Genomic DNA, 65,572 nt, shown 5'->3' with positions numbered 1-65,572 from the left:
CCTGAACATCAGCAGGAGAGGACTCTTTAAAGTAGAGACCCTACATACTGATATAAAGCTGAACATCAGCAGGAGTGGACTCTTTAAAGTAGAGGAATCCAATGGAGAGGGCCTCTTCATGAAATCCCACTAGAAACTGAAAACTACAGGCGGGTTTTAGGGTCATTGTAAAAAGAACATATGAAAACCTATTTTGTGTTTCATTAGAAACCGTGGACTTCACCTGGTTTTAAGGGGAAGTCCAGATGTACAACGGTGGTTTCTAAAAATGATCCTGAAAGCATTGAAATTAGAAGGGGATCTAAAATGGAGCCCTGAGGAACACCACAGAGAGACAGGTGTTCTTTCTTTCTTCAAGATAAGATGGACTTTATAGATCCCAATTTTGCGTTGCAGCAGTTATTGCACATAAGAGAAATTAAGAGTACAAATAAACAATTCTAAAATGTAAACATCACAAAATAGAAATACAACAGCATTAAAATATAGAAAATATGTTCAAATACCAATTTACAGTAACAAATATATTAAGCAGGATATAATGTAAATTAGGTGTGTGAGGAATGGAAACATGACGCACACATGGACGTCACTTTGTTTTAAAAGTAGTTGTTTGTACACACTCATGCTAGCAACACCTTTACAGACAGGATTCACAGTCAGGCTACACACTGTCTTCATGGGAACCATTATATATATATATGTGTGTGTGTGTGTGTGTGGCCAATGAACTCCGTCTTTGTTTGAGAGTCTTGAACGCCTGTTGCCCACAGCGACTCACATGCAGACACAACCCCTGCAGGGGGGTCTGGGGGGGGATCCTCTCTTAACATGTAAACTACACATTATGGTTCTCTGACTAGAAAATAAAGCAAAGAGACAACATTTACTTAAGGCGAACAGGCCAAACCACACTGCCGCAAGCACGTGTTGGGTCATTTTATAGTCAGTAGAGTCAGGAGGAATATTTTTAATTGGCATGCCAAAGCAGTAGCAATGTGTTTTTTTAGTTGTATTTTCTATTATAAGTTTACTGACATGTCCACATTGCACATCTTGAAACTAAACCACTGTGCACGCAATTTCACTTTATATATTTTGAGTGTGAAATGTCTGTATCCTTTTCATATCTGTTATTTAACACCTTTACATGACAAGTGTTTCTGCAAAGACTGTACCTCTGTTTCCTCTAACCGCCTTCAGGGAGTTTTTTTTTTCCATTTGAACATTTTGCTGAATATATTTGTTTTGTTTCGTGCAGATTATTCGATGTGTGCAGACCAAGTCTTCCAAACGACAGCAGCAGAAGTGGTGAAGCAGATGAATCCTGGAAATCTGCATTTATTATTTATTTTAAAGGTTTTAAGATGTATACTTTTATATTTGTATTCCCGTTATGCATCCTCAGTCTGCAGAAATGTATGGGCTCAGAACAGTCTCATAATACACACATGCACACAGAAGGATTCACACTTGTGTTTTTCAATGCACACACAAATGTGTTCTGTTTCATATGCATGTGAATAAAATCCAAATACTGAAAAAAGTTTTAAATGTGTATTTTTGATCCTCATATTTGTTTTCCGTTTAAATCCTGAACCTGCAAACACAAACCGCTTTCTGTAACGCAATAAATCTACCCTCGTGAGGGCGCGCTCGTGTGATTGGCTTAGAATTGAGGAGACATCTTATTGGTTATAGATAGAAAAAATTACAATTACGAATCGGCTGACCGTCAGTGGAGTCTCAAAAAACCCACACAGGAATGCACAGCGACCCGTGCACAGAGAGCGGTTTGTGTTTGCAGGTTCAGAGGTTTTAAACGGAAAGCTAATATGAGGATCAAAAATAGAAATGTAAAACTTTTTTCTGTGTTTGGATTTTATTTACATGATTATGAAACGGAAAACATTTGTGTGTGCATTGAAAAACACAAGTGTGAATCCTTCTGTGTGCATGTGTGTATTATGAGACTGTTCTGAGCCCATAGAAATGTGTCACCGTGCGGAACAAAAACCACATGAGATATTTCTGTTTTGGTAGAAAGAGGTCGACTTCACCAGAAAAAGTTTGTCATAGCGAATCAGAAACAGACATGAGAGGATGTGAGGCGTATTGAGAGGAAAACACACACACACACACACACACACACACACACACACACACACACACACACACACACACACACACACACACACACACACACACACACACACACACACACACACACACACACACACACACACACACACACACACACACACACACACACACACACACACACACACACACACACACACTTGTACCACCCGGTGTTAACTTTTTTATTTTGTACTCACCGCGTTTCATACTCTCACTTCCTCTCACGATTTAAAGGAAACGATACCAGTCTGTTATTTCACCAAAGACACAATAAAGACAGTTTATCAGATTAATATTGTGTTTACATTTAGTTTTGTCTTCACTCTTTCACTTTTAGTTTGATGCAGCAGAAGGTGCTTGTTTGAGAAACGAGTTAAAATAAAAACAATTACAAGAAACCAGATGCTAAGAATATGAAGGACTGCTCTGAATGTAATGTTGAAGAGCCGTGTAGTTGTAAGAGAGGTAGTATTTGGATATTTTTTTTCAGATTTATTTTTCTATTAAAAAGAAATAATCCTTTATACATATATATTTTGTATTTCTCTTAATGTATTATAAAAGCACCAATCCACCAAAGCTCATGTCTTGTGAGTGAAACCCTGACTGAGGCTCTGAATGAAGGGGAAGTGAGCGTGCAGCAGCTTGATCCTGCAGACCTGGGCCCTTTCTCACTTCTCATATTTTTCATTTCCTCGCTCATCGCTCATCGCTCCTCGGTCTCACCGGAAGTTGATTTGTCTGCTCCATCTTGAGTAGCGTCCAAATGGCCTTATTTTTGCCGGAGGAGCGAGGAGCGATAATGGAGGAACCACCAGACCATCCTTCGATGAAATCCTCAGACACTCGCCCCGCCCCCTTACTGTGTATCGCTCACTGATTGGACGATGCAGCGCATGCACTGATCTCATGCTTCTTGACATGAGAGCAGTTTCCCAGCGGAGTGAAGAAAATACATGGACCTCACGGGAGTCACTCCTCAGTTTATACCGTGTTTTGTTTCAATTAATGTATAATTTAGTTACAAATATGTGATATATCTGAACAACAAAGTGGTCAAAAATCATTTTATTCGTTTTATGGAAACATTTTCATGATCGCTTTTTTCGTTTTACATTTTCATTTATTATCATTTCCATTCAGTCAGTCATTAAGTGCTATTAAAATGTTAATTTGCTAAATATCCACACAAACAAACAAAGTGTGGAAGCCATTGAATGTTAATCTAACTGGGTTTTGATAGATAACATATCTCTTTTTCTTCTCTCAATTATTTTATTTATATTGTGCACTCTAATCAATATTAATCAAACTATTGTTCGTTTATACATTTTAAGAATGGCGTTTATCTTTTTTGAGAATGAGTTCTTATTTGATTTTATTTATTGGGGTCTACAACAGATGATACAAATGTTTGTGTCAGTAAATGTGTGCAGGGGGTGTGTGTGGAAATAACGGGGACAGAGCTGCTGTCAGATGAACAGCTGTGCGGCGTCATCACAAACGGACGTCGCTTCACGTGACGCTCCGTAGGAAAGGACGTCCCATTGCTCTGAAAACTAATTTCCCTGCTTCTCGTGGTTTCCTTGCATCTCTCCGTGCTTCCCTGGTGGGAGGGGCTAGTCACAGGGAAACAACGCAAGTGAGGGACGCAAGGAATCCATTTAACCGAAGTGAGAAAGGCCCCTGAAGTCACTGAGACCCCCTGCTGCTTCACAGAGTCACACAGGAACAGCTTCACATGAGAGGTTTCTCAATACTCAAATTTCCCCTACTCGACTCCTCGACTCCTCGGCGCTCCGGTAGTGACCCGGAAATGAATTTCAGCGCGCCATTTTGAAGGACATCTCATTTCTCTAAATACACTTCGAGGACCGAGCATCGAGGAGGCTCTCTGGAGGAGCTCTAACCGAGGAGACACTGATGCATCCTCCACGGCTCCTTCGTGGATGCATTTCCGGGAACGGTGGAGGCGTGACGCACGGCCGGACTTATCTCAGCCAATGACAGCTCTGCATGCATCCCCTGGATATTATTTTAGTAACCGCTTTCATCGTGACGCGATGTTTACAGTGAGAACAGCTGTGAGGTCTGTGCAGAAAGCAGAGCAGTGTGTAAAATATATATCACTCAGTGTAACAGGCCCACATTACTTTCTGTATTTGTATGCTGTAGTTTAGTAGATATCTGCAAACAAAGAGTCGATATTTTTCTAAGACCATTTAGTGCTTCACATAATAAAATACACAACTGCTGATTATGCTTTAGGAGCTGTAGGTGTGTGTGGTACAGTGTGTAGGTGTGTGTGTGGTACAGTGTGTAGGTGTCTGTGGTACAGTGTGTAGGTGTGTGTGTGGTACAGTGTGTAGGTGTGTGTGTGGTACAGTGTGTAGGTGTGTGTGTGGTACAGTGTGTAGGTGTCTGTGGTACAGTGTGTAGGTGTGTGTGTGGTACAGTGTGTAGATGTGTGTGGTACAGTGTGTAGGTGTCTGTGGTACAGTGTGTAGGTGTGTGTGTGGTACAGTGTGTAGGTGTCTGTGGTACAGTGTGTAGGTGTGTGTGTGGTACAGTGTGTAGGTGTCTGTGGTACAGTGTGTAGGTGTGTCTGTGGTACAGTGTGTAGGTGTGTGTGGTACAGTGTGTAGGTGTGTCTGTGGTACAGTGTGTAGGTGTGTCTGTGGTACAGTGTGTAGGTGTGTGTGGTACAGTGTGTAGGTGTCTGTGGTACAGTGTGTAGGTGTGTGTGGTACAATGTGTAGGTGTGTGTGGTACAGTGTGTAGGTGTGTGTGGTACAGTGTGTAGGTGTGTGTGGTACAGTGTGTAGGTGTGTGTGGTACAATGTGTAGGTGTGTGTGGTACAGTGTGTAGGTGTGTGTGGTACAGTGTGTAGGTGTCTGTGGTACAGTGTGTAGGTGTGTGTGTGGTAGTGTGTGCGTAGATGCGGCGGACAGACGGGTCTCAGTTGGTTTGGTGTCCTATGCTTACTTTTAATACTTGTACAACTTTTGGCACGTAATTTCAATTCCCCATTTCATCGACCAGAGAGAGGGGGGGGGGGGGGGGATATATCCAGTATCTGATTGTGTTACGTTATTATGGGAGTGCTCTCATACTTGTTTGATTCTGAAATTGTAGCCTATATATTTATATGAATATATGTGTGTGTGTGTGTGTGTGTGTGTGTGTGTGTGTGTGTGTGTGTGTGTGTGTGTGTGTGTGTGTGTGTCCACATCTGTAGCCTGTTATTGTCTCATTACACCACACTGTGAATGAATTAAAGTAAATATATAAGTGGTCATGAACACATCTGTCCATCAGAGGGCTGCTGTGCCTCCTGTCATCATTAATGGACGTCTCTTTAAAATGACCGCTCAGAGGAGAGGAGTTCTCATTTCTCTAACCGCCTGCTGCTTCCACTCCTCTCTCCTTGGTTCCCCTCCTCAGTCCTCCGCTCGCATCTCCTGTGGGCGGCACCAAGTCTCGAGGAGAGGAGTCGAGGATAGGAGTTTAGGAGACGACATTTGAGTATTGAGAAACCTCTATGGATCACTGCCTGCTGATGATAAAACATGAAGGTCTCTCTGAGAGGAGAGAGCACACACCGCCACCTGCTGGAGGTTCTGCACACAACAAGTAGAAACAAGCATGATGTATTCTTAAGAGACAGGGTAAGATGGGGTGAGCAGGTGCCAACAAGCCACATGCGGGACAATGCAGGACATGTTACTGCGTTGCTAAGAGCTAGGTTAGATGTATATATAATGTCTATCCAACCCTTAAGAATAAACATTTCTATTAAACTATTATCTTATAAATATTAATAACAACGCTTTATTTTTGTTTTAATGTTTGCACAAACTATGCAAGTGAAGGAATTAGTTATATTTGTTTTGAATGGAATTAACATAACAAATGATTATGACCAGAAAGAAATGACCGGAGCTCGTTTACAGTCTGCTGACCTGTTTGTTCATTGAATCAGCTGCTGGTCCCTCATCTCTTCTGCTTTCAGGAGGAATGTATCCATAGATCCATGTTTTCTTTATGAGCCAGGCGTTTCTTAGGAGTTTCGGGGAAGCGTCACTTCAAAACATATTAACCTCTGTGCGCAATTAAAAAAATAATCTGGCAAATCTGACAATATCTCTCTGGGAATCTCCCTCCACCGCCTGCACCCATGAACACATTTCTCTGTTGAGTGATTGACATCTGACTCAGGCCCCGGCCCCAGGAGGACGACAACGGTCGTTTGCGTTACTGTTTAGTGTCATATAGACCGTTCGGCGACACGAGGACGACCGAATATGACAGTAAACAACTGCGGAAACGATAACGGGTCCCAAGGTGGATAGAACGGCATACGCAACGCTCTGGGGGGGGGGGGGGGGGGGGGGGTCCAACGGCTCCGTGTGTGCGCCCTATACGATCATTTTCTGATAATGATGAGGCAATAGCCCGTCAAAGTAAACTGCACACTGAATTCAGATTATTTATCTTCCTCTCGATATGGACATAAACGCGAGTGAAGTCTAATCTGACAGGACGGAGACACGCAGCTCTGCTCACCTGCAGCTCCTCCCGCTGTGATGCAGCGGTGAACGGAGCAAAACACACACTTCAAGTCAGATCATCGCCCTTAGCTATTTTAATTACCTCTCGAACTACCTAAACTAGTTATTAATATGTTTATTTTTACTGTCGGCCGGGTCACTCATTACTTAGACCCTCCAGAAAAACGCGGGCTAAAATCCTTGATTATGCGATTAAACATGCGGGGTTTTTATGTGATTTTATGCGGTGAAATTGCGGGAAGTTGCGAAATATGCGGAAAGTTGCGAAATATGCTAAATATGCGGGGGAAAAGAATAACAATTTTTTAAAATATTGGGCTGTCTTATTTATTATCTCTCACACACAACCTGCCACTAACGTTAAACCCCTTTACTATTCAATTAAACACATTCAATGTTTATTTATTGTAAAAGCAATTGGGCTATTTTAATCTCACACACACACACACCCCCCCACACACACACCCCCACACACACACACACACACACACACACACACACACACACTTCTCCGCCTCATTCTGTTTTCATTTACTCGTTCGTTATCTGACCAGCTTCAATCTTGTAGGCTACTCACTTCGTTTCTTGTAGCCCTCGAAAGGGTTTTGGAGGTTGATGCCTCGCTGAACGTGAGTTGAATGGCTTTCTTGTCCGCAGCAGCAGAAAGCATTTTCGAATGTTTGAATGAATCAAAGTGGGTCGTCCCCGTCGATTTCCTCTTATGCTCCAACACACAGTTGCACGGGGAGCAGAATAGTTTCCCCCCACTTTTTGCCTGGTCTTTAGTAGAAATGTTCGTTGGTAAATGAGCTCTATACAGTGTTGTTTACATTCTGTGATGCGCGAGCTGATGACGTCACGTCAAGACGAGTTAACTTTTTTTTCTTCTCAACTATGTGTGGAAAAATGCGGGGATTATGCGGCCTTTTGATTAATATGCGGCCTTTTAAAAATCTGCGCCATTTTGCTGATTATGCGGTAAATTCTGCGATCGCAGAATCGCGTTTTTCTGGAGGGTCTAATTACTGGATCAGCTGCTGCTGGAGACAGACACTGACACTGTCCGAAGAGAGGGAGGAAAAAGAGAGGCTCCATGTATTATATTATTATATTATATAGATTCGTTATTCTTTTGCTTTAAAGCTCAATAAATAACAAAGAAGACCTTTGACCGGCACTTTTATAATTTTGTCCGGAAGATTAAAACTTTAATACACGTTGACTGGCGAAAAACTCTGCCCGGTTCCCTCGGCCCCCATTGCGTTTGCGTTAATCCTATGCGTTTAGCCGTATGCGTCCTCGTGGGGCCGGGGCCTCAGCTAATGGTGATCGCTCTCTCTTGTTTTCTCAACACCTTTGGATAAAAGCCTTGTTTAAGACGGGCGACTGTCAATCAAATGCGGGATATCGGCTAAATGTGTGGGACGAATGATAAGAATGCCGTGCAGCGCGGGACACCTGCTCACCCTAACAGGTGAGACAAGGTAAGATAAGGTAAGCAAGGAAACTTCATCTTGAAATTCCCTCACAATTCTGCGGGTGTCCTCCAGCATGTTGTGTTGATCGTTAGCCTCACCTGTGTTACTGTTAAACTCTCAGTCGTCTTGTTCACCTTTGGAGGCATGCTGGCTGCACATATATCCCAACAGCAGATACCAAATGGCTTTAATCTGACACCAGTCAAGTTTTGGTCGAGTTAGAAAATAAAATTGCGGAATATTAATGGTTTTATTATCAAGTCTCAGGCCCTCCTGTTAGATCCGTCTGCTCCATTAGACGCCCCTAGCGGTCTCCCAAAATCACAACATTTGGAATTGTTCTACGCTTGTACGCTTATCCATGTGTTTTGTAGACTTGGAGAAGGCGTATGACCGGGTTCCCAGGGAGTCACTGTGGGAGGTGCTGCGGGAGTATGGGGGGAGGGGGTCTCTACTCAGGGCCATCCAATCTCTGTACTCCCAAAGCGAGAGCTGTGTCCGGGTCCTCGGCAGTAAGTCGGACCCATTTCAGGTGAGGGTTGGCCTCCGCCAGGGCCGCGCTTTGTCACCAATCCTGTTTGTAATATACATGGAAGGATTTCGAGGCGTAGTCGTGGGGGAGGGGGTCTGCAGTTTGGTGGACTAAGGATTGCACCACTGCTTTTTGCAGATGATGTGGTTCTGATGGCTTCATCGGTCTGCGACCTTCAGCACTCACTGGATCGGTTCACCACCGAGTGTGAAGCGGCTGGGATGAGGATCAGCACCTCCAAATCTGAGGCCATGGTTCTCAGCAGGAAACCGATGGACTGTCCACTCCAAGTAGGGAATGAGTCCTTACCCCAAGTGAAGGAGTTCAAGTATCTCAGGGTCTTGTTCTCGAGTGAGGGAACAATGGAGCGTGAGATGGGTCGGAGCAGGGGGAGCGGTACTGCAGTCGCTTTACCGCACCGTAGTGACGAAAAGGGAGCTGAGCCAGAAGGCAAAGCTCTCTGTCTACCGGGCCATTTCCCTTCCTACCCTCACCTATGGTCATGAAGGATGGGTCCTGACCGAAAGAACGAGATCGCTGGTACAAGCGGCCGAGATGGGTTTTCTCCGCAGGGTGGCTGGTGTCTCCCTTAGGGATAAGGTGAGAAGTTCGGTCATCCGGGAGGGACTCGGAGTTGAACCGCTCCTCCTTGGCGTCGAAAGGAGCCAGTTGAGGTGGTTCGGGCACCTAGTTAGGATGCCACCTGGGCGCCTCCCTAGGGAGGTGTTCCAGGCACGTCCAGCTGGGAAGAGACCAAGGGGTAGACCTAGGACCAGGTGGAGGGATTATATCTCTTCTCTGGCCTGGGAGCGCCTTGGGATCCCCCAGTCAGAGCTGGTTGATGAGGGGAAAGGAACGTTTGGGGCTCTCTGCTGGAACTGAGACCTCCACGACCCGACCACGGATAAGCGGGAGAAGATGGATGGATGGATGGAATTGTTCTAACTATATTTAAAAATCACAGAATTCTGACTTTTTTTGAGAATATCTAAATACAGACTTTTTTCTGAAAATCCCAAATGTCTCACTTCTTTTTGAAAATCTCAGAATTAGATAAATTGTAAAGTGTTGAGGTCGACGGGCCTGAAATAATCCCTGACTATTGAACAGACCTAATAATTGACCTATCAGGAGCTATTGAGTCTATGTAAGTTTACCACCAGGCTCGGATCCACCTGGATCAGCAAGGTCTCACCTCTACTGACTCCTGAAGAACCAGGTTCAATGAACTGCTGGTTCAATGCAGACGACGCACTAAATCCGTCTGAGCGACCGCGCAGGATTCTGGTATCAGTAATGAGGTCCTGCCTCAGTGTGAGTGTGTCAGTCCTGCAATCTTACTTTAAATCAGGAGAGGACAGCGCAGCATTATTTTGGGTTGTCCCAGTCCAAAAGGGTGGGATGATTTATTCAAATAAATGGTTAACACTTTCACAGGGTCTTTACCTTCTCTCGGTACATCGTGACAATCATACAATTATTTAGCTCCGGTGTAAACCTCTAAGATATAATCATTAATTCACCGGTTTACGTTATTTCTTTTTTTGTTTTTGTTAAAGCTTACAGAGGTTTCCCCTTCAGTCAGCGGCCTCCTGCTTACAGCTGCTGTTAGAGTAAGGCTTTACTCCCTCTACTGAACACTGGGACCTACAGTGATGAACTCTGACTGACCTCACACTCTGTCATCTCAGTTTAACAGACGGTTTACATTTAGTTCATAAGTACAGACCTAAGTGAAATATATGCATTCTACATCATGGATTATACTTAACTATATTTGCTTCTATTAACTTTAGTTAGGTCACTCCTGCAGAGAACACAGAGACACTGAGGAACCAAACTCAAACCCAAACCCAATCCAAAACCCAGCATATAGAGGTTCAGTGAATGTGGTTCTGAAGGTGTGGAGGTGGATCAGTCTGTGAGAGGAGACTCTGTAGAAGGAGAGAGAGCCAGCAGGATGATCCAGATACACTGCTACTCTACCAGAGGAGGAGGAGGAGGAGGAGGAGGAGGGGGAGGAGGAGGAGGAGGTGTGTGTTGTTCTCTTATTGTGCCTGACAGAGTAACTCCCACCAGAGCACTCCAGACTCCAGGACTGATCATTCTCTCCAAACCTACAGTCCTTTCTGTTTCCTCTCCTCTTGATTCCTCTGTAAGTCACTGATATAGAAACCCCTCCTCTCCTCTCGACCTCCCAGTAACAGCGACCAGTCAGAGCTTCTCTGCACATCAGCTGAGACCAGGAGTCAAACCTCTCTGGATGATCAGGATATTTCTGATTCTCCTTCACACATGTCACCTTCCTGTTGTCCTCAGACAGTTGGAGGAATCTGTTCACTGTGTTTGAGTCCAGTGTGAGTCCACAGGAATCTGATGAGAGACACAGCAGGTATTAAAGGTTATTAAAGTACCTGTGATGTCCCAGTGTGAAGATGTTCATGATTAAAAACACACTTACACTTCCTGATACCTCCTGGCCTCAAGAACCGGACTGCAGCAGGCTCCAGGCTGAGAGCAGAGGGGGGGTCAGTTAGTCTTTAAAGGATCTGATATGTCCACCTCAGTCTGCCTCCAGAAACATCTACAAACACTGAGGTGTCTCTTTCATGATGTCTATGATCTCCTCTCCAGGTGTTGATCAGGTGGGGGCATGCTTCCTGTGTGCAGCGTTTGTGTGCATCAGGAAATATGGGTTTCTCTTTGGTTCACCGTGCGCTTCATATTTATCTTTTCTCTTGATTTCTGATTCCTGAGTCTCTTTTATACTTTTCAGTTTGTTTTGTTGTTCTGTCTCAGTTTCTGCTCTTTGTTTGAACATCATGTTTTCTTTAGCTCAGGTTCCATCATAACTCAGCTCCAGGTAGCTTGCTAAAGTTTCCTGTGTGATGGCCATGGGGTCGGATCAGTCTCACAAATAAATAAATGCACACAATTCTGGATTTATATATAAATGTCTCCACACACATTTTTAAATATAAGCACAAAAATATATAATTTTATAAATGTAAAAAAGTTTCATAAATATATTTCTGATCCACACAGATAGTTACATCAAAAACATGTTTGAGTTTTGTTACATTTACATAAAAAACGCTTTCTGTGTGAATCTCTCTGGATTTGAGGGGCCCAGACTCTGATCTTACGCTACGTTGCAAACGCATGAAACACACCCTCGAGGGGACACACGCATGTGATTGGCTCAGAAATGAATCAGACATCTGATTGGCCGAAGACACTCGCCTCTTAAAAACATCTATGTGTGAATCTAGCGGCATCTGGGGGAGTCTCAAAGATCCAGAGATTCACACAGAAAGCGTTTTCTATATAAATGTAACAACACTCAAATATATTTCTAATGTAACTATTTGTGTGGATCAGAAATATATTTATGAAACTTTTTTACATTTATAAAATGATATATTTTTGTGCGTATATTTAAAAGTGTGTGTGGAGACATTTATATATAAATCAGGAATTACATTTGTGTATCCTTCTGTGGGCATTTATTTATTTGTGAGTCTGATCTCGACGCCTGTTACGTATTTCTGGCTCAATATGTTTTTAGAAAGATGGTGATTCCACCGTGGAAACCATGGATGTAATGAAACGGGCAACATGTCCTCCACGATGTTTGCTGCGCCTGTTCATCTCTGCTTTTTCTGTCCTCCCGTTATTCAGAAAGTTGAAGAGCTTAACGTAACGCAGGCAACGAGATCATTTAGTGCTTAGCATCAATAAAGTAATATCTTCTCTTAGCTAATGTAATTAATGCTGAACCAACAGTAACGCGTTACAGACAAATGTAATCTGATTACTGTAACACGTTACTCCCAACACTGAAACTAATACATCATTATTTTCATTCCAGGGGAGGTTCTTCTGATTGGCCGTTTGCTAGGACTCAGAATAAAACATCTGGAAATGAATCAGTTATTTATTCATGATGTCACTTCCTGTGCTAAATCTGTGTGAACATTAAAACCCCCCCACTCTGTTTCTGTTGGTGGTTCCACGATGAACATTGACCCACTGAGGGGGGGTCTCCTCTCAGTTGTGGAACATGTGTGTTTGATGCTAACAGCTGACGGCAGACAGTGTGAAGAGTCAGGGTCTATCAGCTCTGGGTGTTTCAGGTCATAGGAGCCAGTTTCTACCTCCTCTATCAGACTGAGAGCCTCTCCATACCTGAGCGTGTCCAGTCCAGCAGACAGCAGCCTCCCCCCTGAGGCTCCTGGGTGATTGTAGCTCAGGTCCAGCTCTCTCAGATGGGAGGGGTTTAAAGCTGAGGCCAGAGCATCACAGCCTTCCTCTGTGATCAGACAGCCTGACAGCCTGCAGACACACAAACAAGCCGTCAGATCATCTGAGGGTCCAGGACTGAAAGGGGCGGGGCTTATTACTGCATCACCTCTGGGTCATCTCTACACCTACAACTCCAGTCCCTGCCTCACAGTTCAACTGGACAGACATGGTAAGGGTCTTACTGATATGAACAGATCATAAAACAAAGGAATAGAGAATGTGAAGAAAGACTAGAGAGAAACATGTGCTTTTCTTATATTGTACTTCTTAAATGTATATATAAACATATATATATATATATATATATATATATATATATATACTGTATATATGTATATATAAACATATATATATAAACAGAAGTATTTATGTGTTCATAAGCCCAATTTACAAATAAATTCAGTCAATTCAAGTTGAAAGCATTTAGTGAGTTGGTAAAAAAAGCCCAATAACTGATTTGCTTTACAAACCCTTCCTGTTTCTCCTTATTATAATCAATCTGAGGGTTCTGTGTTAACGGATGAGCCGCCAACAAAGTGAAGTAAACCCTCTGGAGAGCTGGATATACAGATGGAGCACTTCATTTCAGACTCCAGCTTACAGCTTCCTGCCTACGGCCTGCCAAAGACCAGTATAGAGGAATGTTAAGCCCTCCCACTATTTTCCAAGAGGGCGTTGCCAGATTTTCAATTTCAGGATTTAACCAGGAGGTGGCGCTTCATTCACAAATACAGAAAGACAAGCTTCATGGACTTTCAGTTGTGTTTTGAAGAGCATTTGAACACATCAATATTTTAGATCAACTAAAGTATATCTAATCTTGTAATTCAATAATATATAGTCTTTATATATTAAATAATCATAATTATAATGTAAATGTTTACATTACACTTCTTTATTTGTTATGCTCATACTTTAACCTTTACAATCGTTTGCTTTAATATGCAGTATATTTTTGTGTTTGCTTCCTCCTGCTCCCTTTCGGACACATACTGTATGATTTATTATTATTATTAATATGAAGATATTATTAAGATAAGATAAGATGTTACTTTATTGATTGAACATTTTAGTTTAGAATGTGCTGTCCCACGGTAATTCAGAAGGCTCACAGGTCACATTCAGACCATTATTTAAAACAATAGGTGCTTTCACACCTTCTACAGTTTGATTTGTATAGAGGGAGCTCTGTCAGTGTTCGAATTACCCATTTGCTTTCGGGGAGCCCTATTTTTCAGAGCACATCCTGCTACTAAATATGTCACACGCACGCTCTGTTGACTGGCGCAGCAGCGCGGATGCGATCAATTGCTATAAAAACACTCTTCTACTAATACAGACGGTGTCACTATGCCGGCGGATGTGGCCGTTGTTGAAGCCTCTTCAGGCTCCGCATCGGCAGGCCTCTCCCTCGGTGTGGAGCTGTCAAGCTCGACCCTAACGCCGCTTACATCCGGCCAACTAAAAGTTGTTTTCCGTTCACGTTGTCATTTTTAGACTCCTTTGCTTCTTTGCTTGTGAATCCAAAAGCTGTGACGCTTGGCTGTTTTCGTTTTGCCATATTTTTTTATTACACAGTCAGAGCTAAAAAAATATCAATATGAACATTTCAAATACCGCGCCGGCATCACCGCCATAACCATAGCAACGTAAGTAAGAATGCAGCGCCGCCACGTACAGATGGCAACACCCAGACATATTCACAAATATAAAACAAATATTCAGAAACTGTAATGAACAATAACTATTATTTATTTCAAGAACTGTTATTTACAGAAACTCAACATTTCTAATCTGTGTGACACAAATATGCACGATTGTTTTGGGCTCCCCCTATTTATCTCAAAGTCAGCCTTCAGGGAAGCTCCCTCCCTCTTCGGGGGAGCCAAGCTCCTCCTAGCCCCCCCCCCATTTCGAACAGTGTCTGTGGCTGAATGGCCAGCGATTAGGTGCGGCGCATTTGTCATAGGTGATCAGAGCTAACTGCCTGCCGTCAGATTTCATTTAAAAAAACAGATCTGATTTTAAGACTTTTTCTGCGCTCATAAAGAATGATAAGAATAAGAATAATGCGTATTGAACTGGTTTCATTAATTAGTGAGTTTATTTAACACTAGAACCGCCAATCGGGTCAATTTGTGTGATGTGTGTTGTGTGTGTGCAATGTAACTTTTTTTCAATAAAATATTAAAGTCTCCCAGTCCGTGACTTTTCCTGAAAGTGTGTTATGTAGCACCCTATGTTGTTAAAAATTGCATTCTAATAGCGGGATTTGACGGGTTTAGGTAGGCCTATACAAAAACCTCTGGCGGTTCTAGTGTTAAGGTAATTAGGTACAGTAGAAGCCCTTTTTTATCAGTAACGAATTTAGCAGTTGAACATAAAAGTCAACTAACTGAGGGTCACTTGCAATGACAGTGTTGTGTCTAACTGTAAGCTTGTCACTCAGAGTAACCTACCGTTCATTTAGCTGCTGGAGAAGAAAGATCAGGGGGGGAGGGGGGGAGAGAGCTGTGGTTGATGGGCCATTAGTTGTGTAAATACACAGCTGAGAGCTGCCGTTTCATTCAGACTGTTTAAAAAACGGTAACAACGGACTATTTTTCTTAGCGGATGCATGTCAATTTAAATCAATACATACAACTATTTTTTAAATCAATACATACAACTATTTTTTAAATCAATAAAAGACATTTTCTAAATCCATAAAAGCATTTAAATTAATATTGGGAGTCATGTCGTTACTTTGTTGAGAATTTGGCCGTGTAATAAGCGGGATAATTTGCAGCGACTTGTTCCTTATGGGGAAAATAACACCCGTCATGTGTGTGTAGTAGAGGTGTGTGTGGTTAAAACACTTTCATGAAGTGAAGGAATTTCCTTCTATGAAACAGCTGTGGGCAGCAGTGAGTGTCACGGACATGAATTCATAGATCAAGGCAGACTGGGGCACACACTCTCCTGTCCTGCCAGGCGACACGCCCGTTCTAAGCCGTGTCCCTCACTCCTCACATCCCAAGCATCCCCACAAGTGTATTATGTTGTTACATCGTTTCAGATGTTATGTTTCAGTTGTGCTCTGTCTATGTTCAGTGATGCAAACTTTTCACCTTTCGGCGAAATTCGCCGTTTTGAATCCAAAATAAGTCGTTTGTGTGATTCATGTAGATCTGCAATACAAATATTTTTGGGGTATGGGGGGGTCTGGGACCCGGAGTAATCTGCGGCCGTGAGCTGTTCTGTGCCATCATGACACGCATGGTGTTCTGTTTTTATATATTATAATGAAGTACGAGCTGTGTGCTCGAGTCTTCCTGCCTGTCGGCTCTGCTCATGATGTATAATAAGGCTCTGCTGCTCCGAGATGATGGTCTAGCTTCAGCAGCTACATTACCTACGGGTGCGTTCGTTAATATTAACTGCGCGTCCGGAGTCACTGTGGCACAGACTGGACCGCTGGTGAACAGCTGTTAGAACGGGCTGTTCAGGTGTTCAGAGCAGAGCTCCCTGTCGGAGCGGCAGAGCGTGATGTGAACTGAAAAGTTTTTCTGTGGCAATATTATTTAAGGAATCGTTGAGCTAGCTAGCTAGCATACATTGTCACTATCTGCTAACGTTAGCTTTAGCCTTCTATTTCTAATAGTTTTTTTCATAGGCTATAAACAGAGGTGGTATAAGTATATATATTGTACTTGAGTAAAAGTAGAAGTACTCAGATCTTGTACTAGAGTAAAAGTAGAAGTACTCAAATCTTGTACTTGAGTAAAAGTAAAAATACTCAGATCTTGTTATTGAGTAAAAGTAGAAGTACTCAGATCTTGTACTTGAGTAAAAGTAGAAGTACTCAGTTCTTGTACTTGAGTAAAAGTAGAAGTACCAGAGTGTAGGAATACTCTGTTTCAGTAAAAGTCCTGCATTCAAAATGTTCCTCAAGTAAAAGTAGAAAAGTATTATCATCTAAATATAGTGAAAGTAGCGACAGTAAAAGTAGTCATTGTGCAGATTGGTCCATTTCAGAATAATAGATATGATATGTTTTATAATGATTGATCATGAAAGTGTTCTCAAAGCTGGTAAAGGTGCAGCTAGTCTGAATGACTTTGTATACTGCAGGGTAGCTGGTGGATTTACTCCAGGTGGAACTAAAGTCTGATTTAACACTTGATTAGATTTCACACCATTCATCCACATCTGAGAAGTAACTAAAGGTATTAAATACATGTAGTGGAGTCAAAGTACACCATGTACCTCTGAACTGAAGTGGAGTAGAAGAACAAAGTAGCAAAACATTGAAATACTTAAATAAAGTACAAGTATCTCAAAATTGTGCCCAAGTATAGTACTTGTTGAGTTTATGAACTTAGTTACTTTACACCTTGTGGCTCTAAAGATAGAAAGACTAAGCCTTGCACAGAGGCATGAAAATACATTTTCAAAATGCTCAACAGTGCTGCCAAAATTATAAACTGACTGCTACACAATTAAATAAATGCTTTTATATATTTCTATTATGTGACTCTTTGGCGTTTCTGTTATTGTTAACACTGCTGCTTTAGTTGTTCTGCTAAAATCCTGTTATTCTGTGGGGTGGGGGGGTCGGGGGCTCGGATCCTTGTCACCTTTTTCATACCAGATGAGTTTGCATCCCTGTATGTTAAAAAGCCTCAGTCACCTTAATTCATGTAATAAAAACATCTCAGGTCAGTAACACTCAAAGCTAAATGTGCAATACCATGTTCAGCTATGTTACTATTTATAATGTTCTTGTTGTTACATCAGAAGATGTACATATTGAAATGATTTCTTAACTTACAGTAGGCTATTTTTTACAATGTGTGTTGGAAGGATTTATTAAATTACAATGAATATTGTCATTGTTGAAGGCTTTTAGAGAAGGGTGAACTATAAGCCTGAATTACATTTTATACCTAAAAACATAAAAGCCACAATAAATAAGTCACAATTATTGTAGTTATTTTTACCTCCCGTATTGCTTTCAACCCACCAGCTTTGATGGTGTTGTTACGTCACTAACTGTAAGCTTGTCACATACAGTCTATGGTCACTCAGAGTAACCTACTGTTCATTTAGCTGCTGGAGAAGAAAGATCAGGGGGGGAGGGGGGGAGAGAGCTGTGGTTGATGGGCCATTAGTTGTGTAAATACACAGCTGAGAGCTGCCGTTTCATTCAGACTGTTTAAAAAACGGTAACAACGGACTATTTTTCTTAGCGGATGCATGTGAATTTAAATCAATACATACAACTATTTTTTAAATCAATAAAAACATTTTCTAAATCCATAAAAGCATTTCAATTAATATTGGGAGTCATGTCGTTACTTTGTTGAGAATGTGGCCGTGTAATAAACGGGATAATTTGCAGCGACTTGTTCTTTATGGGGAAAATAACACCCTTCATCCAGATGAGGATCCCTCCGCTACACTTTGGGATCCTGATCGACCGACGAGGCTCCATTAAAATATACATATTTTTGGTGAATTACTGAGTTTAGGCACGTTAATAACGTTTTAATGAAGTTGAATAAAGTATATTCATATATGTCAGTGATTTCATGTCAATTCGGCGAACATAAACATAAATGATCGTGGTGAAGATGATGATTAAATTAGGATTAAAAATCGAGAGCCGGGCTGCATTTCCTCCCGTTCGTTTTTTTCGAATAACAAAATTATTTTGTTAAATAACAACATGTTGATGTTTTGTAAATGAGTACATGTGTCTTATTTAGCACAGAGTATGATATCCGTGACATATGGATCTTAACAAAGTTCCGCTGTACATCCAGCGTACTGTATCTGACTTTATTTCACATGAGCTCCAGTGTGGAACCCCACTGCACCCCCTGGTGGATCAATGATCCATTGCAGCTGGCTTCATTATAATTACATTTATCTATCACGGGGGCGGTCTCAAGTCAAGCTGGAGGTTTTCCCTTGAGCGAGGGCAGATCACGTACCAATCACGGCCCTCGCGTTTCAAACTGTCTGAAATGAATCGCTACATCTGTAGGCTGTGTTTTTCATAAAGCATATTCAAGTATCAAGATTCATTTACCTACATTTGATTGATCTATGAGGCAATATACCTCACCTCTAGTGAGGGGCCCAGCCCTTTGTTTTGTTTCTGTGTGTCACAAGGGGGGATGTTTTTGAACTTGAAAGAAGTTTGTGCCAAGAACCATTTAGTGAATTGTGACTGATATATTGTGTTGTGTTTCTCTTGAATGATGTTTTTGATGATGGTATTCCCACACCACACAGCAGGGCTGATTGTTGGCTGAGTCAAACTGTTCTGGTCTCTGACCTGAGAGTCTTCAGTTCACAGTGGGGACTCTCCAGTCCAGCAGACAGCAGCTTCACTCCTGAATCCTGCAGGTCGTTGTTACTCAGGTCCAGATCTCTCAGACTAGAGGACTGGGAGCTGAGGACTGAGGACAGAGCTGCACAGCTTCTCTCTGACAGGTTACAGCCACTCAGCCTGAAGAGACGATGAGGACAACAGTTATTCAGAAGACAGCAGTGTATTAATAACTGATTCACTAAATCAAATGATCTCTGTACTCACAGAGCTTTGTTGGAGGCTTTGACCACTGGCAGCAGCCTCAGAAGAGCCTCCTCTGAAGCAGAGTATCTCTTCAGGTCAAACACGTCCAGATCTTCTTCTGATGACAGTAAGATGAAGACCAGAGCTGACCACTGAGCAGGAGACAGATTATCTGTGGAGAGACGTCCTGATCTCAGGGACTGTTGGATCTGCTCCACTAGAGAACGATCATTCAGTTCATTCAGACAGTGGAACAGGTTGATGCTTCTCTCTGCAGACAGATCCTCTTCTATCTTCTTCTTGATGTACTGGACTGTTTCCTGATTGGTCTCTGAGCTACTTCCTGTTTGTGTCAGCAGGCCTCGTAGGAGTGTCTGATTGGTCTGCAGTGAAAGACCCAGGAAGAAGCGCAGGAACAAGTCCAGGTGTCCGTTTGGACTCTGTAAGGCCTGGTCCACCGCACTCTGGTAGAGATCTGTTAGTTTAGGTTTGGGTCTGAATACTTTAAGCAGCCAGGAGGTTGTTGGTTCTTCTGCCAGCCGGTTGACTCCAGAGGTGATGAAGGTCAGATGGACATGAAGAGCAGCCAGAAACTCCTGAACGCTCAGATGGACGAAGCAGAACACCTTGTCCCTCTGGTACAGTCCTCTCTCCTCTCTAAAGACCTGTGTGAACACTCCTGAGTACACTGAGGCTGCTCTGATATCGATGCCACACTCTGTCAGGTCGGACTCATAGAAGATCAGGTTGCCTTTCTGCAGCTGCTCAAAAGCCAGTTTCCCCAGAGCCTCCATCATCTTCCTGCTCTCTGGACTCCAGTGTGGATCTGTCTCAGCTCCTCCATCATACTTGATGTTCTTCACTTTGGACTGAACCACCAGGAAGTGGATGTACATCTCAGTCAGGGTCTTGGGCAGCTCTCCCCCCTCTCTGGTTTTCAACACCTCCTCCAGAACTGAAGCAGAGATCCAGCAGAAGACTGGGATGTGGCACATGATGTGGAGGCTTCGTGAGGTCTTGATGTGGGAGATGATGGTGCCGGCCTGCTCCTGATCTCTGAACCTCTTCCTGAAGTACTCCTCCTTCTGTGGGTCAGTGAACCCTCGGACCTCTGTCACCATGTCCACACACTCAGGAGGGATCTGATTGGCTGCTGCAGGTCGTGTGGTTATCCAGAGGCGAGCAGAGGGAAGCAGCTTCCCCCTGATGAGGTTTGTCAGCAGCACATCCACTGAGGTGGACTCTGTGACATCAGTCAGGATCTCAGTGTTGAGGAAGTCCAGAGGAAGTCGACTCTCATCCAGACCGTCAAAGATGAACACAACCGGGAACTGATCAAACCTGCAGATTCCTGCGTCTCTGGTTTCAGAGAAGAAGTGATGAACAAGTTCCACCAAGCTGTACTTGTTCTCTCTCACCACATTCAGCTCTCTGAAGGTGAATGGAAATATGAACTGGATGTCCTGGTTGGCTTTGCCTTCAGCCCAGTCCAGAGTGAACTTCTGTGTTAAGACTGTTTTCCCAATGCCAGCCACGCCCTTTGTCAGCACTGCTCTGATTGGTGCATCTCTTCCAGGTGAGGCTTTAAAGAGGTCTTCTTGTCTGATGGTTGTTTCTGGTCTGTCTGGTTTCCTGGATGCTGTTTCAATCTGTCTGACCTCATGTTCAGCATTGACCTCTGCAGACCCCCCCTCTGTGATGTAGAGCTCTGTGTAGATCTGGTTCAGAAGGGTTGGGTTTCCTGCTTTAGCAATGCCCTCAAACACACACTGGAACCTCTCCTTCAGGGTGGACTTAAGTTTACGCTGACAGACTCCAGTAATTAGTCCTAAAGTAAAGAACACACAACAAAAGATCATGAGGTCACACTGTAACTCTGGTTCTCTGAATGAAGTATGGATATATGTTGGTCTCTTGAGACATCAGCAGAGGAGACATTTATCCAGAGTGTTAACTCTCTATAGAAACCCTCTTACTGCTCTGCAGACGGTCAGCCAGCTCCTCCTGCTTCATGCTCCTCAGGAAGTGCAGTGAGATGTTCAGGAATGCCTCTCTGCTCCTCCTCTGCTCTTCATCCTCAGCCTCCAACACCTCCTCATCCTCACTCTGACCCTCTAAGCCTTCTGGGTAATCTGAACTCAGAGCCTTCTGGATCTTCTTCAGCTCGCTCTTCACAAAGGTGACGATGTGGTCCTCCAGCAGCTGGAACATCACATGAAGGACACAAACTATAAACCATGGATCCAAACATCAGATCCGGACAGACTGACTCTCTGAAAGTGCAGCATGGAGATGACTGTGAACAGAAGAGAGGTCAAGTATCTGTAGTACATGTACTCACCGTGAATATGGAGTCCAGCTGTGTCTGATGCTGCTGGGCAGACTGACCACCGGGAACCTCCCAGCTCTCCTGGTCCCCTCTGTGGAGGAACCATGAAGCATTAGCTCACATGATGTCTGTCCACACAGAGACACACTCAGGGTAAAGGAGGACAGGGAAACAGGCTGGTGGTCCTGTGCGTCAGCGGGAACTTTGCACTACAGGAATATTTATTTCCAGCTACTGTTGAAGAGGATTCTGTCCATCCTTCATTCTGGTCTTCCTGGAACGTGGCTGTGTGGATAGAGACTGGACTCTGCAGCTGGCTAACAGCTGTTCATCAGGAAGAGGACAGACCTAGGGACAGTTCTTACACCAGCCCCCGTTACCCCCCCCAGCTCCACCTCCAGCCCCACAGCAGGGGTCAGGGTTCACCTGGCAGTAGAGCTGGTTGTGACTTTGATGAAGGCTCAGTCTCCTCCATCAGAAGTGTTTGAGAGATGGTGGAACAGCTTCTGAACAGCCTGAGTTTTCAGATGGAGTTTCACTGCCCCTCCCAGTGTGGACGTTCACAACTAAACACTTTTGTAGGAGCCTTTTCCTTAGATTATAGTATCTTATCTTTTTAGAGTATAACCTGAGATTCTGTGGTGTATATTATTTATTATTTAATTTGAGTGTGTTACTCTGCAGGTGGAGGGGCTGCAGCATAAAAGGAGAGGTGCTGCAGCCTACTGGTGTGGCTGACTGGAGCAAACAGTTCTTAGACCTTGCTGGTTGGGAGCGTCACAGCTTGGTTCTTCTGCCTTTAACATTGAAGTATCAGTTTATATGACAAATAGTTTGTTTAAAAACGTTTATTTATTTTTGCTTCTTTTGGAATAAACTATCTTACTTTTCAATCGCATCTGGACATTTATATTGTTTCTCTCAAACTACAAGCGTCTATTCGTCGGTCAGCCCCACGAGTGAATCACAAACAAAGGACACAAAACTAATGGATATCGTGGTCACTACAACTTTGGACAAGAGAAGGGGTCGGATGAGACTTTATACAAACTGGTTTTATTCTATCATAACCGGACTCTTACGGCGCGTCCACACAGCGGCGTGCGTTGACGCTTCCCGGCGGGGGGGGGGGGGGGGGGCTGAAACTCGACCAACAACCAATCACATGAATCTCCCGCCCCGGACACAAAAGCACACGGTTTTGTTTTCACAGTCACGCGTGCACCCCCCCTTCCTTCTCTCTTTTGTTCTCAGCCTTTCTCTGTGCTCCTTTACTTTCTTCTTCTTCCTCCTACACACACACACACACACACACACACACACACACACACACACACACACACACACACACACACACACACACACACACACACACACACACACACACACACACACACACACACACACACACACACACACACACACACACACACACACACACACACACACACACACACACACACACACACACACACACACAGACAGACAGACAGACAGACAGACAGACAGACAGACAGACAGACAGACAGACAGACAGACAGACAGACAGACAGACAGTACCAGTATTCAGAGGCCAGTTAACATAACAACATAACAATGATCATTGTGTGCACTCACACACAAACTCTCAGTAAACAAAATCGAAAAGGTTTTTTATCTCGCTTTAAAAGTGCTCCGTTATTTTTTTTAAAAACTGTGTCTGCTTTTCTGCCTGACTTTTCAAGGTGTTTATCTTCTGCTTGCGAAGTTCCGTACCTTTTGGGAAGGTGAAATGGCGCTGAAGATGTGAAGCCTTGAAATGGGTCTGGCAAAATGGCTTGCATTTGCGTTCGATAAAAAAACATGAACTCTCCCACTCGACTAAAAACGTCCTATGTTCGTCTTCATATTTTCGCTTAGCATTTCTTCCCTGCCATTTTAGGATCAAACTCAGTTCATGGTCAGATAGTGTTTAATCAACGATAGGTTTTCCCCCCCTCAAAGGTGATTGGTTCACTGCATCGCAGGTATTATTGTGACTGGCTCTTGGGCCACATCAAAATTAGACGCGCTGTCATCCTCTCATACTGACACCTGACACCACACACACACGTAGGGAGAGCCGGGACGAAAGTACGTCAGAATGATCAGCATTCAATCCTTAACAGACCTACTAAGTATCAGGTTTAACTGTCAGGAGTCCGTGTCTCTCCCCCACACTCACACATACAATTCCATATGAACTGAAGAGCTGCATGAAACTGGGCAAAGAGCCGCGGGTTGGCCACCCCTGGGCTAGAGCTTGTACTGGCAGATGATTCGATTGGCTGACGCTTCCGCCGAAGCTTCAAAAGTTGAACATTGCTCAACTTTTCTAGCGAGCATCGCAATGCAGTTCGGCGAAGCGTGCCATCACCCCATTCAAAATGAATGGGCAGAAGCGTTCAGCTACTCGTTACTATGAGTTACAGCTTACTTCTGATCAGCAGATGGAGGTCCTCCTTTAAAGTCTATGTTGGCTTCCTTCGACCGGTCGCTCTTGAGGGACAGACAGCTGGGAGAGTCTGGTCTCTGCTGCTGGACCCTGAAACAGAAACAGATGCATCAAGAGAAGAAGAAGGAGCTCTTCATCGTCCCACAGAGGGGAAATGTACATTCTGCATTTGATCCATCCTAGTGTTAGGAGCAGTGGGCTGCCATATGTACGGGCCCGGGGAGCAGTGTAGGGAACGTTGCCTTGCTCAGGGACACCTGGGTAGCACTTGGTCTTCTGGGGTCTTGAACCGGTGACTCTCTGGTTCCCAAGCCAAGTCCCTACGGACTTTGCTACCACCGCCCATACATTGAACCGCTGGAGAAAAACTGATGAAAATATGTTAAATCTAAAGTCACTCTTTTCAATGTAATGTTATAAATCGCTCTGTGTTTCCCAACAGATGAACCTTCCAGACTCTCTGAGTCTCCTCTATCAGCCGGTGGACTGCTCTCTATGTGAAGGACTCTGGAAGATGTTCAGAGTAAATCCTAAAGACGTGAAGTTTATCTCCAAAGTGCCTCGCGTCTCTTCAGCTGCCCTACAGCCAGCAGTGTGAAGCTAACGTAAACACATCTCTTTAGTGGAGAACGTCACTGAGTTCATGTCCAGGATGCTAACTGCAGTTCACTTAACCTGTTAACCCCTGAGCCTGCTTTCAGGTCTCAGGCTCGAAAATGACATTCCCAGAACAAATGACCATATCTTCCCTAAAAGGAGTAAATGAATCATCTTTTTTCTCAAAGTAATGATAAACCTGTGAGTTGGATGTAGAAGAGTCAGAATCAATATAGATGATTTTATTTTAAAGTAATTTCAGATTGAACATAGTAAAAACATGTAAAGTATTGTGTCCGTCCAAAAATAAACCATTACTTATAGTGAAAACCACCCTTGAATGATGGGATAGTAGACTAAAAGCTTTAGGAATCCAAACTATAACATATAATAAGTACCCTGTATCAAGATTGATGCAAAACAAGTGACATTTGACCTTTTTAGAGAGGTTTAGAAAAAAAAACACTTCTGGGGTCATTTGGGTGCATTTTCCATATCTCTGGCCCCCCTCGGTTGATTTTGATGATTGACACCTCTTTTTAACCGTTAGAGCCAATAGAATCGAGAGGGAAGTTCCTAAAATCCATCCAAACATTACCATTGGTGAATAGAGTGATGCGTAGCCTGAATGCCCAAAACCGGAAGCTGTCATACTATGGCTATCGTAGCAGCTATATATGAAATCTCCGTTATTGACATACATATGAAGATGGATTATCCGTAATCATTTCAAAGTGACACAGACACATTGGATTAACCTTCAGCAGCGTTTTTATCGTTTTAATGCCATTGAACACAACTATTGATCAGAAACAGCAAAAGGTAAGACATATTTCCCGATTTTGCTCCGTAAAGCTACGTTGTGTGTTGTCTGGGTTCGCTTCCCATACTGCGAGTTTTGATCGCTCAGTGATGATACTTATACCCCTAGAATCTGTGGAATCTCAGCTTGCTAGCTAATGTCTTGTTTGTGCAGATCCGATAAGTATACGTTTTTCTACCGTGAGTTCTGTGCTAAGTGCGTTAGCATTCTTTCGCTCAGGGCTCATTTAGACGCTTCTTGTGAGACTTGTGTTTTGTTACGGTAAAAATGGTTCGTATCGTTAGTTAGCTGAGTTTCTTCCCGTTAAGTGGGTATGACACATTAATAGGTTGTTAAATGTTAAGAAGCCCTGAGACACAGTTTTGTGAAAAAAAGGTTAACAGGTTAACGCCCATCGAAGTCGCTAATAACCAGGATTTCATGAAGGTTACACGGAAAAGCTTAACACAGACACCAACTAACTCAAATGGCTTTTAGGCTGCATCTCACTATTCTTAACCTCAATCCTTGCGTCCTTCACTTGCGTATTTTCCTTGCGTCTTACCCCTTGATTCCACTGAGTCCAATCAGTGAGCGATACACAGGGCCTGTTAGTTAGTGGCCATCTACACTGGGCGCATGCGCACGCTGCGACCGGCAGGGAAAAGTTTGGTGTCCTCCATTTTGTTTGTTTTGTGTTTGTTTTAAAGGTTTTTAATGCGCCACCGACCTATTCGATAAAGCGTCTGTATGATTGAATGCTCCCTGCGCCGCTAGTCAAAATGGACATTCTTTATTCTGTGATTCTGTGGATCGTATTCCTTCAATGTTTAGCATGTGATGTCAATGGGGCTGTCATCCGGGAGAGGACACAGTACACCAGAGATGTGCTGCTGCAACTGAACATGGCAAGTCTGGCTCGAGTGATAGATACCACGTTACAGTTACCGGACATTATTCGGAGGAATCCAAATGAAACCTGTGGTGCAACGGGGCACCAGAGGAGGAAGCGGGGTAAACGAGGCGGCGTAAGATTACGCATGAGAAGGCAGTGGCTCCCTCGGATTCCTCTGCCCTCGATGATCCTGGGGAACGTTCAATCGCTGAGGAACAAGGTTGAAGAGCTTCAGGGTAATGTTCGGTTTCAGAAGAATTTCAGGGACTGCTGTGTTTTGGCCTTCACTGAGACATGGCTCACAGACTGTAACCAGGACAACGATCTGTTTATTGACGGTTTTGGATCGAAAGGCGGAAGTGACAGGAAAAACTCAAGGGGGCGGAGTATGTTTGTACGTAAACAAACAGTACTGTAGCTCTGTGACTGTCAGAGAACTCATTTGCACCCCAGATGTTGAACTTTGATCTGTTTCATTGCGTCCCTTCTACCTGCCCCGTGAGTTTCCCCAAGTTTCTATAACAATAGTGTAGATCCATCCCAGGGCAAATGCCACCTCTGCCTCCAGCACTATCTTTGATTTGGTGAAATAACTGCAGTCAATTTCACCTGACGCACCAAACTTTATACTTGGGGATTTTAACCATGTGACCCTTAAAAAGACACTCACTAACTTTTATCAATATGTCTCCTGTCCAACCAGGCGGGATAAAACATTAGACCTGTGTTATGGGTCAGTAAGGAAGCCTATAAGTCAGTCCCATTACCCCCACTGGGCTCTGCTGATCATAACTGTGTGCATTTACTGCCCATATACAAAACAGTTTTGAAGCGAGAGAAAACATTGACAAAGGACATAAATGTCTGGGCAGAAGAATCTGTAGCCTGTTTGCAGGAATGTTATGACTGCACTGATTGGGATATGTTCAAAGAGTCTTGTGGTGCCGACTTGGATGAACTTGTTGATGTAACATGCTCATATACAGCCTTTTGTAAAGACATGGTTATTCCGTGTAAGCAAGTTAAAATATACCCTAATAACAAACCATGGGTGACCAAGGCGGTTAAGTCCAGCATTCAGAAAAAGAAACAAGCTTTTAAACAGGGAAGTGCCTCTGATCTGCATGATGCTGATAGGGAACTTCAAATAGAAATTCTGAAAGCTAAACAGAATTTTAAATCTGAACTACAAAACAAAATGGCTGCAAACAACCTTGGCTCAGTCTGGAGTAGCATGAAAACCATAACAGGCCTCCGGGAAACAAAGAATAGCTGCCATGTGACTCTGGATGGCTTTAATTCAGATGTTGAGTTTGAAAATGCCCTAAATCACTTTTTTTTCTAGATTTGACAAATTTGATTTCAGTAATAATATATCTGAACTGAAGCTTAAACTTGAAGACAATAAGCATTTTAACATAGATCAGAGGGAAGTGGAAAAGGCCTTCCGTTTAGTAAAATAAGAGTCATGGACCTGACAACATCTGCGGTCGTTGACTTAAACTTTGTGCAAAAGAACTTAGCCCTTTGTTCCACTACATTTTGAATATGTCTTTACAGACACAGCATGTGCCAAAGGTTTGGAAGGATGTTGTGGTAGTCCCTGTTCCCAAATCCAGAGGCCCCAAAACTCTTAATGATTTTAGACCAGTTGCACTTACATCAATTCTAATGAAGACATTGGAGAAACTAGTCAGAGCAGAAATCTTAAGGAAGACTGAGCATGCACTCGATCCCATGCAGTCTGCTTACAGGCCTCACAGAGGAGTGGAGGACGCCACGGTCACCTTATCTGACTTACTTTTTAAACACTTGGAGGGAAATGGATCTCATGCTAGACTTTTATTTGTTGATTTTTCCTCTGCTTTTAACACAATTCAAGCTCATATTCTAATTGGCAGACTTTTAGAACAATTTGAAATAAGCAAGAATCTTATGGGCTGGATTCTTGATTCTTTGAACCAATAGGACACAAAGAGTGAGGGTGAATGGGACCTTATCTGATCAAGTCAGCTCCTCCACTGGCTCCCCACAAGGATGTGTGCTTTCACCACTATTATTTATACTTTACACTAATATGTGTCAAAGCAGGTGGGAAAATAGGACTATTTTAAAGTATGCAGATGACTCTGTAATTGTTAGTAGGCTCCAGGACAATGAGACCAGCCACGGCCCTGTCATTGACGACTTTGTCAGGTGGTGTGAGGAGTCCTATCTCCAACTGAACATAAGCAAAACCAAGGACATGATCATTGATTTGAGAAGACATCCCCACATACATGAAGTCTTAACAATCCAGAATCAGAAAGTAGAATTTGTGCAATCATACAAATATCTGGGGACAATTATTGACTCAAAATGGAGCTCTGATCCAAACTGTGAAGCTGTGTGCAAAAGGGGGCACCAGCGTTTGTACTGTCTTTGGAAATTGTCCTATTTTAACATTGACAAAACCATGAAGATTATGTTTTATCGTGCTTTGATCCAGTCAATTCTGTCTTTCTCACTAATGTCATGGTAACCTGACTTTAAAGAGCAGAAACTCTCTGAGTCAGATCGTAAAGTGGTCCAGCAGACTGATTGGTGAGCCACAGCTAAACCTGGAGACCCTGTACCTCAGGCAGTGACAGCGGTTATCCAGCTCCATATTAGACGGTGACTCCCACCCTCTGCACTCAGAATTCAAGCTTCTTCCTTCGAGCCGGAGGTTACTTAAGAATAATCTAGACGCTTCAGTAATGAACAATTACAGGCCCATATCAAACCTGCCATTTCTAGGTAAAATCATTGAAAAAGTTGTTTTTCAACAGTTGAGTAACTTCTTGCATTTAAATAACTGTTTGGATGTGTTCCAGTCAGGCTTTCGTCCAAACCACAGCACTGAGACATCTCTTGTAAAGGTCTTCAATGACATCCACTTAAACACAGACAGTGGCAGAACTTCAGTGTTAGTATTATTAGATCTCAGTGCTGCGTTTGACACTGTTGACCACAACATATTACTAGACCGACTAGAAAACTGGGTGGGACTTTCAGAAACAGTTCTAAATTGGTTTGAATCCTACTTAAATTACAGAAACAACTTTGTTACTTAGGTAACTACACATCTGAGTTGACAAATATGACATGTGGGGTACCTCAAGGCTCCATCTTGGGGCCTCTTCTCTTTAACATCTACATGCTACCACTGGCTCAGATAATGAAAAACAACAAAATAAGTTACCATAGCTATGCGGATGACACACACATTTACGTAACAATTTCACCAGGAGACTATGCTCCAATTCAAACACTGATTAAGTGCATTGAACAAATCAATGACTGGATGTGTCAGAACTTTCTCCAATTAAACAAAGATTAAACTGAGGTAATGGTTTTTGGAGCCAAGGCAGAACGTTTAAAAGTTAGCACTGAGCTTCAGTCTGCAATGTTCAAAACAACAGAGAGAGCTCACTTAGGTAGGGCCACACCTCATCACCTCATATCAAAATCCTTCGGGATCGCTTAAACAGATTTAGCGGGTTGTCTGAATTGAAACAGCAGTTAATTGAACCTGGTTCTTCAGGAGTTAATAGAGGTGAGATCTTGCTGACGTTGGTGGATCTGAGCCAAGCAGTAAACTTACTCAATAGCTTCTGTTAGGTCAATTAGTAGGTCTGAGTAATTTCTCGGAATAAATTATCAGCCCTCCCGACTCTTACACTATTTAATAATGTGTTTATGCTGTATTTATTCTTAAATGTCTTTTGTTTTTATTTTGTAAAGCACTTTGAATTGTCGCGTACTGATAGGTGCTATATAAATAAAATTGCCTTGCCTTGCCGAGAGAAAAGTAAGAAGTCTTAGATAAATGCTGTGAAAGGAAAAAGTGTTTGGACTCTACTGAAGAAGCTTTGCATGTTTTCTACTTGCTGTACTTTTGGAAATGCAATTGAATAGAGTAAAGTTCTCGCTGAGGAAACACCGCTCTCACTCTCCTGATTATTTGTTCCATTTATCAGGCCGTAAAACATGCTGGAGAAAAACTGCTGAAAAATATGTTGGAAAAGACTTCATATCAACCAGTTTTATCATAACCGGACTCTTACTGTGAGTCACAGCTTACTTCTGATCAGCAGATGGAGGTCGTCCTTTAAAGTTCATGACGTCGTCCTTCGAGGAGTCGCTCTTTAGGGACAGACAGCTGGGAGAGTCTGGTCTCTGCTGCTGGACCCTGAAACAGAAACAGATGCATCAAGAGAAGAAGAAGGAGCTCTTCATCGTCCCACAGAGGGGAAATGTACATTCTGCATTTGATCCATCCTAGTGTTAGGAGCAGTGGGCTGCCATATGTACGGGCCCGGGGAGCAGTGTAGGGAACGCTGCCTTGCTCAGGGACACCTGGGTAGCACTTGGTCTTCTGGGGTCTTGAACCGGTGACTCTCTGGTTCCCAAGCCACACATTGGCACGCTGGAGAAAACTAATGAAAATATGTTAACTCTAAAGTCACTCTTTACAATGTAATGGTATAAATCACTCTGTTACGTTCCCACAGAACTAAACTGCATTCTCAAATACGTTTAGATAGAAACGTATTTTCTCCCACGTTACGTTCGTTTTATAACAGCTGGAGAAATTACAGCCTCGCCTACTGATTTTAATTTAACCACATATCGAGCCCGATTGTCGATTTCAAATGTGTGCTCTAAAACGATATTTATAAATGAATATTATCATTATCATAAGCAAGACAATAAATGGCAAAGATATGTAGAAAATAAACGTATTTAAGATACATTTATAAGAAACTCTAGCGAAACGTAATTGAGAATGCAGTTCTGTTCTGTGGGAACGTAATTTTTAGGAGACAGGGTTGCTCTGTGTTTCCCAACAGATGAACCTTCCAGACTCTCTGAGTCTCCTCTATCAGCCGGTGGACTGCTCTCTATGTGAAGGACTCTGGAAGATGTTCAGAGTAAATCCTAAAGACGTGAAGTTTATCTCCAAAGTGCCTCGCGTCTCTTCAGCTGCCCTACAGCCAGCAGTGTGAAGCTAACGTAAACACATCTCTCTTTAGTGGAGAACGTCACTGAGTTCATGTCCAGGATGCTAACTGCAGTTCACTTAACAACCACCGACGTCGCTAATAACCAGGATTTCCTGAAGGTTACACAGAAGCTTCAACACAGACAACAACTGACTCAAATGGCTTTCAGTCTGTTTTAAATTCTTACCCCCCATCAGCAGATTGAGGCTCCATTGAGCGGTCACTCTTTGAGGAAACACAGCGGGACTCAGGTCCAGGTCAAGGTCCAGGTCCAGGTCCAGGTCAAGGTCCAGGTCCAGGTCCAGGTCCAGGTCCAGGTCCAGGTTCAGGTTCAGGTCCAGGTCCAGCTTCAGGTCTGCTGCTCTGGGCTTCAACACACAGATGTTTGAGCGTTACCAGTGCGTGCTGAGCTTTAGTGGTGTAAACTAAGTACATTTATTCAAGTCCTGTACTTAAGTACAATTTTGAGGTACTTTACTTTACTTGAGTATTTCCATTTTATGCAACTGTGTACTTCTACCCCACTACAGTTCAGAGGTACTTTTCCTCCACTTCTTGTATTTAAAACCTTTAGTTACTTCACAGATCTGGATGAATGATGTGAAATAGGATCAAGTGTTAAATCCAACCCACTCTCTTCAGTCTGCGTACAAATGACACGACTTGACACATTGGAAATGCGTGCAATAGATACGCAGAAGTCCTATTTTGCATGCATATGATACGCTAACCATTCCCATTGAGTTCTGAGGCCGAGTTTTGCGTGCATATGATACGCCACGTTTTGTCTGTCGGGTCTTGGTAGACCGGAAGCTGTGCGGTTCATAAAAACATGTTCTTACTCGATACCAAGCCACGATTATTGTTTTTATTTTAAATCGTATAATGTCGGACTTTTTTTTGTCGTCTGTGAGGAAAAGAAATGGCTCAGAGCCTCAGAAAACTGAAATCTGTATTTCTTTAAATCTTTTTTTCCTTCTAATTTGTTATTCTTTCCTAAATAACACACTGTTATTTACTCAACAATAACACACAATTATCCTTGTTTTTATTTATTTGTTTAATTCTATAATCTCAGGCTTTTTAGCCGTTCCTCAGGAACTGAATTTCAAAATAAAGTCACCGGAAACAGACGTAGGCCTATAAGGGACATTTCGAGCATCATCGCGATACACAACACAAACCCACTGAACTGATTACCCAAGATCCTCAGCTAGAAGCTCGTGATTGGATTGTTTAGCCGCAATGCACGTTGGGATATGGTGTTTATGCGATATGAAATCCTAAAAACATTTAAAAAAATAAAATAGTACTTTATTCCGAGTGTTCTTGCTTTTCTCTTTGGAAGTCATCACATAACGGCATTGTAATACACGGTTCGGCTGCATTACATATTACAGATCTGCCGTAGTTATTTATTTATAGAGCCCTGATGAGAAGACTTCTGGACAAACAGGAGGAACTGCCACCGAAACTGAATATGTGACGTGGATCATAAATATATCAACAATTAAACAACATCTTGCATTTCTTTTCACACAATACGTCTCCTCGCAGGATCATTAGTAATTCGGCTGACTTTTATATTTGATCCAAACGGTAGATAGGTTATATTTACACCATAACGGTGCACAGCTGATAGAAAAGGACTTGTTTTTAAAGATATTACTGATTTTCTTTGAATATAAGAATGTAAATACTGAGTTGAGAGAATAGGGGATTGGGGTGATGGGAGACACATCTATGGAATCACAATTTCAATAGCTTACCATTAAATGACAGATATGCCTTTCTGTCTGTGATGTTTTACAAATCAGATATTAATGTGTAGAAGTAAAAGATGAGAAATAGTTTAGCAATATCCTGGAGAATTATGTAAAAACATGAATAAAACTACACATCTTCAGATGTTATACATACATAAGTGTCCTACACTAATAATATAAAGTTATTATTAGGATGCTGTGTGCACCTTGTGTGCACCGCCTAGTGGTTAAAGCACGTTATTGAATTATAATTTTTTGAATAATGTTGTTTTTGTTGAATAATGTTATTTGATGAAAAACATATTAGAGTACATACTTTCATAGGGGGAAAGTAGAAGGTCAATGATAGAAATATAGAATATAAAAAATCAAGAAGATACTGTAAGTGAGCTCTATAAAACAGTTTAGTGCTGGATGTACAAAGATATTAATATGAGGATGAGCAAAACAGACAAACTAATTAACCTTTATTCAAACATTAAAGAATACTTTAGGTTAAGGTCTTCTTTCAAATAAGAAGAAAGCTTTGGGGGTATCTACAGATAAATATTAAGCCTGACAAAGTACTTAACGTCTAATATATTGCTTTCCAGCAATGTTAGCTATGTTGAAGCACTTATTTTAACTGATATTATACACATTAATTATACTCTTATGTAGATAGTATAATAAATGTGCAGAATATGACAGTTTAATGGTGGAGGTATTCACACATATTGATAGATGTCTTGTAATGCGCTGTTGAGGAACCTGTGACCCAAGTGTTTCATTCATTGCATAACTACACTATGAGCCTTTAAGATGATCTGTGGAGATCCATCAATCTGTTACACTTTAATAGGAAAACAGGCTAATTTCACGAAAACCAAGCAATTGAAAATGAAAAATGATATTAAAAAGGTAAACAATAAGACTCCTCTACGTCAATAAATGCAAGAGATGCAGTATTTTCTCAACAATGTTTAATTTACATTTTTCATCTTCCTCAGACGTCGTAGATACAGGGGTGCACATAACTTTCTCAGTGAGGTACTCAGATGAGTACCTGGAGTCAGTGTTTGGTACTCCAACTTCTGGCTCCACTCAAAGTTATTTGATGAAGCCCTCTGTATCGCGAACGGAGTATTTCAGGAAAGTCGACGGGTGGGGGGGGGCTAGTAGCGCAGTTCTCCAGTGAAGGGGGGGAGTCTCCCTCCGCAGCCGGTTGCCGTAGTTTTGGCAAAATGTCGTTGTACAGACCGACGTTAACAGCAGCCCTGTCTGTGCACACGGAGACCGACTCTGTCGTCCGGTGATCTAACCGCCTTCTGGAAAAGCTTCACAAGTACGTCGGTACGCAAATGCGCTTTGTGACACAAGTGACCGTACGCATTTCAGATTGCCGCGCATGCGTACCAGTTATGTGCACCCCTGTTTTTTTTATTTCTTTGTACTCCTTCATTTCTATAAGTTTTTGACGCAATAATGCCGCTGTATTAGGATGATGCACGGGAGGGCTACTTTCCACAAGCTATGCTTCAGCCCTCCCGCTTCTACTAATTTTGTTCATCTTTGTGTGTATGAATTAAACCTTTTTTGTTTTTCGGATGAATAAAAATAAATAAATAAATAAAAATACTTTCAGCTTGGGGGCCCCCTAGTGGCCGTGGGGGCCCTATGCCCCCGCATAGTCTGCCTATAGGAAGAAACGGCCCTGCGTGCCATAGAGAACATGTTGCGAAACACAATAGCCAGCATGGGTATTTCTGGGGGGGGCGTTCGAGTCCAGTTTTGAATAGTCTGCCGTGGTTTCGTTCCATTTCAAAGAGCTTGACGCGCGGCGTAACCTTGGCGCACTGCCACTCCAACATCCAATCCCAGAGCTTGAAGATTAATCACGGGGTTTGTCAACGGGACTGTAGTCCCAAACGATAGCTGGGGATTATGGGTAGTGTAGTGTCTTTGGCCATCCTAAACTCTGAATTTTTTTTCGGAAATCATATCGCATTAACCCCATATCCCAACGTGCATTGCGGCTAAAACATCCTGAGCTTCAAGCTGAGGATCTTGGGTAATCAGTTTACCGTCTACGTCTGTTTCCGGTGCCCAAGATTATAGAATTAAAGGAATAAATAAAAACAAGGATAATTGTGTGTTATTGTTGAGTAAATAACAGTGTGTTATTTAGAAAAGAATAACAAATTAGAAGGAAAAAAAGATTTTAAAAAATACAGATTTCAGTTTTCTGAGGCTCTGAGCCCCATTTCTTTTCCTCACAGACAACAAAAAAAGTCAGACATTATACGATTTCAAATAAAATCAATAATCGTGGCTTGATATTGAGTAAGAAGATGTTTTTATGGACCCCACAGCTTCCGGTCTTCTCAGACACGACCGTATCCATTTGCGTATGATAAGCACGCAAAATCGGACTTTAGCGTATCTATTGCACGCATTTTCCAATGTGTAAAGTCGTGTCATTTGTACGCAGACTGAAGAGAGTGGGTTGGTTAAATCAGACTTTAGTTCCACCTGGAGTAAATCCACCAGCTACCCTGCAGTATACAAAGTCATTCAAACTAGCTGCACCTTTACCAGCTTTGAGAACACTTTCATGATCAATCATTATAAAACATATCATATCTATTATTCTGAAATGGACCAATCTGCACAATGACTACTTTTACTGTCTTTCACTATATTTTGATGCTAAGTGCTTTCTCTATGCCTTTCTTTGGGGATCACTCTTCACTTCTATGGGACTCTGAAAGCTTTCTGAAATATTCCTCTTGTTCCAGTCACAGTTAGAGCTAGTGCAATAATGCATCCTGTTAGCTTGTTAGCTGCAGCTGAATCCTCAGAGAGCTTTAGACCTTCATCTGCAGACACACCCAGAGCATCAGTCACTGAGAGCTGCAGGAAGTGCTCATATCTGTGCACGTGAAAACCTGAAGTTCAGGCTGAGAGTAACAATGCGTCTCATTTACTTATCATTTCATTCTGTTCTTCTCTCATTCATGGGTTTGAGTTGATCATTTCATTCTGTTCTTCTCTCATTCATGGGTTTGAGTTGATCCTTTTATTCTGTTCTTCTCTCATTCATGGGTTTGAGTTGATCCTTTTATTCTGTTCTTCTCTCATTCATGGGTTTGAGTTGATCATTTCATTCTGTTCTTCTCTCATTCATGGGTTTGAGTTGATCCTTTCATTCTGTTCTTCTCTCATTCATGGGTTTGAGTTGATCATTTCATTCTGTTCTTCTCTCATTCATGGGTTTGAGTTGATCCTTTCATTCTGTTCTTCTCTCATTCATGGGTTTGAGTTGATCATTTCATTCTGTTCTTCTCTCATTCATGGGTTTGAGTTGATCATTTCATTCTGTTCTTCTCTCATTCATGGGTTTGAGTTGATCATTTCATTCTGTTCTTCTCTCATTCATGGGTTTGAGTTGATCATTTCATTCTGTTCTTCTCTCATTCATGGGTTTGAGTTGATCCTTTCATTCTGTTCTTCTCTCATTCATGGGTTTGAGTTGATCATTTCATTCTGTTCTTCTCTCATTCATGGGTTTGAGTTGATCATTTCATTCTGTTCTTCTCTCATTCATGGGTTTGAGTTGATCATTTCATTCTGTTCTTCTCTCATTCATGGGTTTGAGTTGATCATTTCATTCTGTTCTTCTCTCATTCATGGGTTTGAGTTGATCATTTCATTCTGTTCTTCTCTCATTCATGGGTTTGAGTTGATCATTTCATTCTGTTCTTCTCTCATTCATGGGTTTGAGTTGATCCTTTCATTCTGTTCTTCTCTCATTCATGAGTTTGAGTTGATCCTTTCATTCTGTTCTTCTCTCATTCATGGGTTTGAGTTGATCATTTCATTCTGTTCTTCTCTCATTCATGGGTTTGAGTTGATCATTTCATTCTGTTCTTCTCTCATTCATGGGTTTGAGTTGATCCTTTCATTCTGTTCTTCTCTCATTCATGGGTTTGAGTTGATCATTTCATTCTGTTCTTCTCTCATTCATGGGTTTGAGTTGATCATTTCATTCTGTTCTTCTCTCATTCATGGGTTTGAGTTGATCCTTTTATTCCATGTTTACTGATCTAGTGTTTTTATTTCATGATCATGAACTTCTTGTCCTGTTTGCTTTAGCTTTTAATGTATTTCTTATTTATCTATTTAGTTTTCCGGCTCAATCTCCACGATCCCTTCTCTCTGTTTATTTCTAAGCATGAAAACAAAGCAATCTGTAAGACATGGCTTCACATGTTTTATTGATTCCTATTTATTTAGTTTGCTTATTATTCATCTATCTATCATTTTCTTTTTCTGATTATCATTCATATAGTATTTATATTCTTGAATTTATGTAATTTTTATAACCGTTTCATTTATTGTGAGCTCTTTTTGTCACTACTCCTGTTGACTACATTTATTCATTGTATTATTATTTATTACATTCCCTTTTATTTATTCCTCTTTGTATTTTCACATATTGTTTTCTTTCATTTCTAATCTTTAAATGTCCACGTTCATCATTTTATTTTGTAGCTGTTGTATTTATACATTAATTATTATTTTTGTACCATTTGACCTTTTATTGTATTTTACCTTTTATTAAGACACGAGGAGTCGAGTCGAAATTAGAATTAGAGAAATGAGACAGACAGACAGACAGACACACAGACAGAGAGACAGACAGACAGAGACACAGACAGACAGACACACAGACAGACAGACAGACAGAGACACAGACAGACAGACAGACAGACAGACAGACACACAGACAGACAGACAGACAGACACACAGACACACAGACAGACACAGACAGACAGACAGACACAGACACACAGACAGAGAGACAGACAGACAGACACACAGACAGACAGACAGACAGAGACACAGACAGACAGACAGACAGACAGACAGACACACAGACACACAGACACACAGACAGACAGACAGACAGACACACAGACACACAGACAGACAGACAGACAGACAGACAGACAGACACACAGACACACAGACAGACAGACAGACAGACAGACAGACAGTTCTTATTTTATTAAATTCTGCTTCATATATTTTCATATTGGATTTTAATTGTTTTGATTTAATCCAAAAATATTCAATGTCCTGCTCTTCAACTCTTATCTCTGTTTACTTTGGTTTTTAATGTTTTATTTTTGTATTTTTAAAATGATTTGTATTTAGATTTCTTTTATGAATCAGTTTACCTGTGAGTGAGGCTGAGGGAGGAACATTAGTGTTGTTTTCTTTAATTACTAATATTTACATTTCCACATTTATTATTTTAGGAATTAAAAAATAAATGTGTATTAATGATGTATTCCTCTTTATATTTCCACATTTTTACCTTTTCCTCTTTCAAAATGTTTATCTTTAAAGGTCCCGTGACATGGCCATTTCTACTGATCATAATTCCATTGTTGAGGTCTACAAGAAAAGATTCACATTGTTCAAAGTTCCAAACTCACATTGGTTTCTCATCCAGCATCTCTGTGTAGTGTGTGTATTCACTCTCTGTCCTACACGCCACTCTGTTCTGATGAGTCCACCACCGTTACAGTGGAACATCAGTGATTATGTGTTACAATGGCGTTTGTTAGCAACCAGGAAATGACAGCAGTATGACAAACAGATGGGAATGCTGCGTGGGGTCTGGGTGCCGTGTTGGCGGGATGTTGCGGGGCTGCTCCGCCCTTTGAGGCTTGAGGAGCTAACAATGTGAGCTGGATTACTGGCTTGAATTGGGCCGGTACTCACCGGCACTTCTGATTTGTACCCATCTGCAGTGGCGGCTGGTGGAAAATATTTTTGGTGGGGCTGTTGATATAGTGAGTACAACATTTTTTTCTGGGAGAAATGACCCCTTAAATTGGGACTTCTGGTGATGTAATGGCCCCATACAATCGTGGTTCTAGGGACAGGAACAACCAGGCTGAGTCGGGCTGAGTCGGGCTGAGTATGCTAAACTAGAGAGAATCGCTGTCAATGGGGCTACAACTACAACAAGACGAACATATTTGACCGTGATTTAATTGTAATACACGTTTCAAAATGATGCCGAAGTAACAACATACTGATACCGGATAGTAAAAACCATGAATTAAGGCTTTGACTAGTCTGCAGACAGACGGCAGGCGAGAAACCTTTTAAAATGCGTGTTTTCTAATGGAGATTTGGCTAAGCTAACGTTGTAAATGCTCCGACCGTCCACACTCACAACAACGGCCTATCCAGACATAAATAAACCAGCGACTGTATTCTCCATCACACAGACAGTATGTGGTTTGTACTTGTTTAACTTTTGTCTAGTTTCTGAACAGATATGAAGAGCTGTGAGCTCTGAGTGCTAAGAGCTAACAGCTGTGTTGTTTTTCTGGAGAGCTCATTGAAGATGACGTCGCGGCTCCGCCTACACTGCGTTACTATAGATACTACCCCAGTTCCTCACGAGTCTAAAAAACAACTCACGTCAACGCACTTAAGCAACGTGGGCGCCAACGTGAGCGTTCTCGTGACCAAAATATTTGACGGCGTTGATTGGCTGAAATTATGTTTCGGCGCCACAGTTTACTATTGAGACTTTTGCAACGTGCTGGTTGCTGCTGTTTGGCTCGGGGGCAGCGCCCCGTAATGATAAACTAATGCCAAGGGCAAGGCCAGGCAGGAAACATGTGACTTATCAGTAACTTTAGACATCGTAACACAATTTTAAACAAGATTTTATTGTAGATTACACATTTTACTGATACCAATTGTATGATATTTACCTTGTTCATTAAAAATTAAAAATATAAAATATATATATTTTTGAAATATATATTTTTTTAAATATTTTTTTTGTATGTGGGAAGAGGTGGGGCGGCGCCCCTAGCGCCCCTATGGGCCGGCCGCCACTGCCCATCTGGTACCGTTACTTCTTACTGAGTACCGGCACGGTGCCGGTACTCAGTAGATGCGTCATGATGTGCCGCCGCCACAAAATAAACACTTTACCCCTGCACCCCCTCTAATCTCAGATGCACCCTGAGTCATTTTGTTTAAGTAAAGTGAGCCTTTCTAAAATATACAGTAAAGAGACAAACCCACCAGCATTATAGGATATACTATGACTTTGAGCCAAATTCTTGTTGTTGGGCTGTATGAATAAATTGACTTGAAACAGTTACTGATTTAGAGCACTGGCACCTTTTTTATTCCAATTCAAGCACTGATTACTGGTGCCGTTTCCTGGTTGCTGCGTGGGGTCAGCGAGACAGAGCGGAGCTCAGCCTGAGCACACACACAGTGTGTGTGTGTGTGTGTGTGTGTGTGGCTCCGCGTGTGTGGCTCCGCGTGTGTGGCTCCGCGGATTGGTCCATTTGGACTTCTTACATCACTATGCCCCGGAAGGAATAAATGGAAAAATAAAAATCCCCAACGAGGCGTTCTGGGGCAGCATAGACAGGTATTTTCTGTGTTAGAGTTTTACTCGCTACATGGTGTACTTTGAGGGTGTGTGACTCTGCAGACCGTTTACATGCAGAAGCTACATAACACACAAGGGGACGGGTAATAACCAGAAAAGCATGACATGGGACCTTTAAATGCTTCGCTGGTCATGTGACAAGGAACAACAATAGACTGTATAAAGGTAACACACACACACACACACACACACACACACACACACACACAGTAGTCCTGGGGCAGAAATAGAGAGCGAGAGGGTCTCTGAGTTATTCCCCGAGTCTTTATATTTTAAACGCACACTTTATCTTTAATTTTATCAGCACCACGTCACTATTATTTATTTAGCAAGTTTTTATATTGTCCTGTTCCTGTAAGCCAGTACAACGAAATTTCGTTTTAATAGTACACTCTGTGTCTTGTTGAAATGACAATAGAGTATGTCTATCTATCTCTCTATCTATCTAGTAACGATTGAAAATAATAATAATAGTTATTGTGGAGAGGTGTATCTCAGGTAAAAACAGGAAGAGAGTTAAAGTCTGTCTCTGAGTCTCTAAAAGTTAAACTAAAGAGTTGTTCTTATTCTCTGAGCAATGATTGATAATCAGAGATGTCTCTAAAAACTCTAAAGTCACAAAGAGTTACAAACCTTTCGAGAGAAGAAGAAGAAGGTGCGACACGACCGACGAGCACGAAGTGAAACTAAATAGCAAACAGGAAGCACTTCAAAATAAGAGCTCTTACAGAACATTGTTTTTATATTGCTTCTACTTAAACTAAAACGTTTTAAAGTACAAGATCTGAGGAGGCCTACTTGTACTTTTACTCAAATACAAGATCTGAGTAAGTATAGTTAGGACCCTAGGGTGACCAGACGTCCCCGTTTGTATTGACCTGTCCCCGGTTGAAACTGTCCCCGGAAATATCCCTGTTTTTTAATATACGTTAAAAACACATAGCAAGGTGAAATACACTGGGTAAACAGACTCTGGTCAAGCCAGCCCCCCACTTCGAAAAACACAGTCAAGCCAGCCTGCACGTTGTATTGCGGTGCGCGAGTATCCTATGCATTACGGTAGAGGCATGTAAAAACTGCCTTCAAAATAAAAGCGTTTACTTGGTCAATAACAAATATAACTAAAAAACACACCAAACATATTAATATACTGGAGCTTAAATCAAGAAATATGTACTATATAATTTGATCAATAATAATTTAAAAGAAACTACGTATAACTACCACATTATAACTGAGTGAATGTAAAATGTAAGGATACAGTTATGAAGACATCTGACATTTCCACTGGGTGACTAATTTCAATTGATGTTGACGCCATCTCACAACACTCCTAAAATAACATTACTTTCTGAAGCACAATTTAAAATGTATGCTGTTTAAAATCTCAAATTAGATCTATCGTCCATCTGTATTTTTATTTTAATGTAAACTGTCCATAATCAAAGAGTCATTCGAAGTCAATCAAATACTTATTTCACTTCAGGGTGTAGCAGGACACCCCATCTAGTCACTCAAGAGAGAATCAGGACAATCTGATGTAGAGTTTCAAAATAAAAGACCTTTGAAGTCTCATATATGAGCTATCATCCTTCTGTTTTTAGATAAGAATAAAACAAGAACTATCCAGTATCAAAGACTTATTTCACTCCAGGGTGATAGCAGGACACCCCATCTAATCACTCAGAGAGAATCTGGACAATCTGATGTACAGTTTCAAAATAATATACCTTTGAAGTCTCATATGAGCTATCGTCCTTCTGTTTGTATCAAACAGTTAAAATGTTCGAATTACATTGAACCAGAATTGTCCCCCATTTTTAACAGTGAAGAAAATTGGATATGTTAATGATATATTGACCGCAAAAATCTAAATTGCCCCGGTTTTAATTTTGAAAATCTGATCACCTTATTGTAACCATAACTATAGTAAGTCATATTATTGAAATCATAAATCATATTAATGAGATAGTAAGTCATATTAATGAGCTGTCATATTAATGAGATGTCATATTAATGACTTACAGAGTAGATATGTTCTTTTCTGTGGTGGAAATGCTTTTCCCTAATCTCAGGTCTAAATCTCCGCAGTGTGTAGTTTCAGGGTGTATTGTGTGTGAAATGTTAAATGTAGTCCCACCGTTTGGCCACGATTTGCATCAGCGTCTGGCGCACTACCAGGGGTCTTTGCTCTGTCTGCTGGCCGCTCTGCCTCCTCCCTCTCCCGGATGAACAGAGATGAAATCCCCGGTCCTTCTCCCGGTGCTTTCTGTGATGCTTCACTTCCAAACACTGACATACCTCAACTCAGCAACAGCGCTAAAGGTACTTGTTAAGACCTTTCACTACGTTATATAACTTAAAGCACTTTACATGTTTTAATGAAACGTTTTAAAACGTCCAGGTAATTACGGTAATGTGTTTTGACCGGTGGGTAATGTTAGCTAGCATTGAAGCTAATGTAGCCTAACTGCCACCTGTTGCCATAGCTACAGCTGATCAGAGAAACGTTTAATCAAATCTAAGTTTATTTATAAGATTCAATTAAAAAAAACACGATTGTCTCTGAGTGGGCTTTACATTATTAACAAACATACACAAAATACATGATAAAAGGACAAGATGAAATGTAGTATACAAAAAAAATACAACGACACTAAAATACGTTAAAAACAACAACATGTAGGACTCAGGAGGACAGACATTGGGTGATCTTAAACCAGCTATAACTATATGCATTTTTAAAGAGCTTTAATAAAAGCATCATGTTACCAAAGCCATGTGAATTAATCATATTCTCAATAATGCTTAACGTTAAGAGGAGTTTAATGTTGACCTTGTGTTGATGTCTGCAGATCACCACTAGATGTCAGTGTGACCTCACATTAAACACATCATTATGGAGCCTCATTTCACACTGAGCATGTTCTCTCTGGTCATTCACACCTAACAGCTGCTTCATAGGACTCCCACATCTACGGGGCTCACTATGGGTCTTTTGTTCCAGATATTGTCGAGGTCGTCAGAACAAATACATTTGTCTCTAATATCAGGCAGCTACAACTTTTCTGCAGCGCGTCGTGCACTTTAATGTATTGTGAACTGAGCTTTTTCAGCTTTACACGACACTGTTCATCACTCCGGTTAAATCCATTCTGCTTCATTCTTTCACTAAAGATTTTTGAAGACCTCCTCGTTCTTGTTCACCTTTTCCTAAAGTTGTGAAATGTTCTCTTCTGCCCGGATATCCAGAAGACGTCTGTGTTTTTCATAGCTCCCCGTAAACAGAACAGGAAAGAGGCAATACTCCGTTACAGGTAAAGGTTTCCCTCAAGTTAAACTAAAAATATATATAATAGGCTACAGTTTGCAAAGTGTTACTATACTCCAAATAGAAGTACAAGCAGAAGTTGAGGGAGTACTCAGATCCTATACTAAAGTATTTATACTAGTTGACGAGGCCATGACGCAACTGAGCAATTCTTAACAAGAGGAACAGCCAGGAGCATGTGAACGAGAACCAGGTAAAGAATACAGGAAAGTCTCAAGGGCTACAGAAAACACATTTTATAGGTGGGTAACTTTTTTTTATGAGCAGTTTCTAATAACTAAGTTACTTCATCTAATTCGGTTCAAGCAACAATGAGGTGCAGAGTATTTGTTTTATAATTGTAACTGTTTTAACTGGACATATTTTCTGTTCCTACCAGCAGGTGGATCAAACAGAAAAACGAATTTGGTGTTTGTTTTTAACCCTATCTGCAGGTTTACTGATTATGAAGAATGAAAAACATTTGTTTTAATAACTTGCAACAGGTCACATGCTTAAAATGTTTCTATTAAATCAGCAACTCCAAAACGTCTGGTCATGATCAAGTCGCTTTATCTTAGTGTTTATGGATTTTTAAACCTATTTTGATATTAGAATGTGCTTTTTATGTTAAAAAAATCATCATCACATTTATTTAAATAAATGTAAATGCTCTGTGCTCAATGTGACAGGCGTTGGTGCCAGACAGTCTGCTAGTGTGTTTGTTTTGTTCACCTCCTGCTCTCTTTACTCTTGGATTAGGGGTAAAGTCCAGGATGGTGATAAGATACCCTTGCTCTCTTCATCTACACGGGCTGATCATTGAGGAGGCACACCCTGAAGAGATCTGTCTCTCCATGGATCATGATCTGATGATGACTGCAGAGCTGAAGTGTACCTTGTTTAACATGTCAACTGTACAATGTGTTATAAGAGGTTTAGGACTTTAGGTGGCACATCTCTTCCTCACGTAGTTCAGCTTTATTTAGGTTTATTGGTCTTTGCCCCCCCCCCCCCGATTTGATTTCTGTATAAACTGTATCGTGGATCTAGGCTGCAGTAGCTCAGTCTGTACAGACGGTGCTTCGTAACGGAGGGGCGCCGGTTTACTACACCTTCATGCATAAATATGGCTTAACATGATTGCAATTAAATACATTTTTGTCAATATGACAACATTTATTTAGCTTTTACTTAGAGATACTGCATATTAAGGAATTAAGAATGTTATACAAAAACTTGCTTGATAATGATCTGATACAAAACAAATCTGGTTTTAATTAAATAATAAATATATATTTTGATTGAGTTCAGTAAACTTTCTATTTGAACATTTTGTTTTTGTGTCCTTTGTGAATTTACTTTTTTTTACGTGTAATTCAAATGTTATCAAATCAAAATAAATCAAAACATTTTTAATAGATGGAGCAGGATATTTTCATGCATGTTTTCAGGATAAATCATTTCTGATAATACTGAAACATGACGTGAGGTGAGTCAATATTTATGAGGTGAAAGCAAAAGAAAACAAGTTTAGGATGATTCTGAAATGTTTTATATATTTGTTGGAACATTTCCAGAGTGATCCATGACGGCACACAGCACGGAGTCACTCACAATGACGGTGAACGGCTCCGACTAAAAAGAGCCTTTTTAAAAACACAGAATATGACAAAACACCAACAATCAAAACTAAATCTGAGCCAGTTCCAATCCCAGTTGTTTAATAACATACTGTACATAAAATAAAAACGTTTATTTCCTCATCTGTGCAAAGATCCCCAAATTCCCTCGAACACCACCACCGCCAAAGTGCATAACTGGAAGAACACTGTATGCTATGCATATCTTCAACACTCACATACTGGAGGTTTTACTAAAGCACAGGACAGTCATTATATGACAACATCCAATGGAATTAGCTTAACGTAACACATGACACCTTACAAACGTGGAAATGTAGTCTCCTCATGCACCTTTTTTATAGAGTCCTTTTTCGCCTAGTATCACTTTTAATAGGCTTATACAGGACTGTCTCAGAAAATTAGAATATTGTGATAAAGTTCTTTATTTTCTGTAATGCAATTTAAAAAAACAAAAATGTCATACATTCTGGATTCATTACAAATCAACTGAAATATTGCAAGCCTTTTATTATTTTAATATTGCTGATTATGGCATACAGCTTAAGAAAACTCAAAAATCCTATCTCAAAAAATTAGAATAGTTCCTCAGACCAAGTAAAAAAAAAAGATTTATAACAGCAAAACACAATCAAACATTTGAAAATGTCCATTAATGCACTCAGTACTTGGTTGGGAATCCTTTTGCACGGATTACTGCATCAATGCGGCGTGGCATGGAGGCAATCAGCCTGTGGCATTGCTGAGGTGTTATGGATGCCCAGGATGCTTCAATAGCGGCCTTTAGCTCATTAGCATTGTTGGGTCTGGTGTCTTTCAGCTTCTTCTTCACAATACCCCACATATTCTCTATGGGGTTCAGGTCAGGGGAATTTGCAGGCCAATCGAGGACAGTAATGCCATGGTCAGTACACCAGTTACTGGTGGTTTTGGCACTGTGGGCAGGTGCCAGATCATGCTGGAAAATGAATTCCTCATCTCCATAGAGCTTTTCAGCAGACGGAAGCATGTAGTGCTCTAAAATCTCTTGGTACACAGCTGCATTTACTCTGGGCTTGATGAAACACAGTGGACCAACACCAGCAGCTGACATGGCTCCCCAAACCATCGCTGACTGTGGGAACTTCACACTGGATTTCAAGCAACTTGGATTTTGCTCCTCTCCAGCCTTTCTCCAGACTCTGGCGCCTTGACTTCCAAATGAAATACAAAACTTGCTTTCGTCTGAAAAGAGGACTTTGGACCACTGTGCAACTGTCCAGTGCTTCTTTTCCTTAGCCCAAGTCAGACGCCTCTTCCGTTGTCTTGAGTTCAGAAGTGGCTTGACCATGGGAATACGGCTATTGTAGCCCATTTCCCGGACACGTCTGTGAACAGTGACTTTTGATACCTGGACTCCAGCTTCAGTCCACTGTCTTTGAAGCTCCCCCAAATTCTGGAAGCGACTCTTCTTCACAATGCTGTTAAGGCTGCGGTCATCTCTCTTGGTTGTGCAGCGTTTCCTGCCACATTTCCCCCTTCCAACAGACTTTTTGTGGATGTGCTTTGAAACTGCACTCTGTGAACAGCTTGCTCTTTGAGAAATTTCTTTTTGTGTCTTACCCTCCTGATGGAGGGTGTCAATGACGGTCCTCTGGACAGCAGTCAGATCAGCAGTCTTCCCCATACTTGTGATTTAGTTTACTGAACCAAGCTGAGTGTTTTTCAAGGCTCAGGAAACCCTTGCAGGTGTTTCGAGTTAATTAGACGATTCAAGTGATTCGTTGAACACCCTACTAGTATACTTTTTCATGATATTCTAATATTTAGAGATAGGATATTTGAGTTTTCTTAAGCTGTATGCCATAATCAGCAATATTAAAATAATAAAAGGCTTGCAATATTTCAGTTGATTTGTAATGAATCCAGAATGTATGACATTTTTGTTTTTTTAATTGCATTACAGAAAATAAAGAACTTTATCACAATATTCTAATTTTCTGAGACAGTCCTGTAATGCAGTCTGTATGAGCTGTTAAAAGTGATACAAAGATTTATGTATTGGAAAAAAATACTTGAGACACAGCAGTCGTTTTCTCACGTAAAGCGAAAAGTACTTTTGTAAATTTGAACCAAACTCGAGAACTCCTTTTCAAGTTGGATCCAGGCCTCGGTCTCTGATGTGAAAGTCTGTACATCTTTCCCTACTTAATGCACTTTGGGCATCTGCACCAACTCAATCAAAAAGGCTAAAGCTAACTTTAAATAAATGTCTCTTACACTCATACTTGTCAACCCTCCCGATTTTCGCGGGAGACTCCCGATTTCATTGCCCTCTCCCGGTTTCCTCCCAGGGTCATGTTTCGCCCGTATTTCTCCCGATTTCTGACAAAATCAGATTTACTCAGGACTATTTCCACTCGGACCTTAATACAGCTTCGCCATCGTTTGGTTTCCATGGTAACACGTCTCTTTAGAAGCGCGCAACTGAAAGTCTGAGAAGGTGAGGCAGATAGTCACAGAAAACAGAATCGACAACTACTCTACTCTCTGCTCACTCCTGCTCCTTTCCAGCCCACACATATGCTCCATCAAGGATGGTGCAACAGGCCGCAAGGCATTACACTTACAACTACAATAAGCATGTTAATGTTAATAAGCATGTTAATGTTAATCTAACAGCTCCGGCGATCCACTAGCACCCCCCCCCCCCCCCCCCCCCACCCGGTCTCAAGGTTGGCAAATTACACTCTAATGTTGGTAATTATCTTTTTGTTTCTTTTTGGACTGACTGATCTATACAGAGGCCACCAGAGGACGCTGCTCTATTCATTTCAGTCCATGACAGCCGTCTGTCTGTTCTGGATTAACAACGTGTCACGTGTTCTGAATTGACCAATCAAAATCGAGTATTCAACTAAACCATGTAATACAAGTCGTGAAATAACTGCACATAATTAACAGGGTTCTTTGTAGTACTTCCATTTACCGACGGTGGGGGCCAGGGATGTGCACAGACATTTTTTTTGGGGGGGGGAGCTCAAGTGAGAAAAAGGGCACTTCCCATAATCATTTATTAATTAATGTAAAACAAAAGGTTAAATGTAGTTGCACATCTCTGACTTACTAAACTGTAGGTATATAGACTTGGAAGCTTGTTATGGTTGGGCTGATTTTAGAAAATTGCCTTTAAGTAGTTTCATCTGAATTGTTGTATTGTTTTATAAATAGTGTTGTATGTAAAATAATCAGGTAGTTTTTGAAAAATAAATTCAGTAGAATAAAAAAAAGGAAGCAATTAGGCAGATAAATAAAAATATACTTGAATAAGTGTAATATAAATGATCCAAATGAAAACTCTACAATGAAATTGAATGTGAAATGACACCCCAGTATAAGTAGACAGGTGCTGCCCTGCTCTCACACAGGTGTTGCTCGTTCAGCTCATTTGGCAAGAAGTCTACAAATGGTGCCACTTCCTGTGTGATCTAGATCATTCAGTCATGGGGACTCAATTCTACCTAGGTGTGATAGTCGTGGTTCTTTTTGCAACGACTGTTGCCAATGCAGGTATGCTTAGCACATGTATGTAAACATCTGCTTTTGTTGGGGAATGTAGGGAAATATATAATAATGATTTGTTTGCAGAAATCAAAGTACAGTGTGAAAAAGACTCCATAAGCATCACATGGACGATCCCCTCGAGGCTGCGGCAATATGCAGCTCGTCACTTCCTCGGAACCTGCATGCCATCTGGGTTTCATGTTCTGCCCAGGGGAGAGGGGAAAGCTGAGTTTAACTACAAACTAGATGACTGCAATTTTAAAAGACTGGTAATGTGACTGCCATGTTTCACCAAAATACCTCTCAGCCTTTTCAATGTCATAATGAGCTTCTTTTTCTTCTTCAGGTGAAAGGGAAGAATCTCATCTACAAAAATGAGCTGACTTTCAGGCCCCAACCGAGGTCGAGTCCTGCAGCTTATGTGTATCCCATCGAGTGCGTTTATCCAAGGTAGGAGTTACTTTCTTATTTAAATTCAAGTTTAAAGCTGATATATTGTTATAAATGTTGTTAATATATTTCAGACCTAAGGGGTGGGTTCCTCCTTTCCTGAACCCGGGGTCAGGTGTGGCCGAAGGCCGAGGAGGGCTGGAGTTCCACATGCTGCTCCTAAATGGTGAGGGCTCATGCGCCCAAAGGCCAAACACTCAAAAAATGCACACTAAGCCGTTTTTACTTTTCCCCTTACAGAACAAATGACAGCGGTAGCGGAGACGAATGTCATCCCCCTGGGCTCCTTCATGCCAATATGGGCAACAGTGGAGCAGAAGTCCCATCAGCCATTGCTGCTGCTCATGGAGGAATGTGTGGCAGCCACTACGCCTGAGCTGCAGGCTAACAGCAATGTGTACCCCATCATTAGAAATAAGGGGTGAGATCCAGTCTCTGATTTCTTTCATTGTTTTCTGGAGTTTAGTCCTTATCGCTGATCTGAATTTCTTCAGGTGTCTCCTGGACAGTGTGAAGGGAAACTCCAGGTTTCTCCCTCGGTACCACTCGTCTGCAATCATCCTCTACCTGCAGTCCTTCAAGTTTGGTCTCGGCGAGGAGGTGAGGGGGTAAATGTAAAGTGCTCTGAAGAATATTTGGTTCCTAGCAAACATGTATGTTTCATGTGCTCCTCAGGTGTACATTCACTGCAAACTGCTCGCATGGGATCCTGAAGTTCTAAGTGAGAGCAAGAAAGCTTGCCACTATGTAAAGGAAAATGAGCGGTAAGGGAAGAGTTTGATTTGTTGGAAGTATGTGAAAATGTTCTGGCCAGCAGTTTAATATGATGAATGCAACTGATGCCATGAGCAACAACAAGTATGCACCATTAGCCAAGGATGCTAGCTTATTTTAGCATAACATATCCAACTTGAAGTAGATCAATACATGTACTTTGATCAGTATTGTGCTTTTATATATCTATGATAAATGATCTCCTGCTAACTAACAAAGTACAGACAACAATTGTGACGAATGATGATTGTAAAATATTTGAGAATAACAATATATTAGTTTTAAAAGGAGGGGCACTCAAATGATTAGCCGACCTAATGAGATTTATGAAATAAAAAAAGCCCTGAGCTTTTGTAAAACGTTCACCTTTTTCTGCACTGTAGATGGAAATATATCTTTTGGTCATTAACTTGATATTTATCATTTTACCAGTTTTAGTTTTTTATAGAAACATCACGCCATTTTATAACGGCTTTTTTCTTCTGTGTATACAAAATGTTTTAAAGCCATGCTGATGTATTTGAGCCTTAACGATTGCTGCCTCCTCAGATGGGAACTCCTGGATGACCCCATGCAGAGCTCCATGTGTGACTGCTGTTCTAGGACCTGCAACACTCGCTCCAAGAGAGGACACGAATGGGGTATCGCTCTCATGCACACTTCTGTGTTGGGACCCCTGATCATAATGGATCCAACGCAACAAAATGCCCACAATGCATCAGAAGTTTCCATTGCTGACCAAGGTTAATGAGTATTTATTTATGGTGTTTCTTTTGAAGTTTTGTTCAAAACTTGCCATAAGACTAACGTTGCTAAACATTTTCTCAACAGGAAGTCCAGTCTAAGATTGGGGAGACTGAAGAGAGGGCGCAGGTGGACGACATCCATATGCAGATTAAAGTAGTCTATAATCTCTGTATAAATAAAACTGTTACCTCCTGTTGAGTATAAAAGGAGTATCTTTACTTCATATGAAGGTCCTACTGTCCTCAACTGTCCATCTGTCCCATCAGTAGAACTTTACTAATTATGTGTGACGTTTGTCATTGAAAGATACTGTCAATTATAATGTAACCTTTAATGGCCATGTGAGTTGGAGTATAGCCCCTGAATTTCTTTCACTTTCCATTTTACATTGAGCTCTGCACATGATATACATTCTGACATTACATACACCAGCAGATTGAAAAGCTATTGGTGATCTGTGTGGGATTACAACTATGGCAATTATTTATGTTGAGCCTAATTTGAAAAGACAATTCTGATCTGAATTTATTTTCTGGGCACTCATGCCTGCAGTTGAATGTAGCATAGTTTACTTTCTGGCCATGATTATAAAATCAATAGGGATGGCCTGCATGGCATGTGTTTATGCAGTTAAAAGATCATAGCAACACAGCTAATATTCAGATGTGTGAGTGTGGATATTTTCTCAATAAATACAACTTAAATGTACCTTTTTCCCTTACCTTGAGTTTCCATTAGGTCAAAGATATCAAAATGACACATTTGAATAGGTCAGGACATCTGATAAAGGAATACTACCTTCCCCCAAATGATCATTTGTTTAGAAATGACTCACCTTTTAATTCTCAAAGAAAGCTTTTTCTTGCATGACTTGACATTGAACAAAAAATCCCAACGTATACATATATTAATGTTAATATATATATAACCAAAACTAAATCAAAACATTAAGACAACCCATGCACGATCATCCTTAAAGTGTTTTAAATAAGAATGGAAGGTAGTCACACAGGATAATAAATTGATTAACAAATGGTGATTTTGTGCTGCTGATGAAGCTGAATCAAAATGAATTGGGTGTAAGGACTAATGTGATTGGATGCTCCCCATGCTGTAATCAGTGTGCGATCTGCTGCAGCTGGGACTGTTGACAGGCACCAGGTGAAATACGTTATCTTGATGAATGCCTCTCAGGAACAAGGTATAAGAACATGCACTGTGTCAGTAGCAAGCATTCGGTCATGATGGTTTCATTTTGTCAAGGTGCACTGCTTCTGAGCCTGGCAGCTGCCATGGCAGTATATGCAGGTAAGACTGGAAACAATTAAATCCATGTTATTATCCTTGACTCAAATATTTGAGTCTGAACTTAATTGATTTGTGTTGCAGACATGAAAGTGGACTGTGGGCCAGATTTTGTGACGCTGATGTGGACAGAAAGCCGACCCCAGGCCGATACGTCGCTTCTCCGTCTGGGTAACTGTTTCCCAACTAGCTTCTCAGCAGGAGAGGCCTACTTCTATGTGGATCTCACTGACTGTAACTTTAGGAGACTGGTATGTGTATATATATTTTAAACCTGCAAGCTGTGAGTCTGCTATATTTCCAACAGCTCTCTCAGGGGGCTCTTTGTCTCTCTAACAGGTCACCGGGGATGCACTGGTGTACAGCAATGATCTGACCTACGTTGCTTCTGCGGATTCTTACAATTTGGCCTTCACCCGCCCAGTCGTCTGTGCATATGAGAGGTTTGTTCTCATACCAACATAAGGTGCTAAAGGGTGACATTACCCTTAACTAACAATTCCAATGTGGCATTTTCATGGCCTGGGAAAGTTCAATTTGTTAATAAGCTTCTCCCTCTCAAAGCCACCAAGCATGGAAGTACGTCCCACACTTGTGATGTCATCAGGTATAAAGTCTGAAGCTGCTATATAGACAATGAATGGGAGACTGATTTAGGGAATCTACAGCCTGTTTCTGTTCTATTCCCAAATTAGCTTTATCTATTGAAGTATTCTCACAGATCATTAACCATTATCTGAAGTCTGGTGCTGTTTCAGACCATTTGCTTAAGTATCACGACAACATCGTGTTTTAAGGCGAGGGATGCGTTTCCATGGAAACGGCATATGGTGAGATCTCAGATTTGGCGTACAGCTATTGAGGCATGGACCGGTGATATACAAGTGAAGATTGGGGGACGATTGGACCGTGTCCATTGGAGTTACAGCGATATCGTGTTTTAGGCGAGGGATGCGTTGCCATAGTAACACCACATTACGTAACATCAGATTTGATGGAGAGCTGTTCAGGGCCACAGTGTTAACCATCATGTGGTGATTGGTGGCGTTCTGAGCATGTCAGTTGGAGTTATGACATCATCATGTTCCATCACACAGGTGTTTGAGCTAACCACGTTATGAACCACCTGTCCTTGAGCCCAGAGATCAAAGGTTTCCATGGTGATGTGCAGTTATCAGTGAGAGGAGAGCCTTTCCATTGTTCTGAATGAGAGATAAACGTGTTGCATGTGAAAGTTGTTGAAGAACCGTAACATATATCTGTGAAATGTCAACGTGTGAAGCATCTCAAGAACCCTTGGAATCTGAAGTGTGCTTTTTTTTTTTTGGGTCAATAATGTGGCATTTTTGGCGACTAACTAAAGGTGTGCGGCTGCTGCTGTGAGGAAAGATGAGCCTGAATGTACAACGTGCTTTAATGGAGCTACGAGATGTTTTTCTACGTTTCTCATGAGAAAGGATGTCTCAGGGTTTGGGAATTATTGCAGGTTTAAAAATATATATATGAAGGTGAATTTCAAGCAGTCCTCCACTCTAGCTGTGACTCAAGCACTCTAGCCTTAACGAGCTGCGCAATACACACTAATGTTAAAATCTGAAGAAGGCCTCTTTACCAAGGTCTGAGCAATGTTTAATATTTCTAAAAGTATGAATCTGATTTGAAAGTTGTTTAATATGAATAATGTCAGAAAGATGTGTAACATTTTAAAGTTGGAATGATGTTTCTGAGTGAAAGTGTGAAGGAACAGTTTGCAGTTGAAGTTGCATGACGATTTTTCAAGTCTAAAGCGTTTCTCCTTTGACTTCCATGTTAAAAATGTGATAAATTATGGGATGTATCTCGGGAATTATGAAAGAGAAGTAATATTTGAACGGAGTTTCTGCGATGTGGGAGAAGAAGACGGACAAAATAACCCGGTGGAATAAGAATAAATAATTTGTCCGTAGAACAAGTAGTAAACAAGCTCGCACTAATAAGTTCAATAGTTTCACTTTGCAGCATTTTCTGTACCCTTCTGCTTTATCTTGTGCAGGCCCAAAGACTGGTATGCTACGATCTATGACCCGGTGTTTAAAACCTACAGTCTAGGAGATCTGCAGTTTAACATTGGCCTGATGAATGGTGGGTAAACAACATGAGAAACTCTCTACGAACGGCAGCTCTCCCTGACTTTTGTAACTTAATGACTCTTCCTCTGTTTACTGCCCTAGACGACTTCTCAGGCCCTGCTGAGTCTACACGCTTTCCTCTGGGCTCCATCATCCCCATCATGGCTAGTGTGGTGCAGAACACCCATCAGCCCTTGCTGCTGCTTCTTGAGGAATGTGTAGCAGCTACCACACCAGAGCTGTACCCTGAAAGCACCATGTACCCTATCATCTCCAATAAAGGGTACTCTCATGGCAATGAGCATTGATTTAAAAACAAAAATAAATAAACGTGTTTTGGTTGAAACCTTGGTTGTAATGCTAATACATTTTCTTTAACCCAACAGATGTCTTTTGGAAAGTGTGTCGTCACGATCAAAATTCGAACCAAGGCAAAAGTCATCGGAGATCCGCCTATCACTTCAGACCTTTACGTTTGCTATGGGAGAAGAGGTACATTGAACTTTACATTTTTCAGATTCAAGGTTTTATTGTGGAAACAGATTAATTGATGCCATGCTATATTTCCCCTCTACTCAACAGGTCTTTATCCACTGCAAACTTTTGGCTTGGGATCCCAATGGTCTTGACAGCACTAAGAAAGCCTGCCACTTTGTCCAAGGGCATGGGTAAAAATAGTACTTTCATATATCAGAATTTGACTTGTAGGTTAATTTGTTTTACATGAGATGACTTATTCAGCTTAAGCCCGGTCTACTGAAGATACAGATGGATCCCATTCATAACTATTCAAACTTTGTGGAGACTTTATTTGGAAGAGTTGAGATGCATTTGAATGATCTTTTCATCCAATCTTCATGAACTCAGTTGGGAGTTGCTGGACAACTTGGCCCAGAGCAATCTTTGTGACTGCTGTGAATCGAAATGCAAGTCAAGGAGGCAGAGGAGTGTTGCGTCAGGTATGAACACAGCTTCTGCTGTATTACACTTGTTTGGTTGACTGGTACTAAAGTATTTATTTTTGCAGAGAACCATGGAATGGTACAAAAAGCAGTCATTGGGCCATTTACCATCATAGACATGAATTCCTGAAGGTAAGGGTTTCGTATTGCAATATACATTTATTCTGAACGGTTATTTTAAACTTTGTTCTCCCAACAGGAATGGATCCATTTCGCTGACTGGTTTCTTCAATCTGAATTTGGTTTTTATTCTTGGTTCTCTTTGCATTTCAGATTGTATGTGGCCAATACAAATAAAATAAAAAATTCCGAACCACTTAATTGAAGTTCTCAAATTATTGGGTTTGACTTGCCTTTTTGTTTGAAATGGTTTAAATTAAGCTTTATTACTGCATCTTGATGACTTTGTCTTATTTCTGGGAACATTTCCAGCTCTGTTCAATGTCATGAACTTTTTTCCTGTCAATTTCCCAGAAATATTGATCACACTAAATCTTTGAAAGCAATATGATTACATTCAACTTTTTGTTCAAATTTCCAAACAAGAACTCTAAAAATACTTGCATGATAAGCATTAACTGTTCATTCTGTATTCTTCAAGCAGGTCAAGGCTAAACTCAGTAATTGTCCAAAGAATATTATGGCTGAACAATAAAGAGAATGGATTCAAAGCTTTTCAGCACTGTACTCAATTGGCCCTTTTGTTGTTGTATGGACTTGTTCCATAAGGTTCAACATGTAATTGTCAAACTCTGTCAATTGCAGACTGATTCTTGGTACATAATGCACTCTATCGCTCCTATTCACCTTAGCTGAAATATGTTGCTGTTTTGGTTCATGACTAAAGAGACGATGATTTAGCCTAATATTTATTGAACTAGGAGAGGAACTGTCTTTTTTGCATCATGGGCGTCGCAGCCATTATATGACACTTTTTGAAATGATTAGTTTTGACCCCCCCCACTTCTACCATGTAGAAAGTCCGTGAATCGGTCTATCCACTCGCCGCACTTTGTAGAGAGCCGTGTCAGTGCTTCACTATCAAATCCATTCCACTTGCTTATTGGAGAGTGGTTTCTTAGCCTGCTTGTTATGTGTTAACAGAGAGGGAGGAGAGAGAGGTTCACATGTGTTTTTAGTTTGATGTATTCATGTATTTGTTTCTGTTCAAGAACCCAAATAGAGTTGTTATAAATAAAACATGTTGTTCAGCCCCCTTGCAATTTGGGATTTTATTTTTGGTTGGTAGAGCTGGTCATTTCAAAAGTAGCTCACCAGCCAAAAAAGTGTGGGCACCCCTGACCTACAATATTCTGCTTGAAAAGGACTTTGCGTGCGATTGCGAACCACAACACTCAGGCTGCGACTCGTTCATGGTTCTGCCAGTCTTAATAATGACTTTCTTCACACTGTGGACAAACAGTTATTTTCAAAGTGCCTGTAGAAACTGGTGCTCATGCACTAAATGCCACGAAGTTCCTTGGTGTTTTTATTTCCTTCACATTCTCAAGGCTTTTTGAGTTGGTCTGCTGTGGGTTGCTTTTGTGCTCCTCGATGGAGACTGGTATGTTTGCTGTAAGAATGACGGCTCTGAGAAACAGGTAGAGTTAGCCTGCAAAGCTGAGGCGAATATCACGGACAACCAGAGAGTCATCATTGAAGAACTGAAAAACTCTTCCCAGGTGAGTGCTTCCACTCTTGATCTACTTTACCAGCATCACTTCCATATTTAAAAAAACAACAGGAATGCAGTTTTGCTGTTATAATATAACCATCTTTCTGTCTTTATCTTTCTTCAGCATTACGGTGGCTTTTGGGCATTTTGTATCCCTATTGTGGCTTTCATCTTGTCATTCTGTGAACGATGCAAATGCTGTGAAAAAGTACCATGTTGTTTCGACAGTAAACATCTGATTGAGGAACTGATATTCACAGAAGAAGAACATGTGCTGGAAGAGGTTTTGATGAAAGCAGTGAAAGAGAAGTTGGCTGAAGAGGTCAAGGAGAAAACCCGAGATAAGCCATGGAGTGAGTATAAAGGGACTGCCAGAGCGCTACGAGGCCTACTGTGTAGAAATACTTTGTTACAAGTAAAACTCCTGCATTCAAAACTTTACTTTGGTTATTTCATATTTTGTTTAGTTTGAATATGCAAAGTAAATAAAGCTGTCGAATAAATGTAAGTACAATACTGGGGGTGTAGAAGTATTAAAGAGTATAAAATATAAATACTCCGAAAAGGTAAAGGTACAGTATGTAGTGACTCTACTTTAAAGAGTCCTCTCCTGCTGATGTTCAGGTATATATCAGTATGTAGTATCTCTACTTTAAAGAGTCCTCTCCTGCTGATGTTCAGGTGTATATCAGTATGTAGTGTCTCTACTTTAAAGAGTCCTCTCCTGCTGATGTTCAGGTGTATCTCAGTATGTAGTATCTCTACTTTAAAGAGTCCTCTCCTGCTGATGTTCAGGTGTATATCAGTATGTAGTGTCTCTACTTTAAAGAGTCCTCTCCTGCTGATGTTCAGGTGTATATCAGTATGTAGTGTCTCTACTTTAAAGAGTCCTCTCCTGCTGATGTTCAGGTGTATATCAGTATGTAGTGACTCTACTTTAAAGAGTCCTCTCCTGCTGATGTTCAGGTGTATATCAGTATGTAGTGTCTCTACTTTAAAGAGTCCTCTCCTGCTGATGTTCAGGTGTATATCAGTATGTAGTGTCTCTACTTTAAAGAGTCCTCTCCTGCTGATGTTCAGGTGTATATCAGTATGTAGTGTCTCTACTTTAAAGAGTCCTCTCCTGCTGATGTTCAGGTGTATATCAGTATGTAGTGTCTCTACTTTAAAGAGTCCTCTCCTGCTGATGTTCAGGTGTATATCAGTATGTAGTGTCTCTACTTTAAAGAGTCCTCTCCTGCTGATGTTCAGGTGTATATCAGTATGTTGTGTACATGCCCCAAATCTTTTTTTAACATTTGAGTGTGAATCTCTCAGCCTTTGAGGGCCCACAGACTCTGTCCCCCCACGGAATCCGCAAATCGTGTAGATGTTACGCTACGTTGCAGACTTTAGGACACTCAAATGCAGAGAGACTCACACACACACACACACACACACACACACACACACACACACACACACACACACACACACACACACACACACACACACACACACACACACACACACACACACACACACACACACACACACACACACACACACACACACACACACACACACACACACTTACTTAAGGACAGGAATAGCAATGATTGATCATCAGAGTTGTCTCTCAAAGCTCTGAAGTTATTTGTCTATCTATCATTTTCATTTTCTTATTATTATTATAGTATTTATATTCTTCAATTGATGTTCAATCCACGTTATTCTAAAGAAAGCTCTCAAAGCTGCAGCGATAAATTATGGAGGAAAATCATTTATTTCATTTTACAATTGACCAGGTTGTCGTAGCACAAATGAAACAGTTCGGCGAAGCGTTTGTTAAATTCTTAATTACACTTTGAAAGTACTTGTATTTAACTGTAGTTTGTTCTTCTCATGCCAACTTCTACTCCACTACATCTCAAAGGTGAACAAATGTTTGTTTAAAAGTCTTGCATTGGAAATGATTAAAAGTACTCCTACTGTTATACTATTTTATATGATATCGTCAAATGATTATTACCTGTCCATTCATATGATTTGACTGTTGGAGTCGGTTGAGGTGGAGCTTCATTTTTTTATATTTTGTATTGAAATGCAAATAATAATAATAATACATTATGAATAAATCTGCTTGTACATTTTTGGATTTGTAAAGATTCTGTAAATAATGAGAAATGCCGTCACACTAACCCAAAGTCTAAAGTTACACTTCCACAATGTTTGTTTTGCAAATCCAATAAAATGATTTGCAGAGACTCAGAGTACCTCCTCCTCCAAAGTATTATCATATTATTATTAGTGTTATCGTTCATCCCTTCCTTGATGTTGAACACATTCAAGAAACTGTTCTAGTTTGCAGTGCCGGACTTATTTATTTGATCATGAGCTTTAAACTTGTCATGGCCATTTCCACTGATCATAATTCCATTGTTGAGGTCTACTAGAATAGATTTATATTGTGCAATTTTCCAAACTCACTTTGGTTTCTCATACAGCATCTCTGTAAACTACGTGTATTCACTGAATTTCACTCTCTGCCTTTAAAGTCCTTATCTTGCGTAATTTACTGTAGCTGAAAGATCATAGAACTGTTTCAAAATGCATTAACTTGTTGGGTCTTATTCCAGTAACACGTGATATAGATCGAATATCGTTTCCTATTTGCTGTAAATCACTTGTTAATATCGGGAAAATGGGTCAAATTCAGAGGTATCCAGAAAAGTCTGGATTCAAACTTGCCGCTGCTTGGTGCTGTGTCGTGACGTCACGTGTGGTTCCGCGAATCCTGGTGAGTTCAGCCCGTCCCAGCATCACACAGTGTAGCATTGCTGGTATAGCCGCATGTCAACTTTGTGTATCAGTGTTTATCTCCGAGTTTGTCTTGTTTTTTCCGGATCATGGTGAAGAGGTGTGTCGTTGGCGGGTGTAGCAACACCAATCGGGATGGTTTTACCGTTCATTTGTTCCCGAAAGAGAAGGTTTTACGGGAGAAATGGGAGCGATTTGTGCGGAACACAAGAAAAAATTGGCAGTGCGCCTGAAACCAGCGTTATTTGTGGGGCACATTTTGTTGTCCCTGATGATTTTGAAGGCTACCAACAATGGAAGATGGGTTTCAAAAAACAGTTGGACATAAGAAAGGGTGCAATTCCATCAATTAGGACAGGTGATTCAACCCCAATGACTTCCTCGCGTTCCGAGGCTGAGCCCCAGGCATCGTCGATATTTCGCGGCAAACGGGAGACAACGCTGTCCGATAGTAAACAGGGTGAAACACAAGTGATGTCAGACTCCTTGGCGGAACCCCTACAAAAGAAACACAGGTCCGATAAAGCTGTGAAAAAACTAACACTGTCCAGGGTGAGTGAACCATCAATTTGAAATTTGTTTATCATTCATATATCCTAATCTAAGTTGTAAACTGGGAGAAACCCAGGTATCATTGAATGACATGGCACTATAGACAGTTTTGCTGGCTCGAACCTATACGGTTCTAGGCCTCTTATTTCTGGTGTAAAAGGCGGCAGAGATCGTTCAGATTCATCGTCACTGCTCGCATCGTCCACACCAAATAATTGTTCTGTCAAATTGTGCCAAATACCCGCGCTATTAGCTTTTTCTTATGCGTAAACATCAACAATATTTGACGCCATTTTTCGTTGTGAACTCTCGCTGGCTGCGCGCATTGGCTGTCGATCCGGACGGCAGCAGGGAGCCAGACAGCGGCAGCCGGGAACCACACGTGACGTCACGAAATGGCCTGCTTCCAGAAGCAAAGTTTTTTTATTGGACCTAATATTTTTCCTTTTTTTACATATTATTCAGTATGAAATAAAGAAACATACATTGACTATCTGTTGCATACACCCCGCAGAAATCAACTGCCAAAAAAAGTTTTTAATGTAAGATAAGGACTTTAACGGCTCGTTGTAGCTCCAGTAGCTCCAGCCCCCACCCTCCCTGTGAGCACAGTGTGCTCTGATTGGTCGGGACGTTGTGAATCGCGCTGAGATCCGTGGAGGTGTGGTTTCCTTGTCTAGCGATACACAGCGAAACAGAGCCAAACTCACCCTGAGCACACACAAAGTCACAGCCGAAGTAAAAACAATAAGTGTGTCTTGATATTGAGTAAGAGAAAGCTTGATAAACGCTGTGAGAATGGGTCTGCAGAGAGAATGGGTCTGCAGAGAGAATGGGTCTGCAGAGAGAATGGGTCTGCGGAGAGAATGGGTCTGCGGAGAGAATGGGTCTGCAGAGAGAATGGGTCTGCAGAAAGAATGGGTCTGCAGAGAGAATGGGTCTGCAGAAAGAATGGGTCTGCAGAGAGAATGGGTCTGCAGAGAGAATGGGTCTGCAGAAAGAATGGGTCTGCAGAGAGAATGGGTCTGCAGAGAGAATGGGTCTGCAGAGAGAATGGGTCTGCAGAGAGAATGGGTCTGCAGAGAGAATGGGTCTGCGGAGAGAATGGGTCTGCGGAGAGAATGGGTCTGCGGAGAGAATGGGTCTGCAGAAAGAATGGGTCTGCAGAGAGAATGGGTCTGCAGAAAGAATGGGTCTGCAGAGAGAATGGGTCTGCAGAGAGAATGGGTCTGCAGAAAGAATGGGTCTGCAGAGAGAATGGGTCTGCAGAGAGAATGGGTCTGCAGAGAGAATGGGTCTGCAGTGAGAATGGGTCTGCAGAGAGAATGGGTCTGCAGAAAGAATGGGTCTGCGGAGAGAATGGGTCTGCGGAGAGAATGGGTCTGCGGAGAGAATGGGTCTGCGGAGAGAATGGGTCTGCGGAGAGAATGGGTCTGCGGAGAGAATGGGTCTGCGGAGAGAATGGGTCTGCGGAGAGAATGGGTCTGCGGAGAGAATGGGTCTGCGGAGAGAATGGGTCTGCAGAGAGAATGGGTCTGCAGAGAGAATGGGTCTGCAGAGAGAATATCGCCGCGATCCCAACTGTCTGTTATCAGCCTGCAGCCAGGGAGGAGAGATCAGCGGAGCTGCATGCACTGAGTGTGTGTGTGAGGAAGTCCGTGGATTGGTCAATTTGGACCAATCCACGGACGTAACGTAACGGCTCCACGGATTGCTCCATTTGGTTCCGGGTAAGGCATGACATCATGCGTACCCGGAAGAATCAATGGACAGTGACGTATCTCCAACGAGGCGTTTTGGGGAGGTATCTTCTGTGTTAGAGTTTTACTCGCTACAGGGTGTACTTTGAGGGTTTTGACTCTGCAGACCGTTCACATGCATAAAAACCTTCATAACACACAAGGGGACGGGTAATAACCGGAAAAGCATGACATGGGACCTTTAAGCTTTAAGGAGGAGGATTTGACCACGGCTGGGGCCTGCTTACCACCTGTCCTGGTTCTGCTGTTGCAGAAGCCTGCTTTCACCCGGGGATACCACGGAGGGACCGGAGCCGCTTTCGCCTGTCCTTTGCTGCTGCGCTGATTTGCTCCAGGAACATCGCGGATACTGTGTGCTGGTCTGGGAAAATGGCCCATATCGGGATTCTGCTGTGCCTGTTAACTGTTTTGGACTATGAGAAGATCTCTAGTCATTCTGAGGAGTCTACTGGATTCAGGTCTGTTCTGCCACCCGCAGTGAGCATCCCCTGCAAAGGTTCGGATGTGTTACACAAACAATAACCGGTTGCCTTGTGACAGACAATCTGCTCCACAAAATATGTTTGTCTTTTCTTTTTTCCTGCGATGATGGTTCTTCAGGACTGCTTCTTAAACTATAATCACTCTCGCAGACTTTTCCGGTGTTTCTAAAGTTGATGACAATGTATGTGTGTCGCTTAAAAGGAAAAGATGCCTGTTTTTCTTGTTATTATTACTGCCCAGTAGTAGTAGTCAGATCGCTACTCCTGCTGATTTTAAAGCTAGGTCTGGGTTGGGTTTCATCCTCTTGAATATGCGCAGTCTGTTAGGTAAACTAGACTTTGTCCGCATCTGGGCGAGCTCGACTGACGCTGACGTCATTGTTTTATCAGAAACATGGCTAGATGAATCTATGTTGGCCTCTGACATCGCCTTAAATGGTTATAACGTGTATCGTACCGACCGGCCTAATAAAGGTGGTGGCGTTGCCATTTATGTTAAGAATAAGTTCAGTGTATCCTCATTAGTTTCCAAATCCATCAGTAAGCAACTTGAATGTTTAGCCTTAAATATAGAAGTGGCAAAGGGTCAACAGGTCATGGTGGTGGGCTGCTAAAGACCCCCCTCAGCTGGCAAGGACTCCTTGTCTTCGCTAGCTAATCTTATATTGCGGCTAGACTAAAGGAAATAGTGCTGCTTGGAGATTTGAACTGGGACTGGTTAACTGCAGTGTCAGAGGATTTTAAAAACCTTTGTATCTCTCTGAATGTTACTCAGATTGTCGACAGTCCTACTCGCCCTAACATTAAGTCCCCAAATAAATCCTCCCTAATTGATCTCATTCTAACTAATGCTCCCTATAAATACTCATCTGTGGGAGTATTAGTGAATGATGTGAGTGATCTCTGTGCTGGAGCCACAATTAGGGACACTAAGGTCCAAAAGGTTAAACCTTGTATTATCATTAAGAGAGACATTAAACACTTTGTGGAGCTGTTTTTTGTTTTTTTTTATCTTGGTTTTATGGAGATCATTGATAGACATGCACCCCTGCGTACATTTAGAGTAAAGGGACGAAACAATCCTTGGTTTTCTGCTGAGCTGTCCCGTCTCCTACATGAGAGAAACAAGGCCTGGGCAAAGGCTAGGAAATCAGGCTCAGAGGTAGAATGGCTGCGTTTTAGCCAGCTAAGGAACAGCTTCACTTCACATCAAAAGTGCTAAGTCTAGGTACTATTTGTCAGTAATCACAGAAAACCTAAATAATCCTAGGAAATGTTGGAAAGCCATAAAATCGTTATCCACCGGTGAGATCCGTAATGAGCTACCTCCGTGCCTCACCACAGCATCTGGCTCTATATCGGACAGGGCCTCCATGTTACATTGCTTTAATGAGCAGTTTGTGTCCTGTGGCTCTCTGTTTGATTCTGTCACTAACTCTGTTTCTGTGAACACTACAGTCTGTGACTCTGAACAATGTGGTCTGGAAAACCCTTTCAGTTTTACTCCTTTTACTGTTGATGTTGTTCATGAAGCCTTTTCTAAGTTAGATCCTAAGAAACCGGCTGGCCCGGAGAACGTAGAACCTTTCTTTTTAAAGATAGCTGCAGATTGTATTGCTCTTCCTCTCACTACTCTCTTTAACCTCTCCCTCAGCACAAATGCAATTCCAAAAGTATGGAAGTCTGTTTATGTCTTGCCTCTACTGAAAGGAGGGGAGGCAACTATTTTAAATAACTATAAATGATCAGTTCTGGCGAAGGTTCTTGAACGCCTAGTGAGTGAACAGGTAAAGGAGTTTTTATGTAAACATGACATCCTGTCTAAACATCAGTCAGGCTTCAGAAAGCAACACAGCACCATCACTGCCACAATGAAAGAGATGAATGACATTAGGAGTATCTTAGATAATAAGCAGAGTTGTGCAGCTCTATTTATTGACCTGTCCAAAGCGTTTGATACCGTCGATCAGGGGTGGGGAACCTTTTTCCTCTCAAGGGCCATTTCAATTTTTTCAACATCCTCCGAGGGCCGTACAAATGATTGACCTCTGATTAAAAATACTAAAAAAACACAGCCCATTCATTTGGCCTTTCTTTCATGCTGTGCAAAGAAAAAGCAACCTCTTAATCCAGATATCTTACCATGACTCGTGTATGCATGCACGTGCACGGTGTGGCATGAGCACCACAACAGAAAGATATGGACACAAGATGTGTGCAAATGTATTTAGTTTCATATCCATGTGGACAAGATTTAAGTGGGGGGGTACCTCACACCCTCTAGGGGGGTCCGGGGGGCATGCTCCCCGGGAAGATTTGTTTTTAAATATTGAAGTTAAAAGCATCATTCTGGTGCACTTTGAGAGCAACATGAAGAGATCTATGGATCCATCTCTCAACACCAAGATGAAACACAACTGGAAGCAGATTTTATTTTTCTTTATGGATATTTTACAAATCGCTCTCCTTTCAAACTGTATTCTTGTTTATTAATAACA

General features: G+C 41.6%; 4 protein-coding genes and 1 long non-coding RNA gene across 6 annotated transcripts in view; 4 read left to right on the top strand and 1 right to left on the bottom strand.

Annotated features, from left to right (window-relative positions):
• The window catches only part of LOC307035667 (uncharacterized protein), a 17,928-nt gene extending 15,493 nt beyond the window's left edge, over positions 1 to 2,435 (top strand). For both annotated transcript variants that reach the window (XM_079675291.1, XM_079675290.1), the window contains exon 5: positions 1,262 to 2,435. In XM_079675291.1, coding sequence (XP_079531417.1) covers positions 1,262 to 1,315 — 54 coding nt within the window. In that variant the 3' untranslated portion in view covers positions 1,316 to 2,435. The remainder of the gene's footprint in view (positions 1 to 1,261) is intronic.
• Positions 2,436 to 10,092: 7,657 nt separating this feature from the next.
• On the bottom strand, positions 10,093 to 33,616 carry LOC307035613 (NLR family CARD domain-containing protein 3-like). Its single transcript, XM_079675176.1, has 9 exons — positions 31,905 to 33,616; positions 24,379 to 24,486; positions 21,936 to 22,014; positions 21,571 to 21,796; positions 19,616 to 21,422; positions 19,355 to 19,528; positions 12,913 to 13,059; positions 11,186 to 11,235; positions 10,093 to 11,097 (listed from the first exon to the last, which is right to left on the bottom strand). Exons 1-9 carry the CDS (start codon positions 31,928 to 31,930, stop codon positions 10,526 to 10,528), a joined length of 3,189 nt encoding a protein of 1,062 aa, XP_079531302.1. The 5' UTR covers positions 31,931 to 33,616; the 3' UTR covers positions 10,093 to 10,525.
• Positions 33,617 to 43,727: 10,111 nt separating this feature from the next.
• On the top strand, positions 43,728 to 45,609 carry LOC307035694. The gene is made up of 2 exons (XR_013807160.1): positions 43,728 to 44,488; positions 45,037 to 45,609. It is a non-coding gene; the product is annotated as an uncharacterized lncRNA (long non-coding RNA).
• A 3,784-nt stretch (positions 45,610 to 49,393) lies between these two features.
• LOC307035652 (zona pellucida sperm-binding protein 3-like) lies at positions 49,394 to 52,139 on the top strand. The gene is made up of 9 exons (XM_079675268.1): positions 49,394 to 49,466; positions 49,545 to 49,729; positions 49,807 to 49,910; positions 49,985 to 50,076; positions 50,151 to 50,331; positions 50,405 to 50,510; positions 50,586 to 50,674; positions 51,234 to 51,427; positions 51,516 to 52,139. Exons 1-9 carry the CDS (start codon positions 49,400 to 49,402, stop codon positions 51,527 to 51,529), a joined length of 1,032 nt encoding a protein of 343 aa, XP_079531394.1. The 5' UTR covers positions 49,394 to 49,399; the 3' UTR covers positions 51,530 to 52,139.
• Positions 52,140 to 53,053: 914 nt separating this feature from the next.
• Positions 53,054 to 56,127, top strand: LOC307035670 (zona pellucida sperm-binding protein 3-like). Its single transcript, XM_079675295.1, has 8 exons — positions 53,054 to 53,179; positions 54,769 to 54,857; positions 54,947 to 55,127; positions 55,231 to 55,336; positions 55,427 to 55,512; positions 55,712 to 55,803; positions 55,872 to 55,938; positions 56,006 to 56,127. Exons 2-7 carry the CDS (start codon positions 54,851 to 54,853, stop codon positions 55,934 to 55,936), a joined length of 537 nt encoding a protein of 178 aa, XP_079531421.1. The 5' UTR covers positions 53,054 to 53,179; positions 54,769 to 54,850; the 3' UTR covers positions 55,937 to 55,938; positions 56,006 to 56,127.
• The last annotated feature ends 9,445 nt before the right edge of the window (positions 56,128 to 65,572 follow it).

This window comes from Notothenia rossii (genome assembly GCF_949606895.1).
Source record: "Notothenia rossii genome assembly, chromosome: 4".
NCBI classification, from domain to species: Eukaryota; Metazoa; Chordata; class Actinopteri; order Perciformes; family Nototheniidae; genus Notothenia; species Notothenia rossii.
This window is presented reverse-complemented; position numbering and strand designations above follow the sequence as displayed.

What these genes read in the sequence shown, in the direction of transcription:
- LOC307035613 (XM_079675176.1), bottom strand. Translation starts at nt 31,930, where the DNA reads ATGGAGCCTCAATCTGCTGATGGGGG. An exon ending in CCTCAATCTGCTGATGGGGG is followed by an intron (nt 24,487 to 31,904) that starts GTAAGAATTTAA and finishes TTTCTGTTTCAG; the next exon opens with GGTCCAGCAGCAGAGACCAG. An exon ending in TGTGAACTGAAGACTCTCAG is followed by an intron (nt 13,060 to 19,354) that starts GTCAGAGACCAG and finishes GTGTGTCTGCAG; the next exon opens with GCTGTCAGGCTGTCTGATCA.
- LOC307035652 (XM_079675268.1), top strand. Translation starts at nt 49,400, where the DNA reads ATGGGGACTCAATTCTACCTAGGTGTGATAGTCGTGGTTCTTTTTGCA. An exon ending in ATCGAGTGCGTTTATCCAAG is followed by an intron (nt 49,911 to 49,984) that starts GTAGGAGTTACT and finishes AATATATTTCAG; the next exon opens with ACCTAAGGGGTGGGTTCCTC. An exon ending in CCACATGCTGCTCCTAAATG is followed by an intron (nt 50,077 to 50,150) that starts GTGAGGGCTCAT and finishes TTCCCCTTACAG; the next exon opens with AACAAATGACAGCGGTAGCG.
- LOC307035670 (XM_079675295.1), top strand. An exon ending in CCTATCATCTCCAATAAAGG is followed by an intron (nt 55,128 to 55,230) that starts GTACTCTCATGG and finishes TTAACCCAACAG; the next exon opens with ATGTCTTTTGGAAAGTGTGT. An exon ending in CACTTTGTCCAAGGGCATGG is followed by an intron (nt 55,513 to 55,711) that starts GTAAAAATAGTA and finishes TCATGAACTCAG; the next exon opens with TTGGGAGTTGCTGGACAACT.